The sequence below is a fragment of the Saccopteryx bilineata genome, chromosome 2 (genome assembly GCF_036850765.1).
Source record: "Saccopteryx bilineata isolate mSacBil1 chromosome 2, mSacBil1_pri_phased_curated, whole genome shotgun sequence".
Lineage (NCBI taxonomy): Eukaryota > Metazoa > Chordata > Mammalia > Chiroptera > Emballonuridae > Saccopteryx > Saccopteryx bilineata.
In genome coordinates, this window is record NC_089491.1 from 72,258,784 (window position 1) to 72,330,872 (window position 72,089).

The 72,089-nt window shown below is 36.5% G+C and overlaps 1 pseudogene; it reads right to left on the bottom strand.

Annotated features, from left to right (window-relative positions):
- Nucleotides 1–17,572: 17,572 nt before the first annotated feature.
- On the bottom strand, nt 17,573–18,518 carry LOC136322240 (glyceraldehyde-3-phosphate dehydrogenase-like; annotated as a pseudogene).
- Between the last annotated feature and the right edge of the window lie 53,571 nt (nt 18,519–72,089).

Consider the following 72,089-nt stretch of genomic DNA (forward strand, 5'->3'; position numbering starts at 1 on the left):
TATTGTCAAGCAAGTATATCTGTTTTCTATAAAACATTCATTACAGTTTTCTGAAGCAATGTTAGAAAATAGAAACTTGTTTTCTCCTAAGAATAAGTTGTTCTTTTTTTCTTTTGATCTGAAAAATTTTTTAAAATGGGATGACAATAAATAACAATTTAACAAATAATGATGTTCCTACTACTGCAGGGTTTACCTTAAATATTTTGTTAAATTGCTTCTTGCCATTTTGAAAATAGAAAATAGAAACATAAATTACAACAGATCAAGTTGTTGAAGTTCTCTTTACTCATTCTCTTTAGTTCTCCCTTCCTTCCAAAAAGGAAAGTACTCCGAAAAATTTCAGGTCTATCTCTCCCACTTACAATTTCTATGTTTATAATAAGATACAACTTTCATAAAAAATGTATAATTTTTTTATGTTTTATTTTTTATAAACTTGTTTATTACTTTTCAATAATTCTGTATCTACTATTTACCTACCTTCTGTTTAAAGAACTATTCCATTGATATATAAAAATGTGGTTCATTCTTTTAAATCTTTGCATAATATTATTTTATTTAAGTATTATTACTAATAAATATTTAGACTCTTATTGGGCTTTTACAATAAAAAAAAGCTGTGACAAACACACTTGTACCTGTTCTTTTACAACACTTGCAAGAGATTTAGAAATATAAGTTGAGTAAAATTTCAATTTTACTTCCATAAATTTAAGATTATTTGCATTTTTATATTTTATAAAACTTCACTGAATTAAGAATTCTTTTCTGCATGCCATTTAATTATTGATTTAAAACTGAATACAGAACAAAATCTAATAGCAGATACCTATTAATTTCCTCTATTAAAGGTTTCAAGAAAAATAAGTTAATGTAATTATTTTTAGCAAAACAATGACATAAAATTATTTCTTAATGTTAAACTTCACTAATTTTAGGTATTAATTTAATAAATGAACTAAACAATCTTCTCAAAAAATTTTAAGATTTTTGCCTCAAAAGAGATTTTTATACCTTTTATTTATTTATTTATTTATTTACTGAATTTTATTTAGAAAACTAAATTTAATGGGGGTGACACTTATCAATAAGAATACATAGGTTTCAGAGGAACAGCTCTATAGCATTAGAACTGTTGATTGTGCTGTGTGCCCATCACCTAAAGGCAAGTCATTTTCTCTCACTGTATATTTGTTCCTTTTTACTCCTTTTCCTCCTACCCCTTCTCCTTCAAACCTCTCATGTATGAGCAGTCTTCATTAATGTAGAGATGGTGAATGTAGGTAAAAAGTTGAGCAACATGGTAGTGTAAGTGTAAATATAGTGAATCCTCCATAGACTACTACAACTCGCGTCCACAAATTTCAATACCAGCCTGAATTTAAACATATATACATGTTTATGCCTAAGTAAGTGCACACATATACACATACACATGTAAAATGGGTGGATAGGAATGATAGTCATTCCCTGGGTTACGAATGAGATAGGTTCTATAGGTTTATTCTTAAGTTGAAGTTGTATGTACGCAGGAACAGATACATTTACCTATTAAATGCCACTTGAAAGATGCTTGCTTTAACACAGTATCTGTATTTACTTTTCTAGGCATATAAATACTTAAACATTTGCAAACCTACAGAACCTATCTTATTTGTAACCTGGAGACTGCCATAGTTAGGAAACCCATCACTAGAATTCTTTTGGTTTTTAACACATGGTCATATAAAATCTATACAAGAATTGCACTGAAATACGAACCTAAAAATCAGGTAATGTTGAAAGTTTCATTGACTGGGACTTCCATTACATTCAGAATAGGAAAGTTAAAAAAATTACAAAAATTGTTTCAGTGGTTGTCTTGCTAATATTATTTTATTTAAGTATTATTACTAATAAATATTTAGACTCTTATTGGGCTTTTACAATAAACAAAAGCTGTGACAAACACACTTGTACCTGTTCTTTTACAACACTTGCAAGAGATTTAGAAATATAATTCTTTGAGGAATTTAGAAAATTCCTCAAAGAATACCTAAGATTTTTTTTTTCACTCTATGAAATATAGACTTATAAATCTTGGGGAAAGGTTGTGAGTGAAATGCCTTTTGGATTATTAACCAATACAGGGAAATTTGAATAAATTATTATTATTATTATTTTTGACAGAGACGGAGAGAAAGACAGAGAGAGGGACAGATGGGGACAGACAGACAGAAAAGGAGAGGGATGAGAAGCATCATTTCTTCTCTGCAGCTCCTTATTTGTTCAGTGATTGTTTTCTCATATATTCCTTGACCCATGGGGAGGAGGCTAGAGCAGAGCAACTGACCCATTGTTCAAGCCAGTGACCTTGGACTTCAAGCCAGCAACCTTTGGGCTAAAGCCAGCGACCATGGGGTCATGTCTATGATCCCACTCTCAAGCCAGTAAACCCATGCTCAAACTGGTAAGCTTATGCTCAAGCCAGTGACTTTGGGGTTTCAAACCTGGGTCCTGTGCATCCTAGTCTGACACTCTATCCACTGCACCACCACCTGGTCAGGCTGAATAAATTGTTTTTAAGGATAAATAAACTGATAAAAATAACGAAACCTATGAACATATTCTGAATATCAGGAAAAACTAATGTTCAGAAAATATTCAGGAGTTTTTAAATTAAATTTAAATCAAGAGATTATACAAATTTTATAGAATTTATATAAAATTTGTGTGTTCTGTGTTGTCAATAAGAAAATATTTTCTGAGTGACCAGCCAAACAATTATGAACAAGTAGACAACCCAAACATTAGATCTTCTGGAATGATATATACTCTATTAGATTCTGCAAGACGGCCAAATTAGAAGGGATTCTTGCATATTAATATCTTTATATGAAATATTATTTTACTCTAAAACATTACACTCACCTGAATGTACGGTGTTGAATTAGATTTATAAATATTCTCAGCTATTCGATCAGAAAATTATACTTACCATTTTTTGTCTTTAATAATAAAAAATAAAGAAATATTTCAAGCAGTGTTCTCCAAAGCTAAAGTTATGGCTTTATATGAAAAGTAGTAAAAGGAAAGAAGGGCAAAATCTCAAAAATATATGTTTTAAAAATGTTTTACCCCTGGTTGGATAGCTTAATTGGTGAGAGTGTCATCCTGAAGCTCAGAGGTTGCTGGTTCAATCACTGGTCAGGGCACATACAAGAACAGCTCAAAGTTCCTCTCTCTCTCTCTCTCTCTCTCTCTCTCTCTCCTTCTATTACTAAAACCAATTTAAAAAAAAACATTAAAAAATTTAAAAAAACCATTTATATAATTTCAAAACATAAATCTTTTACATTTGTATCATTTGCTAAGGCAGCCATAACAAAATAACAAACTGAATCATTTAAAGTAGCAGACTTTTTTTTTTTCCCATAGAGTTCTGGTGGCTGGAAGTCAGAGACCAATCTGAAACCAATCCGGTGTCTGAGGGTTTGGTTTCTCCATTTTTCCTGGGCTTACAGATGGTTATCATTTTGCTGTTTACTTATGTAGATTGTTTTTTATTTGTTTCTATTCCTGGTGTCTTTCTTTGTATGTTCTAATCTCTTCTCCTTATAAGAACAACAGTAACATTAAAATAGAATCCAAGTGTTTTTTTTGTTAATTTTTTTTTCTTTGTTTTGTTGTTTCCCCTCCCACAATGGTATAAAACTAGAAAGCAGAACAAGCATAAAAACAAGAAAACACACCAATATGTGGAAATTATGCAATATATTCTTGAACAACCAATGGATCAATGAAGACATCAAAAGGGAAATTAAAAAATATCTTGAAACACAAAAAGTTGGGAACACAACATATGTAAACTTATGCAACTCAGCAAGAGGAATCATAAGAGGGAGGTTTGCAGTGAAAAATGCTTACTTTAAGAAAAAAAAATAGAATCTCAAGCTAATTGCATAATTCAAGAAACTACATAAAGAAAAAAAAGCCCCATGTTTGCAGAAGAAAAGAAGTACAAAGTTTACAGCAGAAATAAATAAAATGAAGACTGAAAAATAATTGATTAATCATTTAAATAAAGAGCTGGTTTTCTGAAAAGATAAATAAAATAGACAAATCATGAAGAAAAAGAACATCTGAACACATACATATCAGTTAAAGGTTATCAGTAATCGAAAACTTGACAACAAAGAAAAGACCAAGACTACAGGGTTCCACGGGTAAAGTCTACCAAACATTGGTAGAAGAAAATAACTCCCATCATTCTCAAACTTTTTCCAAAATTTGAAGAGGAGAAAACAACCCCAAATTCATTTTATGAGGACAGAACTACCATGATAAAAAAAACCAGATAAAGAAACTAACAGGAATGAACTATAGGCCAATGTCTCTGATGAAAACGGATGCAACAATTCATAACAAAACAGCAACAAATAAAATTGAACAGCTCACGAAAATGATCATAAACTTGTCAAGTCAGACTTTTCCCCTGAGATCCAAGGAAGATTCAAATATGCAAATCAATAAATGTTATGCATCTCCACATTAATGAACTAAAAGATAAAAATCATTTGAATTTCAATACATATAGAAAATACATTAAATAAAACTCAAAATCACTTTATTTTAATACTTTCAACAAATTGGAAATTAAAGTAACATACTTCATCATAATAAAAACTATATGTGCCAAGGTCACAGGTAACATCATACTCAAGAATGAAAGGTTAAAACCTTCTCCTCTAAGATTAGGAATAAGACCAGGATACTAATTCTCACACTCCTAGTGAACTTAATCTTAGAGCATTTAAACAAGGGAAAAAAAAGTCACTAAAATCGGGAAGGAAGAGGTAAGATTGTTTTTGTTTTATCTTGTATATAGAAAATCCTAAAAACTTTATAAAAATACTGTTTGAACTAATAAATATATTTAATAAAATTGTAGGATACAAAATCAACATACAGAAAGCAATTGTGTTTCTATACACTAAGGACAAACTACAAAAAAATATAAACAATTCCATTTATAATAGCACCCCAAAAATAAAATATTTAGGAAGAAATTTAATTATAAATGTTAAAGCTCTGTAGACCAAAAATTATAAAACTGAAGAAAATTAAAAAAGATAATTTCTCTGCTCATGGAATAAAGAATCAATATTCTTAAAATGTCCATGTTATCAAATGTATCTATAGATCTAATGCAGTTTCTATAAAAACTCACACAGTATTTTCAGAGAAATAGGAAAAAAATTCTAAAATTTATATGGGACACTAAAAAGACCCTAGATATTATAAACAATCCTGAGAAAGAACAAAGCTGGAGACATCATGTTTTTTTATTTCAAATATTACAAAATTATAGTAATAAAAACATCAGGGTACCAGTATAAAAACAGACTCAGAGATTGCTAAATAGATTCAAGAGCCCAGGAATAAACCCATAGATATATAGACACCTCATATGTGACAGGGGAGTCAAAAATACTCAATGGGAAAAGAATAGTTTCATCAATAAATGATGCTGTTAAATTGGATAATCACATTCAAAAGAAAGAATTTGGACACCTATCATATATCATTCACAAAAACTAGTTTGCAATGGATTAAAGAGTTAAATGTAATACTTAGCCTGACTTAGCAGTGGCATAGTGGAGAGAGCATCAGACTAGGATGCGGAGGACCCAGGTTTAAAACCCCCGAGGTCGCTGGCTTGAGTGCAGTCTCATCCGGCCTGAGCATTGTCTCACCTTCTTAAGTGCAGGGTTGCTGGCTTGAGTGTGGGATCATATTATAGATATGACCTCATGATTTCTGGCTTGAGTCCAAAAGCTTCTGGCTTGAAGGCCAACATTGCTGGCTTGAGCAAGGGATCACTCACTCTGCTGGAGCCCCCTGGTCAAGGCACATATACAAAAGCAATCAATGAACAACTAAAGTGCTGCAACAAAGAATTGATGCTTCTCATCTCTCTTCCTTTCTGTCTGTCTGTCCCTATCTGTCCTTGTCTCTGACTCTCTCTCTCTGTCTCTGTGGAAAAAAAAAATGTAATATTTAAAACTGTAAAATTTTTAGCACAAAAATAAGGGAAAATACCATTGATTTTGTTCTTAATGATTTTTAGATATGACATTAAAAGCAAAAGTAACAAAAGCAAAAATCAACAAGTAGAACTACAATAAAGTAAACAGATGATGTTTTATAGAATTGTGCACCTGAAATCTATAATTTTGTTAACCAGAGTCATCCCAATTAATTTAATAAGAAGGATAAAAAGGACTATATCAAACTGAAAACTTCTGTACAACAAAAATAAAATTTAATGAATTAAAAGGCAATGTACAAAATGCAAGAACATATCTACAAACCATAAACTTCATAAAGTGTTAATATCCAATATATTATATACATATATAAGACACTTGTACAATTCAAAGTAAAAATAAAATAGCCCATTTAAAAATAAATACTTGACTCTGGCCGCTTGCTCAGTGCATAGAGCATTGGCCCAGTGTATGGTCATCTCAGGTTTGATTACCAGTCAGGGCACACAGGAGAAATGACCTTCTGCTTCTCTACCCCTCCCTCTCCTCTTTCTCTCCCTCTTTCCTTCCCACTGTGGGGGGTTTAAGCATCAGCCCAGCAGCTGAGGATAGCTCTGCTGGTCCAAGCATCAGTCTCAGGTGCTAAAAATATCTCAGTTGACTAAAGCATTGGCTCAGACAGGGGTTGCCAGGTAGATTGTGGTCAGGGTGCATGTGGGAGTCTGTCTCACTATCTCTTCTCCTCTCACTTAAAAATAAATAAATAAATACCTGAATAAACTTTTTTCTAATGAATGATGTTTCTAATGAAATATGAAAGAAGACATAAAAGTATGCTCAACATCACCAATAGTCAAGAACATGAAAAATAAAAACTTAGAATATCTCTAAAAAATGACTATTATCAAAAAGACAAACAAACAGTAACAACTGTTGGCAATCTGGGAAAACAATGAATCTTTGTTCACTGTTAATAGAAATGTAACTTGATAGAGCCACTATGGAAAATTATATAGATTTTCCTCAAAAAATTTAAAATAGAACTATCTTATGATTCTACTAATCTGATTTATGAGTATAGATACAAAGAAAATAAAATAACCTCTAGAAGAGATAGCTACCCTTCTATGTTTATTTTAGCATAATTCACAAAAACCAAGACATGGAAATAACATAAATTCCATTGGTGGATGAATGAATAAAGAAAAATGGTATATTCATACAATCAAATATTATTCAACCCTAAAAAAAGAAGAAATCCTGTCGTTTTTGACAACTAGACTGGAACTTAATGCAGTATGCTAAGTGAAATAAGTCATGCAGAGAAAGACAAATATGAATGACCTCACTGATGTGTGGAATATAAAAAATGCCAAACTCATAAAAATAATGAGTATAATGGCAATGTCATGGGTTCGGGTTGGGGGAAATGAGATGTCAGTAAAAGGGTACAAACTGCCAGTTGTAAAATCAATAAGCTCTGGGGATCTACTATTTGGCATGAGTGACTACAGTTAACTAAAGTGAGCTACATATGCACATAAAAATTGGTAGGAGGGTACATCTTAAATGTCACAACAATAAAAGAGGTAATTATATAGGATGATAAAATGTTAACTAACGTCATTATGGCAATCATTTCACAATATATCAGCACATCAAATTATCATGTTGTGTACGTTTTACTTACACAGTATTATGAGGTTGGTTGGCAATGGGGGAAAGTCACATGGAGAACCAGGTCCGGGGACATTGGCCGGAACCACCAGCACCTATGACCACCAAAAGAAATGGCTCAGGAGCATTTTGAAACTGTCTGTCAGCCAATGAAATTTTGCCACAACCTGTCACATCACCATCATCCTACCAACACTATATATTACCTCCGGGTGGGAGAAGCTGTGCGACTTCCCTGGCCCCTGTCTTGTGGACCAGTGAACCTCACCTGGGAGCGCTCTAAGTAAAGCTTTTGCTTGTCCACACTTGGTGGCTACATCCTTCTTTCTTCCTCAGCATAAAATACCTTATATTTGGTGCCAAAACCCGGGAGGAGCTTGAGTCTGCAAGAGCCGCTCCTCTCCCCTTCCCTTCGGAGGAAGACCAGGACCTCTGACCTCCCACCCACTTTGGCACATGGTGCGGTAAGTCCCCTGCCTCCGGCCTCCCCTCAGTTCTTTCTGACTCCGAGACTCCCTGTCTGTAATCCCAGCTGTATCAGGGACTTCTTACCCTTTCCGAGTGTGTGTGTGCTCATGGAGACGTCCCGGACATTCCCACTTGGCCTGACTGTCCGGTGGCCAGAGATTGAGTTGCGGGACGCCAATTCTCATCTCTGATCACCCCAAGGCTGAGGGTGGCCAGGGGGGCACAGGAATCTAAACCTGGCTCAAAAACACTCCTAGGGTGCCTTACCTGGAATCTCTCAAAAATAGGTCCCTCCCTAAAGAAGAAGAAACTGATCTTCTCCACTGTGGCCTGGCCATAGTACCCACTGGATAACCAGACCAGGTGGCCTCCTGAAGGGACTTTTGACTTTAACACTCTCATTGATTTATGGAACTATTGTCAGAGAATTGGGAAATGGTCAGAGATCCCTTACATTCAGGACTTCTGGTATTTGTGCTCTCGTCCTAATCTCTGTGCTGCCTGCTCTATGGCACAGGTCCTTTAGCCAGAGAAACCTCAGCTAAACCCTCCGCTTCTGATCTTTCCTCCTTCGCTGACCCCCCTGAGAAACTCTCTCCCCCTCCTGCACAACCCCCTCTGTCCTGTCAGGGTCCTCCTCTCCCTTTACCGGATCCTGTTTCTCATTTGCCTGCAGATACCAGTCCCTCTCTCTCCTCCCCTGTCAGTGTTCACACCAGATCTAGCTCTGAGCCACAAGAGGGAGACAACCTTCTCTGCCCTCTCTGCGAGGTGGCCGGAGTGGAAGGAGTTGTTTGGGTTCATGTTTCTTTTTCCCTCTCTGATCTGCCTGCAATTGAAAAGCGTTTAGGCTTCTACTCTTCTAATCCTACCGCCTATACCAAGGAATTCCAATATCTCACTCAGGCTTATGACCTCAGTTGGTATAATCTCTATGTTATCATGTCTTCTATCCTTATCCCCTGATGAACGGGACTGAATCTGGATGGTGGCATGGACTCATGCCAATCAGGTTCACCTCACAAATGACCAGATACCAACTGGGGTACAGGCAGTCCCTGACACGAGCCCCACTGGGATTACCAGACAGGACAAACAAGTAGGAGGTGACTACACCAAATGATTGAATGTCTCATAGCTGGCATACAGAGTGCAGCACAAAAGGTAGTTAACTATGACAAATTGAGAGAAATCACTCAAGGACCTGAGGAAAACCTGGCCCTCTTTTTGAATCACCTCACTGAGCTATGGTTCTCCATACTCGTCTAGACCAGGGGTCCCCAAACTATGGCCCGCGGGCTGCATGCGGCCCCCTGAGGCCATTTATCTGGCCCCCACCACACTTCCGGAAGGGGCACCTCTTTCATTGGTGGTCAGTGAGAGGAGCATAGTCCCCATTGAAATACTGGTCAGTTTGTTGATTTAAATTTACTTGTTCTTTATTTTAAATATTGTATTTGTTCCCATTTTGTTTTTTTACTTTAAAATAAGATATGTGCAGTGTGCTTAGGGATTTGTTCATAGTTTTTTTTATAGTCCGGCTCTCCAATGGTCTGAGTGACAGTGAACTGGCCCCCTGTGTAAAAAGTTTGGGGACCCCTGGTCTAGACCCTACCTCCAATGCCGGGGCCACTGTATTAGCTATTCACTTCATTACCCAATTGGCCCTGGACATTTGTAAGAAACCAAAAAAGGTGGAAGAGGGCCCCCAAGCCCCTATCCGAGACCTGATGAACATTGCACTTAAAGTTTTTAACAGTTGGGGGGAAAAGGCTGAGGCTGCTTGCAAAAAGTAACACTCCAAACCCAGGCTCTTGTGGCAGCTCTGAGGCCGACAGATCAACAGGGGCAAGGAGGTGTCTGACTCAAGTCCGGGCTGCGAAGAGGAACCCCACCAGTAGCTTGCTTTAAATATAGCAAAGAAGGTCACTGGGCCCGGCAGTGCCCCTGCCCGAGGCCACCCACTAAGCCCTGCCCTGACTACAAGCAGCCCGGTCTCTGGCAGAGCGATTGCCCCTTCGGGTAACAGGCTCTTCCTTGGCATCTCCACGCAGAGGATAAACCATTCAGGTGGGAGGCCATGCCAGGCAGGCCCATCACTCAAACTTGTCAGTCTCATGGACGACTGATGCGACCCAGACTCGAAGACCCCATCACCCTCGCCGAGCCCAGGGTAATGCTGCAGGTAGCGGGTAAGTCCATCTCATTTCTTGTGAACATGGGGGCTACCTTCTCTGTTTTACCATAACACTCTGGACCTCTAGTTCTCTAGCAGGACTCAGTTATGGGAGTGGATGGGACTCCTTCTTTTCCCCTTCACACGCCACCCCGACATGTAGTTTGGACAGACTCCCGTTTCGCACTCCTTCTTAGTTATGCCATCATGCCCTGTACCCCTTCTGGGTCGGGACATTCTACAAAGTCTCGGAGCCACTATCCAGCTGACAACATCTTCCCACTTACTTCTACCACTCACTTCATGATCCTAGACCTCAAGGATGCCTACTTTACCATTCCTCTACACCCTAACTCCTACTTTCTGTTTGCCTTCACCTGGACAGACCAAGACACTAGCACAGCCCAACAGCTTACGTGGACTGTCCTACCCCAGGGGTTCAGGGACAGCCCACACCTGTTTGGGCAGGCGCTAACTCGGGATCAAGCTGCATGAAATCTCAAGACAAGTACCCTCTTACAATATGTAGATGACCTACTCCTCTGCAGCCCCTCCCTGTCCATCTCAAGGAAACACAGCGCCACCCTTCTTAACTTCCTCGCTGTGAAGGGGTATCGTGTCTCCTCTACTAAGGTTCAACTTCACTCTCAGTCTGTAGTCTATCTGGGCATCACCTTAACCCCCACCACCCAAGGTCTCACCCTAGATCAAACTCAGATCCTCTGCAGTTTCCAGCCACCTACCACCGTGGATCAAATTCTTTCTTTCCTCAGTCTAATAGGCGTTTTTTGACACTGGATTTCCAATTTTGCTCTTTTGGCTAAACTCCTCTAGGAAGCTGCAAAAAAGACTCCCACGAGACCTCTCACACACCCCCCCCAATGCCATCAAAAGGGTTTTCTCTACCCTTTGAGATGCCCTCATCTCCTCTCCCCCTCTCGCTTTACCTGACCCCAGATGCCCCTTCCACCTTTTTACTGATGAAAAGCACGGTAATGCAATTGGAGCACTGACTCAACCTGTGGGGCCTACATACAGCCCAGTGGCATATCTCTCTAAACAATTAGACACCACCAATAGTTGGCAGCCCTGCCTCCAGGCACTAGGCATGGCAGCTGAACTCACCAAGGAGGCTACTAAACTCACCCTTTCCTAACCCATCACTGTCTTCTCCTCCCACAGGCTCACTGACCTCCTTTTGCACAAATCCCTTTCTCTCTATTGGGTCCTTCCCGCCTATAAGAATTTCACCTCCTGTCCATCCAAAACCCTTCAGTCCTCTTTTGCCCTCTCCCAGACTCAACCCAGCCACTCTACTGCCAGCTCCAATGATGCTTCTGGAACCCACCAATTCTTGTACAGAACTAATAGATTTCCTCAACAGACCCTGAGATGGATTATCAGATTCTCCTTTAAAAGATCCAGATATAGGCCCTGGCCGTTTGGCTCAGTGGTAGAGCATCGGCCTGGCATGCGGGGGACCAGGGTTTGATTCCCGGCAAGGGCACACAGGAGAAGCGCCCATTTGCTTCTCCACCCTTCCCCCTCCTTCCTCTCTGTCTCTCTCTTCCCCTCCCGCAGCCAAGGCTCCAATGGAGCAAAGATGGCCTGGGTGCTGGGGATGGCTCCTTGGCCTCTGCCCCACGCACTGGAGTGGCTCTGGTCGCGGCAGAGCGACTCCCCGGAGGGGCAGAGCATCACCCCCTGGTGGGCAGAGCATCGCCCCTGGTGGGCGTGCCAGGTGGATCCCGGTCAGGCGCATGCGGGAGTCTGTCTGACTGTCTCTCCCCATTTCCAGCTACAGGGAAAAAAAAAAAAAAACAAAAGATCCAGATCTAATACTCTTTGTAGCTGGGAGCTCTGTACAGGGACCTGACCGACGATGACGGGCAGCCTACGCGGTGGTCACCACCTCCTCCACCCTAGAAGCTCAACAGCTGCCAGAGGGCACCACCTCCCAGAAAGCAGAGCTAATTGCCCTCACATAGGCACTCAGTCTGGCCCAGGGAAAACGCGTAACCATATATACTGACTCTAAATATGTTTTTCTTATCACGACAGCCACTCTGTCCTCTGGAAAGAAAGGGGCTTTCTCACTACCAAGGGCTTCCTCATAATCAATGCTACCCTCATTTCTAAACTTTTTCAGGCATTACAGCAGGTAGCTGATCAAACTCAGACCCTCTGCAGCAGGTAGCTGAGGTGGCCGTGGTACATTGTAGGGGCCATCAAACCTCTCAGGAACTGGTGGCCTTAGGAAATCCTCAATCTGATGCAGTGGCTCGAAACTCCACCTCACTTCTCTCATATTTCTTTCCACCTCTTTGATACCTTTCTACACTCTTGAGGAAGAACAGGCCCTCCCCAGAAAATGTGGAGACGTGTGCAACCAGGGATGGATTATTTCTCAGAGATAGAATTGCCCTACAAAAAGGACAGGCTGAAACTCTCCTTTCTGATATCCACTGTTCCTTACATATAGGGCCAAAAGCTCTCTATTAGTTCTTGCAACCAATCTTTTTCTTCTCAGGCCTCCAGCAGACTATCAAAAAGGTACACGCGGCATGCACTATCTGTTCCAAAACTTCTACGAAGGGATCTTCACCCCCGCTTTCCTACTCATCAGCTGAGGGGGCACTTACCTGGCCAAGATTGGCAAATCGACTTCACTCACATGCCCCCTCACAAAAAAAACTCTGCTATCTCCTAACTTTTGTTGATACCTTTTCAGGGTGAATAGAAACCTTTCCCACCTCTCAAGAAACAGCAGACACTGTTGCCTCCATTCTCGTTGAATGTATCATCCCGCAATTTGGACTGTCTATTACCATTCAGTCAGACAATGGCCCAGCCTTCACTGCCCAAATAGTCCAGCAGGTTGCCATCTCTCTCAACATCACCTGGAAGCTCCACATACCCTATCACCCTCAATCGTCGGGTAAGGTGCAAAGAGCCCATGGCATCCTGAAGGGTCAACTAACTAAATTCTCCATTGAGACCAGACTCTCCTGGCTCAACTTCCTCCCCCTGGCACTCACCAGAGTCAGAGCAACCTCACAAAACCCCACTGGACTCAGCCCCTTTGAACTGGTTTATGGTAGACCATTCCTAATTAATCACAACTTACCTGTCAACTCCCCTCCTCTTGCCACATACCTCCCCTTTCTGTCTTTACTCCACCACCTTCTTAGGAAACAGACCGGACCCTTCCTCCCATAGGGGGTCCAAGTGAAGCTCAGGTGGATGGGACCTCATGTAGGAATATTGACTACTCCTACCACAGCCAAGCTCCTAGGATAAACACCTTGGTACTATGTTTCCATCCTCAAGCTTGCCCCTGTACAGGACTACTGGCAGTCAGAATCACTGGGCTCCACCTGTCTCCAGCTCACTAAAAACTTGGGCCCTGCAGATCCTCCTGTTACTCCTGTGCCTCCCACCGGAAACCTGCTGCCAGAGTGAATTAAAGCAGGGAGCAATGCTGTTACTATATCAATGAGACTGTCCTGGTGGAAGAAATCATATATGTCTTCAACCATCTGCAAGAGAAACTGCACAAGTTCTCTCTTCCTACAACCCGCTTAACTCCTGGTGGCAGTCCCAGGGGCTATCCCAGTCCTCACCTGGGATGGCCCCTAGACTGGGATGGCCCCTATCCTAGGTTGCTTCTAATTTTCAGCATATTACACATGTTTGCTCCTCTTTTTCTTAGATTCTTACAGGGCCGCATCCACGAGGTTTCTCGAATCACATCAGCTTCCGAACTCCCTTCTCATTGATGCTCCTAACCAGCAGGAAGTAGCCAGACTAATAGCGGCACCCCTATCTAAAACAAAAGGTCAGAATGTGAGGTCAGTTGGCAATGGGGGAAAGTCACATGGAGAACCAGGTCCGGACACTTTGGCCTGAACCACCCACGCCCATGACCGCCAAAAGAAGTGGCACAAGAGCATTTTGAAACTGTCTGTCAGCCAATGAAATTGCCACAACCTGCTCCTGTCACACCACTACCACCCTACCAACACTATAAATTACCCCTGGGTAGGAGAGGCTGCGTGACTTCCCTGGCCCCTGTCGTGCGGACCAGTGAACCTCTCCCGGGAGCGCTCTAAATAAAGCTTTTTGCATGTCTACACTTGGTGGATACATCCTTTTTTCTTTGGTGAAAAATATCTTACAAATATTATATGTCAATTATAATCCAAAATGCTGGTAAAAACAAACAATCAACAAATCTTAGAGATGTCAGAGAAGTGAGGTCATGAAAAAAATTGATGTCCTCAATAGTAGAGAAACAGGTAGGTGAATACAGGGAATCATAACTTAATCACAGTGTACACCCAGAAACAGGAAACGCTGCAGGAACCAGTGTTTGAGTAGGAAAACCAGAACTGTAACTGACAAATTGCTGGAGGCTCAATGTGGACAAGTCTGAGTCAAACATTCCAAAAGACAGACTCAGTCACTGGGAACACCCACACTTTTGTGAGTTCTACATTCAGCTCTATCAGGCTCCCAAAGTGAATATCAGAGAAATATTCCCTCCTACTTCTGCATGAAAAGGAAGGGGAAATAAACTATTTTTAAAAATGTCAGAGCATTCTGTTCTTCTTCATCAGGTCAGCCCTCAGGCATGCCCAGAGACTAACGTTCTGGGGTTTTAACAGAGCTTAACCTACCTAGGGAAAGAGAAACGCCCAACTTCACCTCCCTCTAGTTTTTCTTATGGGAGATGGGAAATACCCAACTACACCCTCTTCTAGGAGTTCAGAGACACCTAAAGGGAAAGGAAACCTGGAAACGGGTGAAGTTAACAGTCCAGGGGAAGTCTCACCAAAAGACTGAAACTTAATTAAAGGAGTCAGAGGCCTCACCTCCACACAATTGTTATCACTTCACCATGAAAGGCCTATTTAACACAGTTCCACCTTCTCAATACATTATATACAACTTTCAACAAAAAATTTCAAGGCATACTAAAAAGAGAAAAAAAATCAGTTTAAAGAGACTGAACAAGTGTCAATCAGAGTCAGGCAGAAATGTTATTTAAAATCAGAACAGTTGTTAAAAAAAACCCATCATTTATAAGCTAAGAGCTTAATGGAAGAAGTAGACAACAAATAAAAATAGATGGATAATATAGACAGAAAAATGGAAGTTCTAAGGAAAACACCTAAAAGAAATTCTAGAGATCAAAAGCACTGTAATAAAAATGAAGACTATCTTTTATGATTCATTAGCAGCCTGGGCATGGCTAAGGAAAGAGTCTCTGAGCTTGAGGATGTGCCAAAATCCTTAAAACAGAAAAAAAAAAAAGACAGAAAAGCAAACAAAGACTAAAATTTTTTAAAAAACAAAACACAATATTCAATAACTGTGGGACAACCACAAAAGGTGTACAATCGCCTGACCTGCGGTGGCGCAGTGGATAAAGCATCGACCTAGAAATGCTGAGGTCGCCTGTTCAAAACTCTGGACTTGCCTGGTGAAGGCACATATGGGAGTTGATGCTTCCAGCTCCTCCCCCCTTCTCTCTCTCTGTCTCTCCTCTCTCTCTCTCTCTCTCTCTCTCTCTCTCTCTCTCTCTCCCCCCCCCCGTCTCTCCCTCTCCTCTCTAAAATGAATAAATAAAAGAAAAAAAGAAAACATAAAAAAGGTGTACCATCTGTATAAGAGAAGTAAACAGAAGCAATATTTAAAGGAGAAATCACTGAAAAGTTTCCTCAAAGTAATGTCAGATACAAAACCACAGATCTCAGAGCTCAGAAAACACCATACTGAATAAATGCAAAAAAAAAAAGAAATAAAATCACTTCACCTGAGCATATCAAACATATTAAAACGTTAAAAATTCAGAACTAAACAATACACTAAGGAAGGTTGATTGAGTAAAACAATGGTACCAATGTGGTGTCAGGATATTGACAGTGGGATGATTGCATGCATGTAAACAAAGGTATATGGAAATTTTCTGTACTTTTCATTTATTTTTTCTTGAATCTATAACTGAGCTAAAAAAATAAAGTTTATAAGTTGAAAAAAACATGTCAAGGATGTTGTCACAGAAGTAAAAAAATCTGATCAGAAAGGGAAAATTAAGTTTGAGCAGAGAACTGAAAGATGAGTAAAAGTTAAACAGAGGCAAAATGGAGGTAGAATTAAATGAGTAATAAGATTGTTGTAGGAAAAAAATAAAACAAATCCTTATATGTAAGCACAATCAATAAAATAAAAGAATAATCCAGTTGGAGAGGTGTTTGGAGGACAGTCAGGAGTGGGAAGAAAGGGCCACCAAAGTCTGACCTGATCAATTTCTGTTCTTATTCTTTTCCACAACTCAGCAAGATAGTTTCTGAAAAAAACTTGAATTCTAATAAGAGTTCCCAGGAGCACAATTTGAAAACCACTTCTTGAGACCAACATCCTTACTTTATTTTACACAGTAGGAAAATAAATATTAGAGAGGTTAGATGGCTTTCTAATAATTAATGCTTGTTAACTAATAAATGAAGGGAAAAAGACCTGTGTTGTTTCTTTTCTAAGATATAAGGCAAAAATTATTATAATTCCATATATTAAAGAGGGTACCACTTAAATCAACAGAAAATGCCATGGTAATTTGTGATTCCTCAAAAAACAAATTCAAAATCTGATGTAATTATGGAATTCTAATATTTTAGAAACTGTATAGAAAATATAATATAATCATAAATAGCCTTCACAAAAAATAAAAACATGACATGAAAGTATAATACAACAAATTATATAATTGTATATTTATTGAATTACAAAATGTTTATATGACACAAAATTGTCTACATTGTAGTCATTTTACTATTATATTATTAAATATTTATACATCAGAAAAATATTTTAATTACTGAGACTCCAGCATTTAAATTTTGGATATGATTTAAGTTTGTAAAAATGAATATTTATTTATTTATGATACAATGTCTCTGATTTATATGTATTACTTCCTCACTCCAAGGTAAATAATTCATTCATCTGACAAAGCTGTTAGTTTCCACAGTAGTCCAAGCATTAGAATCTGTATCAATTATGTGAGTTTTTTTGGATGGGTAAATTTTATTGATAGTACATGACAGGATAGGGCTTCCTAAGCCCCTCCCCCTTTTCAGGATGTCTGAGATGATAACTGTGTTCTTCAACTGAGGGCCTCTCTTCCTGTCGTTGAGGATGGTGGTCCAGGGGACTTTTATTCCTTAAAGGCCATGTGGACAATAAAGTCTACCACCTTGCTGCTGAAGCCAAATTACTTGTGATAACAGAAAATGAGTTTGAAAAAATGGCCATTGAGGGCAATGCCAGCCCCAGCATCAAAGGCATAGTAGTAGATGTCACTGTTAAAGTCACAGAGAAAACCTGGTCCTCATGTAGCCTAGGATGCCCTTGAGGGGACCCTCTGATGCCTGCTTTATGACCTTCTTGATGTCATTGTATTTGGCAGCTTTTTTCAGTTGGTAGATCAAATTCAAAATCGGTACATTGGTGATGGAGACATGGAAAGCTATGTCAATGAGCTTGCCATCCAGCTCAGGATGACCTGAAGCAGCACCAGTAGAAGCAGGGATGATGTTCTGGGCAGCCTGTTAGCCATAATACCACAACTTCCCAGAGGGGTCATCCATGGTCTTCTTGGTGGGAGCGATGGTGTAGACTGTGGTCGTGAATTCCTCCAAGATTACATAGTTGTCATAAATTACCTCAGCCAGGGGTCCAGGCAGTTGGTGGTACAGGAGAAATTGCTGACAATCTGTCACCCTTTTTATGATTTACACTCATCACAAACAGGGGAGCTGAAGCAACAGAAATGATGACCCTCTGAGCTTCACTTTTAAGTGAGCCCCAGCCTTCTTCAAGGTAGTGAGGACACCAGTGGACTCCACAACTTACCCAGTACCAGCATGACCCTATTTGATGTTGGTGAAATCTCACTCCTTGGAAGATGAAGATAGACTTTCCATTGATGACAAGCTCCCTATTCTCAGCCTTAACCGTGTCTTTATACTTGCCATGAGTAGAATGAAATTGAAACATGTAGACCATTTAGTTGAGGTCAATTAAGGGTTCATTGATAGCAACAATACACATTTTGCCAGAATAAAAGCAGCCCTGGTGACCAGGCACCCAATACGGCCAAATCAGTTCTCTCCTACCTTTAACATTGTCTCAGGGTTGTAAGTGTCATTGCTCAGAAAGACATGGCTGTCTGTTGAGCAAGAGAGGCAAGAGAGCTCTGATTATACTTTTATTATAGTACAGGGTCAAGTAGGTTGGATACTACATCTTAGTAGCATATTCAATAAACTGTAGTAAATTATATAAAAGGTAATTAGTATAATCATACATGTCATTTACTTTCCTAATCTGATATTTTATATTGCAATAAATATTTAAGTTGTCTTTATAAGTAAAATTGCATATATTTTCTCAGTTCCCAAGTGTTATATTTTCATGTCTCTAAGCTGCATGAGTTTTCCTTAGCAAAGAAATATATTTAGAAAACAAATAATAATTATAGTGAAAAGGAAAATTCTATTTAATATATAGTAATTAAATTTTTTTCATCTAAATTAAGATTTATCTATTTCACAAACTAATAATTTGCTTATCACAATTAGGTAAAATTGTGGCTTAATAATTCATAATAAATGTATGATTACTTTAGTTCAACTCATAAAACACCCACAGGGCATATTTACAAATTACTTTATTGTCAGTTATACTTTGTCAATGACAAAAATAATGTGCAGAATTTCTAAAAAGATTTGGATCTCTCTTTTTTGAAGTAGGCAGGCAGGGAAAATAAAGTTGAATACTAAGCCGATTTTTAACCTTGTTTTCTGCCTCACTTCATCTTATGAGTAACTAGCAAGCATTTTAAAACAAAAGTTAATATTATGTTGACTTTGTTAATTACAAAGCAGTAGATAAGATAAAATTAAAGCTATTATATGAAATTCAAATTTTAATCACCAGTCTTTTTAAATGTCTATTTTGAAGAAGTCACTCTTACTTGTGTATATGTAGCTATTCAACAAGATCATATAGTAGTATTTTAACTAAAGGTTTCCTGAAAGTATAGTTTATATTTGTTTTTACAAGTTTTATTCTATATACAATAAAATATAACAGCACCAAGATTATTTTGCATGTTTTTAAATTTTTCAGAGTCAAATTATACTGTCTTCTTCCATTTCACAACCAATAACACTAGGTAATATGAAGAAATATGTTTTAGATTTATAATGTTTAGGCATGTAAAAATTTAAATATTTTTCCAAACTACTAATTACAAAAATATGAAATAATAAGTAATTTTCAATCATAAATACATGAAATAAACCTTTGTCATTCATTTGTCTTTCCGAGTTAAATGAGTAATAGTTAAGAAATGTCTACCTTACCAACTGCATCTATTCTATTTACTCTTATTTTTAGTTTGATGTTGTCTCATTTCTTTATTTAATTTTGTTTTTCTTGCCCAAGGACACATATCCAAAAAAATATTGTTAAGGGTAATATCAAAGAGTTTACAGCATATGTTTTCTTCTAGGAATTTTATGATTTCAGGTTTTAATTCATTTTGAATTTGTTTCTGTATATGTTGACAGAAAGTGGTCTAGTGTCAATTCTTTGCATGCATCTGTCCAGTATTCCGAATACCATTTATTAAAAAGATAGTCTTACTTCACTTGGTAATCTTGCCTCATTTGCCATAGATTAATTGCAAATTAAAACCACATTGAGATATCACCTTATATCTTATCAATAGCTACCATCAATTAATCAAAAAATAGCAAGTATTTGTGAGGATCATGGAGAAAAGGGTAACCTTGAGCTCTGCTGCTGGGACTGTAAATTGGGCAGCCACTATGGAAACAGTACAGGGGTTCCACATACAATTAAACTTAGAACTACCAATGATCCAGACATTTCACTTCTGAGTATTCATCTAAAGAAATTCAAAACATTAAATTGAAACGGTGTATATATATACTTCTATGTTTATTGCAGCATTATTTACAATAGCCAAGATATGAAGCAATTGAAATATTCATTAAATAACAAATGGATAAAGATGTAATACATATATACAGTAAAATATTACTCAGTCATAAATAAGAATGAAATTCGGCACTTCGTGCAGCATAGACAAACAAAGAGGATATTATACAAAGTAAAATAAAATTGACAAAAAAACACTGTTTGATTTTACTTTTATCTGGAATCTAAGATAAAATAAACAAACAAACAAAATAGAAACTAACTCATAAATACAGAAAACAAATTGGTGGATGCTAGATGATAAATGGTTTGGGCAGGGGATGGCTGAAACATGTAAAAGAAATGAAAAAGTACAAATTATCAGTTATTATTTTTAAATTTTATTTAAAAAATTAACTTTAACATGGTGACATTGATTAATAAGAGTACATAGGTTTCAGGTAGACATTTCTATAGCATTTGAAGTGTTGATTATGCTGTCACCCAAAGTCAATTCATTTTCTGTCACCTTATATTTGTCCCTCTTTACACCCTTCCCGCCACACCCTCTGTTCCACCTCCCCCCCCACATGTTCCCTTCCCCCTGGTAACTATTTCACTTTTATCTATGTATATGAGTCTCAGTTTTATATCCCACCTATGTGTGAAATCATAAAGTTCTTAGCTTTTTCTGATTTGCTTATTTCACTCAGTATAATGTTCTGAAGGTCCATCCATGTTGTCATAAATGGCACTATGTCATCATTTCTTACGACTGAGTAGTATTTCATTGTATATATGTACCACTCTTCTTTACCCAATCCTCTATCGAGGGACACTTTGGTTGTTTCCATGTCTTGGCTACAGTGAATGATGCTATGATAAATATGGAGGTGTATGTGTCTTTATGTACCAAAGTTTTCAAGATTTTGGGGTAGATACCCAGTAGAGGAATTGCTGGGTCATATGGTAGTTCTATTCTTAGTTTTTTGAGAAACCACCGTACTTTCTCTCGTAATGGTTGTACTAATTTGTATTCCCACCAGCCATGAATGAGGGCTTCTTTTTCTTCATAGTCTCTCTAAAACTTGTTATTACCTGTCTTGTTGATAATAGCCAATCTAACAGGTGTGAAGTGATATCTCATTGTAGTTTTGATTTGAATTTCTCTAATAGCTAGTGAAAATGAGCATCTTCTATATATCTATTGGTCATTTGTACGTCCTTTTGGGAGAAGTGTCTGTACAGGTCCCTCCCCATTTTTTAATTGGATTGTTTTCTTGTTAGTTGCTGAACATGATGAGTTCTTTATATATTTTGAATATTAACCCTTTATCAGAACTGTTTTTTATAAATATCATCTTCTATTTAATTGACTGTTTATTTGATTGTCAGTTTCTTTTGCTGTGCAGAAGATTTTTAGTTTCATATATTCCAATTCACTTATTTTGCCTTTACTTCCCTTGTCTTTGGGGTCTAATTAATAAGTTGTTCTCTATGGTCAAGGCCTATGAGCTTAGTACCTATATTTTCTTCTATGCAATTTATTATTAGAGTTCTTATATTTAGGTCTTTGATCCATTTTAAATTACTTTTGTGCAGGGAAGCAATCTGTAGTCAAGTTTTATTCTTTTGCATGTGGCTTACCAATTTTCCCAGAACCATTTATTGAAGAGGCTTTCTTTACTCCATGGTGTGTTTTTGGCTCCTTTGTCAAAGATGATTTGTTCACAAAACGGTGTTTTATTTCTTGGCTCTTGATTCTGTTCTATTGGTCTGTATGTCTGTTTTTCTGCCAATGCCATGCTATTTTGATTGTCAAGGATCTATAGTGTAATTTAAAGTCAGGTAGTGTGATACTTCCAGCTTTATTCTTTTTCTTCAGTATTGCTTTGGCTATTCGGATTGTTGTTGTTTTTTTTTGGTTCCATACAAACCTGGTGATTTTTTCTATTTCTTTAAAGAATGACATTGGAATTTTGATGGGAATTACATTAAATTTGTATATTGCTTTGGGTAATATGGCTTTTTAACTATACATATGATATATACTGATTCCTCTAATCCATAAACATGAAATATTTTTAAATTTTATTGTGTCTTTTTAAATTTCCTTCAATGTTTTGTAGTTTTCAGTATATAGGTCCTTCACATTCTCTGTTAAGTTTATTCCTAGGTATTTTTGTTGTTGTTAAAATTGTAAAAGGAATTGTTTTTTTGGAGTTCATTTTTTGATGTGTCATCATTGTCATATAGGAAACCAGTGAACATTTGTATATTGATTTTGTATCCTGTGACTTTACTGCATTGGATTATTCTTTCTAATAGGCTTTTGGTGGAGTCTTTAGGGTTTTCTATATACAGGATCATATCATATGGAAAAAGTGATACATTTAATTCTTCTTTCCCAATATAGATGCCTTATATTTATTTCTTTTGCTTGATTGTTCTGGCTAAAACTTCCAGAACTATGTTGAGTAGAAGTGGAGAGAGTCGGCAGCCTTGTCTTACTTCTGATTTTAGAGAAAAAGCCTTCATTTTTTTACCATTTAGTATGATATTAGCAGATACTTTGTCATATATGGCCTTTATTATGTTGATGTAATTTTTTTCTATTCCAATTTTATTGAGTGTTTTAAATATAAAGGGATGTTGTATCTTATCAAATGCTTTTTATGCATCTATTGTTAGGTTCACATATTTCTTCTTTGTTTTGTTGATGTGGTGTATTACGTTGATTGATTTCCATATGTTGAACCATCCTCATCCTCCTGGAATTAATCTCATTTGATCGTGGTGTTTATTTTTTAAGGTGCTGTTGTATTTGATTTGCTAGTATTTTGTTTAGGACTTTTGCATTTTTATTCATTAGATATACTGGTCTGTAGTTTTCTTTTTTTGTGTTGTCCTAGGTTTTGGTATGAGGGTTATGTTGGCTTCATAAAATGTGTTGAGGAGTATTGCTTCTTCTTCTATTTTTTGAAAGATTTTGAGAAAGCTAGGTATTAAATCTTCTTTGAATGTTTGGTAGAATTCACTATGGTAGCCATGTGGTTCTGAACTTTTGTTTTGGAGAGATTTTAACAGTTGTATCTATTTCCTCCTTGCTTATAGGTCTATATAAGTTTTTCACTTCTTCATAACTCAATCTAGGAAGATTGTATAGTTCTAGAAATTGATCCATTTCCTCTAGGTTTTTGAATTTGGTGGCATATAATCTTTCATAATATTCTACTATGATCCTTTGTATACATATGATGTCTGTAGTAATTTCTCCTCTTTTATTTCAGATTCTGTTTATATGAGTCTTTTCTGTTTTCTCCTTATTGAGTCTAACCAGTGATTTGTTGATTTTGTTGATCTTTTCAAAGAACAAACTCTTTGTTATATTAATTTTTTCTGTAGTTTTTTTGTTCTCTATTTTATTTAGTTCTGTTCTAAATTATACTATTTTCTTTCTTTTGCTGACTTTTGGCTTGTTTTTCTTTTTCTAGTTCCTCAAAGTGTGATTTTCAGTTGTTTACTTGGGATCTCTCTTGTTTCTTGATATAAGCCCATAATGATATAAATCTTCCCCTTATTATTGCTTTCCCTGCATCACAGAAATTTTGATATTTTGTGTTGTCAGTTTTGTTTGTCTGTATATATCTTTTGATCTCTGCTTTTATTTATTCTTTGACCCTATAACTTTTTAGAAGTATATTGTTTAATTTTTACCTTTATGTGTGTGAGTTTCTTTACTTCCTTTTTACAACTGAATTCTAATTTCAAAGGCTTATGATCAGAAAATATGTTTGGTATAATTTCAATCTTCCTGAATTTGTTGTTAGTTTTTTGGTCCAACATATGGTGTATCCTTGATAATATTCTATGCACACTGAAGAAGAATGTATAATCTGATGTTTTGGGATGAAAAGTCCTATAAATGTCTATTATGTCCATTTGGTCTAGAGTGTCATTTAAGGTCCATATTTCTTTATTGATTTTCTGTTTAGAGGATCTATCTAAAGACATAAATGGTGTGTTGAAATCCCCAAGTATGATCAAATTGCCTGTTATTAAATTAGTCACAAGGAAGGAAAATACAACATAAGTAATACTGTAAATAACATTGTAATAACTATTTATGCTATCAGATAGGTGCTAGACTTATCCAGGTGATCACTTCATCTAATCACTGTTTTGTACACCTAAAACTATTATAATATTGTATGTCAACTGTAATTAAAAAATAACTTTAAAATATATGATTAAAGCAAAGTGTTCAATAAAATAAAATAAAAAATAAGTAAATTTGAAGACTAAAAAATTTACAATTAACAACAATCCTGAGATAATTTCTTTAACTGACCAATAGAATGGAGAATTCTCAGGGTATACCTAAAAAAAACAAAAGAGAGAAAAACAAAGGACAGCACTATCCACATTGGGTTTCATCACAAATACTGGAAATTAGCAGCACTTGCTACTTATTGAATTTCAATTTTTTTTTAATATTCAGTGACTTTCTAGATATATATACTAATTAAAATCTATCATTGTTATTAAATATGGAGATTTTTATGAATCAATAAAAAATTTACTCCTCAAACTTATGGGCTTGATAGATATAACAGGAAGAATTAATACATTGCAAGGAGTTGTGACAATGTCTGATGGAGATATCAGACTCTATGCCAGCTATTCAGAAGAAGAATAAATCAAAATATATTATAGAATTGCCAAATCAGTTTATAAAATTAGAGAACTCTTGCAAAAACTAAAGAATTACAAGTTTAATTAGTTTTTAGTTGCAACTCCCAGAACCACATTGCATGCCCTAAAATTTGCTGTAATGACATAATCGGGGATGTGTTCAATCAAGAATCTACTTCTGCAGTATTAGTTCTAGGATTTATACATCTTTTTTCATGATCTATACCATCAAATGTGTGTGTGAATGTCACTGTTATACACAGTGAAATTTCCTCATAAAATACATGTTAAGGAACACATGCAGGCCCTGGCCAGTTGGCTCAGTAGATAGAGTGTCAGCCCAGAGTACAAACATCCTAGGGTTCAAGCCCTTGTAAGGGCACACAGGAGAAGTAAACATCTGCTTCTTTCCCTTTCCTTCTCCCCCTTCTCTCCCTCTTGCCTCCCATCGTCAGTGGCTCAGTTGGTGTAAGTGTTGGCCTCAGGAGCTGAGGACAGCTTGGTTGATCAAACATTGGCTCCAGATGGGGTTGCTGGGTAAATCCCAGTAGGGGCACATGTGGGAGTCTATCTCATTATCTTCTCTCCTATCATTAAAAAGAAAGAACACACTCAAAGACCAATTTTATTTTGTGTCATGTTACTGTGTTTCTGGTGATTTTCTTACAATCATTCCTATCAAGCAATAAAGACAATAGTTTTAACAGATTTTGTGAAAAACAATAATAGGATAATTAATTATGGTTTCAGTTGGATGTATAATTGCCTGTCCAGTGTCATGCTAATTTTGCAAGAGGAAGCAAGAGATGTAATATATAGAACAACTAAAAAATTAAGACTACTAAGGTTTCTATTTTAAGTGATTATAAAAATATTTAAAATTAAAAATTTCTACTTCAGAAAAAAGACATTTCCTTTATACATGTTGTATAAATTATATTGGCATCCTGCTAATTATTTTACTCTGAGAAGGGAGCAAGGTTGATTAGACCATGTTGATTATTAGTTTTTGTCTGAAATAATAAACATCATATGCCTTGAGCCATCTAATTTCATTCAGTTTGTCTACCACTATGACCATTCGGCATTTCTGTTTGCTCCCATGGTAAGTGTAGAAAGATTTACAATACTCTTTTCTGAGAAACTGAAATGTCCTCAGTGGGCCTGCTTAAGAGACAAGTACTTAATGTGAGAAGAGTTTTGTTTTGTACCACTTGAACCTTGGTCTTCCCACTAGAGCTTTTGACAAGAGTGTTAAACCTGGAAGTAGCCTCTGGTTGATCTTATTATGGGCATTTATGTCCCTTGAGCATTGTACTGAAACTTCCAATTCATTTCCAAGAGACCTCAGACACTGACCAGAGGATAGTTCTTTTAGTTAAAATAAAACTGAATTTACCCTCATACTGAGATGTGAATCATTACCTAGCACTTTTCTTTCTGGCACATGTTTCTCCTTTATTAATTTCATTAATATTGTGCCCAAAGAAAACCTTTGGCTATGAAAGTTCTAATTTAGAGATAATTCTTATCTTTTATTGATGACAGATATTCTATTTATGTTACTCTGACATTCTCTATAAATTATTTGGGGAGACTCAGTCATACTGTACCTACTATGTACCAGGCACTTTATGTCATCATTTTATTCATAGTCAGAGTCACTCAATGAAGTATTATTATCACCATTTTATAGGTGAATAAACTAAAATTCAAAGAGGTAAATTAACTACCTGATGACTGACAGTAAGAAATAGGCCTTTGGTTTGTATAAAGACATGAATACCTTCAAAGTCTATGCTCATTCCACTAAATTTCAGAGCTCTTTACTATCTTCTAGTAAAGTACTTTTATCAAGCAGACATATCAAAGATTATCTGAAAGAGCTCACTGCAAGTATCAAATTTTATGGATGTCTCATTGTAACCATAAAGAAACTTCATTTTTTTAATATGACCTTTTCCCTTCTCTTTTTCATTCAAACTGGTCTCATCCAGCACCCTGCCTTACCCACCTACTTCTCCCTTACAGGTCTATTCTGTTCATCATTAAGCCCTCAGGACAATAAGGTTCTGGTCAGCATCCAATAGTCTTCGAAACAAAAGCCTCAAATCTACTGACCACAGGAAAAAAGTTTTTGCAAAACTTAAAATAATACCTAAGTTTTTAGTTATGTTTTATCTCTAGACCTAAAAAAGCAGAATGACTCCACTGATCACACCTTTCAAAACCAGACAGAGTCACATCAGAGGGACAACAGGACCAGATGAAATAATTACCTCCTACCCTAGTGCCAACCAACCAATAGAGCACACCATGATTAATGATTTCCCCCCTATACAACTCATCCCTTAAAAACCTCCAGGGAGCCTGGTCTTCGAACAATACCTCACATATGACTCCAGGTTTGATGCCATGTTCTTAAGTAAACCTGTATTTTCTTTGCTGCAAGCTCCTGTTTTCATTTAATAGGGTTTTGATGCATGCTGATGAACAACCTCCTTTAGTTCAGTAACATATTTCACCTTGGAAATGAATTACATTTTGTGTTATACTATATGATATATTTGCAGTTGTTTTAAAATACTCTAAATTATTTACACGTTAAATCACTTTTTAAAAAAATACTGGAGAGAAATTGATGGTCTCAATATAACATTATGTTTATTCTGTTACTTTATCTAATCATCATGCAGAGCTTCATACTTCCAAAATTATAAGGATATGCAAACCAGTCTGAGAAGCACAAACAACATAACACAGGAAGTCAATGGTATAAACAAGGCCATCAGGACCAATAAGAGCTTGGCAAAGTAAAGCAATTTCAATGTGAGTAATATGGTACACGTGGACACATGACAGATTCATTGGAGTAGAACTATGGAAAGCATGAATCACAGTAATTCTTTTTCATTAATTACCTGTCAATCTATTTAGAAGAGAGTAGAAAACAACTATTCTATAAAAGCAATTCAATGCAATCCAACACACCCATTATTAAGTGATTAGTAAAATGACAGGCACGATGTCAGATGTTAGATTGCTATAAACATTTGTAAAACATAGTTTCTGCTCTTAAAACTCTAACAACTTGGAAGAAGAGACAGACACACAAAATTATAATTATATATAATGTGATAAACATTGTAATAGAAGTATTCAGATAATACACAGAAACTACTGAAGAAAGTGTCTCTACGGGGTGCAATCTTGCCTGGATTTTTGAGAATTTGGTATAGAAAAAGAGTGTAGAATAACACTCAGTTATGAAATAGCGTGATGTGTTTTGGGAATGTTAAATTGATTAACAGGCCTGATTGCAAAAGAACGCTCATGAGGGGAAACATGTATAGGGAGAAACAGTATATAAAGTGAAATATAAATAATAAGAACCCTTTAAATGTTCACGTGGTTTGCTTCACTTTTTTTTATAAAACTCAAAATGTTTTTGTAGTTACTCATTCAGTGGCTACCTACACTACCAGACTGTAAAATCAAAAATCGCAGAAGCTGTGTCTTGTCCTCTCCTGCTTAGCATAGTTCTCGACACATATAAGATGTAGGATGTTTGTAGAAAAAAAGGAAGAAAAAATATATACTTGATATAGTGCACCAGATAGCCAGTGATAAAAAACTTGTAGTGAGGGGTGTAGCATATGGAAAACAGTGTCTTTAGAAGACATGACTGAAAATACTATGAGGGATGGCTTAGGTGGAGGTTGCATGAGATGTTAGTTCACACCCTTAACTCACCTCAGGGATAGTGAGAGGCCTGGAGAGAAGAGTAGCAGACCACATAGGGAAGAAAAGGATGACTGAGAGACGTATGTGTAACATATAATTATCCAGAATTTTCAAAAGTAGTATAAAAATGCTGAAAAAAAAAAGGTAAGAAGATTATTTCTAATCTGAAGGACAGGAGGGTTCAATGATTTTGAAGGAAAATAAGCTAGTTTGGGGCAGAAATTAAGACGCGGTAAGAGATGTAAATTGAAACTACTAAGGTCTGTTATCGAAGTAATTTATCTGCATAGGCTTTTTTGTTGGTCAATTTTATTGTTTGATATGTTATAATTTAAGAGTAAAGACAATGTTATAAATGTTTAAATTTGCTTTACTAATTTATACATTTGTTTTTTTAAGCTACACTTTGGTCAATTTACAAATGTATCACTTTTAAAAAATGTATTATCCTTTTGCTTAGAAATATTAATTTGTAGATTCAGACCTCTATTATTTGCAATGATTTCAATGAGCAAGGATTCCCATCCTTTGGAAATAGCTTATATCTTGATTAGAGTACTACAGAGTATGTCTGCGAAAATCTCTTTCTAAACTTACAAAGGATAAGTAGTAAAGGAACTTTGGACCCTTCCAGAACAATATCTACTATTTTATTCCTTCTTCAAGGAAATGTTTCAAACCTTTTCTTCATTTTCTTTTAAGATGAAAACACCTTTAGTCTATTGTATATATAGACTATAGTATATTATATGTAGTTTAATATATATATATATATATATATATATATATATATATATATATTAGATAATGAGGTCATGGGTCTGAATTAATAGCAAAAACACATCAAGTTTTCTTAAGCCCTGGATGAAATGCAGAGACAGACCATATCAAAGATTTAATCTTTTCTCAAAGTTTTTCTTCTCATTGACTAAATGAGGTTTACAATAGTGTTCACTGCATACTTTTTTATAATGAGAAGTTTTCATGTTGATTTTTGAGGTGTAGGGGACCAAGTTTCATCTTTAGTTACAAACTTAATGCTCAGCAAGAGAAGAAGATTGATATTTTTTTATGGTGCTAAAGAATCATATGTAAAATTAGGTAAAATAAAGAAAATATTATAAACTTTTGAAAATAAAATAAAAGTGGCAGGTAAACCAAGAAGATATGTTTGAAGAACACCCATTGTATTAAAAAGAAGGCAAAATATTAAGAGTGAATGAGTAATATGGAAACTGTGAGCCCTGACCAGTTGGCTCAGTGGTAGAGTGTTGACCCAGCATGTGGATGTCCCGGGTTTCATTCCTGGTTAAGGCACACAGGAGAAGTACCCATCTGCTTCTCCACCCATCCCCCTTTCACTCCTCTCTCTCTCTCTCTCTCTCTCTCTCTCTCTCTCTCTCTCTCTCTTTCTCTTCTTCTGCAGCCATGGCTCGATTGGAGCAGGTTGGCCTCAGGTGCTGAGGATGGCTCCATGGCTTCCACCACAGGTGCAAAGAAGAGCTCGGCTGCTGAGCAACGGAACAATGCTGCAGAGCATCACCCCCCAGTGGGCTTGCTAGGTAGATCCTGTTCAGGGTGTATGCAGGAGCCTATCTCTCTGCCTCCTCTTTTCTGACTGAATAAAAAACAAAATTGTGATGGAAATGTGACAGGAAAAATAAAGAGAGCAATAACAAAGACATTTGATTCTAAAAGTTCAAGTATTAAGCTTTGCATGAAATGAATTTAAGAAACGGTATAGAGACTCAGAAAAGTGCCACTTGGAAACCATTGCTAATTTTCTATTATTTTTCATAAAATAGTAAACAGTAAATATTGGGAAGGTGAAAAAGAAGCATATGATTATAGTAAAATTGTATTTCTCTGGAATAAATTTTAAGGTATGGGACACAAGTTTATATATTACAAATTTTAAGAAATTTGAACTCGTATGTCTAAGTTTAGACAAGCAAGAATTTATAGTACAGATTGTACATGTATTGTTCTTATTTATAATATAAAACAAATTCTTTGGAACACTGTCTGGCTGCCAGAATGTTGGCAGGATGAAGAAGAAAATGAACTATAAATTAAGAAGTGTGTCACCTATAGTTTATAAGCCACAGTTGTTCTGCAAAGGAAATGGGTGCTTTAATTATATAGAGGTAAGTCATTTTTTTATTTTTTATTGAATTTATTGGGGTAACACTGGTTAATAAATTATATAAATCTCAGGTACACAATTTTACAATACATCATCAGTATATTGCATTGTGTGTTAATTACCTGGAGTCAAGTCTCCCTCCATCATCTTCTATCCTCCCTCTACCCTCGTCTACCTCCCCCACTCCCTTTCTCTCCTGCCATCCCCACATTGTTGTCTGTCTGTAAGTCTCTTTTCATTGCTTAATCCCTTCATCCTCTTCACCCAATTAGACAGAATTCTTATAAAAAAATTTACCATAGATTGTTTTGTAGCAAATGTACCTTCTGACCACAAGACTAGTACATTTTTTTCTAGCTACTCACAGGGCAAACCATAAATGCAGTAAATGCACACTTCAAGCTCTTATATACTAAAGGAGGATTAGTTGGTAGTCTCAGAAAGTGAAAAAATCTGTTTAACGTATCACAGAGCTACAGTTAATGTTAGTTGATTCTGTGAAGAAATAATGGTACCATTTTCCTAAGTACATCCTGCAATATTACTAGCAGTTATTGGCCTTGGGAAAAAAGTGACTGGTTATTGTAAGGATGTTTAACAGATATTTTAGGAGTAAAATTTTAAAAGATATAAAGGTCTTCCTACAGTTTCAAACCTATAGTAAATGTTAGCAGGTGTTCATACACCAGAACAACTATGTGTTTAAGAAAAATCACTACCCATCCTTCTATATTACATGTGCAAATGTGAATAGACTTCAATGCCTACTATGTAATGACCCAGTTACATCACTTGGGGAAGGTGTTCTGGCAAGAATACAGCACTTCTATTCTTACATACCAAAAATAATAACCACACTATTCTAGGACAACTTTATTTTTTATTGATTTTAATGAGACAGAGGTAGAGAGAAAGAGAGAGAAGCATTTGTTTGACGTTCCACTTAGTTGTACATTCATTGGTTGCTTCTTGTATATACCCTGACCAGCAACTGAACCTGCAACCTTGATGTTTTAGGACGACACTCGAACTGGTTGAGCTAACCAGCCAGGGCGATGTAGGTTGTTTATACCTTTATGTGTTTTGTCACTGCAAACCACTCTTTTGAGTGGCAGATTAGACATGTCACTGTAAGAAATTTCCTCAAATAAAACGATCTTTTACTTTAGGACAGCAAATTCAATAAAACACATGTTCAGAGTTGATGTTTAAAGAAGGAAAATATAAATTTAGCAACAAGAACTGACTGAGAAGTTAAATAGCGATAGGCAATCAAAAAAAGGACAAAACGGGAGAAACAGTTGATTTTGAAAGTGGATGCTGTAGGCAGATGTCTTGGTCTTTTTTTTTTTTTTTTTTTTTTTTTAGCGCCTGAGGCAGAAGCCAAGGAGCCATCCCCAGCACCCGGGCCATCTTTGCTCCAATGGAGCCTCGGCTGCGGGAGGGGAAGAGAGAGACAGAGAGGAAGGAGAGGGGGAGGGGTGGAGAAGCAGATGGGCGCTTTTCCTGTGTGCCCTGGCCGGGAATCGAACCCGGGACTTCTGCACGCCAGGTCGACGCTCTACCACTGAGCCAACTGGTCAGGGCCAGATGTCTTGGTCTTGAAGCTGGAGTAACTGTACAGTAGTAGAGACCCTCATGCACACCCTTTAACATTTTTCTTTCTCTTAAAAAGAAGACAACACTCCCCAAATAGAGTTGCTTGTGCTAAGCCCCACATCACAAAACCAAGAGTGAACTTTATTACAGTTTTGGCTCTCCCAGAATTGAAATCTTTAATGAGTCAATTAGGAATAACCTAATTAGAACTAGTTAGCTAATATGTCTAGTAGACCCCTACTGTCCCAAAGTAAAAGTGACCTTGCAATAAACCTATGTGTCTAGTGTAACTTTGTTTCTGCTCCCTTCTGCCTGTAAAAGTCTTTCATTTAATACAGCTCCTCCGAGGTCCTTTTTATCTGCTAAAATGGATGGTGCCCAATTAATGAATTCTTGAATGAGGCCAATAAGGTTGTTAATATTTATTGAGTTGAATGTTGTTTTTTAACATGCCTTATTTGTCCTCAATTGTAAAATGAGATAATAGAATGCCTTTTTTTTTTTAGGGTTTCTGAGAGGATTAAATATATGTTAAAGTTTGTAAGGTACTTAGAAAAGATTCTTACATATCTTAAGCATAATATCTGTGTGTTTAATAAAAAAAATAGCAAAATGTAGACAAAAGATGCTTCAGATAAATTATGAAGATGGAAAACCCATCATTGACCTAGATGGTAATAGAAAACTTTTATAAAATACTTTGTGTATTTAGGACATGTGTGGATACCAGGTATTATGATGAGTAGGTAAGGATTATTTCAATTCAGTCATTCCCTTGGAATACTTTCAGCTTTCATAACTTGCTGGTTACATTACTTCCACTCAGGGCTCAGTCTAGGTTAACATACCACAAGTGTGACTGCTATTGATAACATGTGACATGGATGCAATTTGAGTACATTGCATTCACTTGGAAACCAGAGTACCCTTAAAACAAGTCTCAACTGAGCATATTCAACTCCTGAATGCAGTTCAGTGTAAGCAGGCCTGATACTTATCACAAATGGCCTTTCTAAAGTTCTCGGGGAAAATCATCAGGGAAGCAATGTGGGAAAATTTTTATCAATATTGTGAATGATGTCAACATATATACCCCTGGGCATTATTCTGGTTCTATGAATGCTAGTTTATAGAGTATTCCAGTCAATTTCCTGTAGCCTAAGAGCAAAGTAGACTTCTGCACATAGGAGCAATGTATTGTCCTTTATATTAAAGAAGTGATCTTAAAAACTTTATTCAGGTTGAAAGCATTGAGTGCATTAGTTGCTGCCTGCCTCTCAACAGTATATTCTGTACAGGTAAAAATACGATTTTTAACAAACAAGAAAAACAAACAAAAATGCACAGACACAGACAGCAGTATAATGGTTATCAGAGGGAAAGGGGGTAGGGGGCGGTAAAGAGTAAAGGAGGCCCTGGCCGGTTGGCTCAGTGGTAGAGCATCGGCCTGGCGTGCAGGGGTCCCGGGTTCGATTCCTGGCCAGGGCACACAGGAGAAGCGCCCATCTGCTTCTCCACCCCTCCCCCTCTCCTTCCTCTCTGTCTCTCTCTTCCCCTCCAGCAGCTGAGGCTCCATTGGAGCAGGGATGGCCCGGGCGCTGGGGATGGCTCCTTGGCCTCTGCCCCAGGTGCTAGAGTGGCTCTGGTCACAACAGAGCGATGCCCGGAGGGGCTGAGCATCGCCCCCTGGTGGGCAGAGCATCGCCCCTGGTGGGCGTGCTGGGTGGATCCCGGTGGGGCGCATGCAGTAGTCTGTCTGACTGTCTCTCCCCGTTTCCAATTTCGGAAAATTACAACAACAAAAAAAAAGTAAAGGAGGTCAAATACATAATGACAGAAGAATATTTGACTGCATAGTAGGCACACAATGCAAAATAAAGATGAGACATCATAGAATTGTACACTTGAAACCTATATAATCATATTAACCAATGTCACACCAATAAATTTAATTTAAAATGTACAAATCGGTAGCTATAAAAATAGTCATAGGTATGTATATACAATTCAGCATAGGCAATATAGTCAATAATATTATCATAACTATACAGTGCCAGGTGTGTATTGGAAATAGCTAGGGGACTACTATGTAAATGATTGTCTAACCACTATGCTGTATCTCTGAAACTTATACAAAATAATTTTGAAGGTAAACTAAAATTGAAAAAAAAATGAAAAAAAATAGTATTAAAAATAGGATTTTTCTCAAGCATATTAAAGAACAAATATGATAAACATAACATGACTTAAATGATAATTTCAAGTTATTATGCTGTCAGTTTATGAAGGGATGCTGTTAATTGGAGTTTTTTTAATTTTTAAAATTTTTCCTTCAAAATACACAGGTAAAACACTTTAGTAAAACTTGTGCTTTAACTTCAATCCAAATTACTTTCTTGGAGGGCAGGGTAACTGGTTATTTTCCTGGTGTTGAAATCCTTTTTCAAAGAAGGAGCTAAAAGTATTATTTCTTCAACTGAAATGCTTTTTGGATAAGAATAATGGTATTTTTTCCCAGTGTCATTATTATTTATTGATCTGTCTTCCCTTATTTGCCACAATTCCCTCTTTGATACAGGTATTGCTTTTTAACTCAGACTTGACATCCATGTATAAGGAGTCTCTAGACGGAGCTCGTAGGAGAAATATATTTGCTGGCATTTTGAAGAAGAAAGACTAGGGCTTCAAAGGTAAATAAAAATGGAGATATTATCTGCTAGGCAGTATAACAATACTTACATTGTTTACTCACAACATATGACATCACTTTCTATTTCAACATTTCTCTAAGATTATATCCAATCAAGTTCAGAGTAATCAAAATAATGTACTGAGCAGTAATGATATTTTCATTAAAATACAAATATTAGACAGGTAAAAAATGCACAAAAAAGACAATAAACATGTAAATTTATACTCATTAGTAGTGAAATAGTAATGTAAAGTGTATAAATTTCTCTTTTAGCCTATCAAAATTATTAACATTTTAATAATGATGTTTTATAATTAGTCAACTATATACTACTGATGGAAATATAAGTATTATATTTTTGACAAAATTTCTCAATGTATAGAATCTCTTATATTTTGACACAATAATTTTACTTGTACTACTTTCAGAAAAATTTTTGTCTAACTTATTCTGTGAAAAGTATATAATAAATACTTTTGTCTAATTTACTCTGTGAAAATAAATATTATTAAATAAATAGCTGACTCTATTTCTGCCTCTGAATAATAATATAATTAATCTCTTTGGTAAAATAAATAGTTCTTTCAAAGAAAACAAAACACAGTACTTTAATAGACTTTGATGAGTATTTTGGTTAAAAAGACAAGGATTCCAGGATGCAAATGGTAAATATGTATTGCTCAATTGTCCTGTGTAATAAAATGTGAGATGTTCAAAGTGTCAGGCATATCAGACAAAAACAACATAGTTGGTGATAAAAATGTAAAAGAGAAGAGTGAAAGAGTAAAGGGCTGGAAAATGAGGTGGCAAGAGAAAGAGAAAGAGAGAGAATATTCAGTCTTATGGCGTGATTGATGCCTGGGAGCCTGGGGAAACTGCTGACAAGTGGGAAAATTCCTGTTGAGGAAGTTCCCGAGAAATTTTATCACAGCTTTATGTGATGTTCAACTCTAAATATGTACTTTGGTCATCCATGTACATGGAATTTCTACTTCAATTAGTTATCTGCATACTTCTGCCTGCCTGGTGGATAAATGGGTTAACTGTAGTTTGCTCTGCCAGTATATAATCTGTCCCATTCCCGACACATTCAACAAAAGTAACCAAAGTAAAAGAATCTCATGCTGGTGGTGCTCTGAAAAATGAAAGTCTGAAAAATGAAACCTTTTTTATTTTTATTTTTTGTATTTTTCTGAAGCTGGAAACGGGGAGAGACAGCCAGACAGACTCCCGCATGCGCCCGACCGGGATCCACCCGGCACGCCCACCAGGGGCAACGCTCTGCCCACCAGGGGGCGATGCTCTGCCCCTCCGGGGCGTCGCTCTGTTGCGACCAGAGCCACTCTAGCACCTGGGGCAGAGGCCAAGGAGCCATCCCCAGCACCCTGGCCATCTTTGCTCCAATGGAGCCTTGGCTGCGGGAGGGGAAGAGAGAGACAGAGAGGAAGGAGGGGGTGGGGGTGGAGAAGCAAATGGGTGACTCTCCTGTGTGCCCTGGCCGGGAATCGAACCCAGTTCCCCCGCACGCCAGGCCGACGCTCTACCGCTGAGCTAACCGGCCAGGGCCAAATGAACCTCTTTATCTACCACTGAGCCAACCGGCCAGGGCCTCTGCTAATAACAATTTGATAAGCAAACTGAATATAAAAATATTTGAAAACTATCAGTCATTTACAAATATTACTTATGACACAGTAATAGGCATTCAAGGGCTTGTATCTAGTTAATAAGTATCAAAGCTCGACATTGCTTGTGAGCTCAGTAGGTTAGAGCATCCTCCCAAAACATCAAGCTTGGGGGATGGATGGCTGGTCAAGGCTGATTCAGAAAGTGACCAATGACTGCACAACTAAGTGGAACAAGATGTAAATGTTTCTCTCTCTGTCTCTAAAAGTGAATTTTTAAAATATCAAAGAAATAAGCAGAGTTCAAAAATTCATTAGTGGAAAAAAGTTTCATATAAAAGCTTATCAAGCGCTGTGCAGATAGGTTGGTTGGTTACAGTGTTTTCCCAAAGCACAGAGGCTACTGGTTCCATCCCTGGTAAGGGCACATACAGGAACAGATCATGTATCATGTTCCTGTTTCTCTCTCTCTCTTTCTTCTTCTTTCTCTAAAATCAATCAAAACAAAATTGCAACAGCTTATCAAATAAGTTGTATAAGCAGTATATTATTTATTTGTAAAAGACTATTAAAATATATAAAATGTTCATAAAAAGCATTATTGTAGGAATTATAATGGCTTTCTGAATTCCATAATTTTTCATTTTTTTTCTTTAGATATATGCCTGCTATAACAGAATTAAAAAAAATATTCTTGCATACATTCTCATCCCATGCTAACAGAAAATTGTAGGTTTTTTTGTTAGTTTGTTTGCTTTTAGCTAATACTTGATTTAAAACATTTTTCTATTGAAAAGTTTCAGTGTTACTTAAGCTGTAAAAGACCTTTAAAAAAGTAGAAGGCGGCCCTGGACAGTTGACTCAGTGGTAGAGCATCAGACCAGGTTTGGAAGTCCCAGGTTCAATTCCCAGACAGGGAACACAGGAGAAGCACCCATCGGCTTCACCACCACTCTCCCTCTCCTTTCTCTCTATCTCTCTCTTCCCTTCCTGCAACCAGGGTTCCATTGGAGCAGAGTTTGCCTGGGCGCTGAGGACGGTTCAATGGCCTCCACCTCAGGTGCTAGAATGGCTCCAGCCACAACAGAGCAACGCCCCAGATGGGCAGTGCATCACCCCCTGGTGAACATGCTGGGTGGATCTCAGTAGGGTGCTTGTGTGACTCTGTTGGACTGCCTCCACACTTCTAACTTTGGAAAAATAAATAAATAAATAAATAATAAATAAATAAATAAATAAATAAATAAATAAAGAAGAAGAGGTGGACATTTAAGCTCAGCAAAGAAAAAAATATATATATTTTTGGTCTATCAGATATGGAGAAAGCCAGAATAGATGCTAGGATCTGTTAACAGCAGAGAATGCGATGTTGAATATTGCAAAATAATAAAAGTTTGCAAAATACTAGTATTATAGCATCTAACAATATAAAAAAGCTGATTATTTTTTTAATGTTTCTAATTTTCTTTATTGTGCATTTTAAACAGAAAATAAACTTTGATTTAAAAATACAAGTTGCCTTTGCCAGATAGCTCAGTTGATTTGAGGTTGGCCCCATACAAAAAATTGTGGGTCCCATCCCCCAGTCAGAGCACATATGGGAACAGATGGATGTTTCTGTCTCTCTCTACTCCTTCCTCTCTCTCTCTCTAAAATTGGAGGAAAAGAGGGATGGTGGCAGGTAGGAGGGGGTATAAGGGGAATAAATGATAATGAAAAGAAACTTGACTTTGGGTGGCAAACACACAATACAATATATAGATGATGTATTATAAAACTCTTCATTTGAAATCTATGGAATTTTATTAACCGATGTCACCCAAAAATATTCAATAAAAATAAATGTCAATAAAAAGTTACATTCATTTTATCAATTCCACTCTATGGATAATTTTTCTAAATCATATTGACTATATAAAATATATTTTAATACACTATTCTTTTATTTATTTATTTATTTATTTATTTATTTTTATTTTTATTTTTATTAAGTGAAGGGCAGGGAGGCAGAGACAGACTCCCACATGTGCCCTGACTGGGATCCACCTGGAAAGCTCCCTACCAGGTGATGCTCTACCCATCTGGGATGCTGCTCTGTTGCTCAGCAACTAAGCTATTTTAGTGTGGGAGGTGAGGCCATGGAACCATAGTGCCCAGGGCCAATTTTACTAGGACTATTTGAGCCATGACTGTGGGAAGAGAAGAAAAAGAGAGAGAGAGAGAGATGTGGAAGAGGGGTGGCGAAACAGAATGGTTTCTCTTGTGTGCCGTGACCAGGAATCAAACCTAGGACTTCCATACTTTGGGCTGACACTCTATCGCTGATCTAACTGGCCAGGGCCTTAATACTCCAATTTTAATGTCATAACACTTGTTATAGAAAATTATTGAGACTTAGATTGGTAAAACTGTTTTTATTATCAGCCTAAAAACCTACAGTGAGAAATAACATCACTTTTCATTTACTTCATACTACAAATGGAAAAGTATGTCATCTATCCAATTTTCAAGGTTCTTTGCTGTAGGGATAATGCTTTTGTTTTCCAATTTCTGCTTCTCCAAACTGGTGGGTAGTAGAAACAGAAAACCTGCAAACTTAAAATTGACATGCTTTGCAGAATCTGAGACAGAATGTTTCTCTGCCTATCAGTTGGTGCAGAACATGTAATTATTTCCACATCTCACAGGGGTAGTCCTTTTATTGTTAGATTTTCTTAATGCTTTGAGTTGACAATGACAAGGAGGAAAAGAATAAGAAAAAAACACATTTCAGGACTGTCATTGGCAGTAAGTTCTTTGCAATTAATTTTGTAATGACTTAAATTCTGCAAAACATTTATCAGGCAATTCTCTAGATGGAGAAAATAGTTATTTTTTTGTTAAATTTGCCATAGAATTTCTCAACTCCTTGTCTTATTTTTGACAGGCTATTTTCAGGAATGTCACTACTGAAGGAAAGGTAGTAGAATTGTGACTACTGTCCTATGAAGACTTTTATTAATGCATTCCCCTTGTCCAGCTCAACAATAGCATTAGGTATTATCATAGGTACTTGCTTGGGTAAAAATCACAATGACATCATCACTGCAATCTTTGGAAATCAATTTGCAAACTGGAAAATGACTGACATTTAGGTCCTTCGTGAAAACTCTGTTTTCTGTTAACAACATAGTTCATGGTTCGATCCTGTAGGCAATTTGATATAAAATGCCTTGTCAAGAGGAGTCAAAAACAGTGAATATCATAGTACTGAAAATCTGCTAGGTGTTAGCATATGTAATGAAACAGGCAAATTAAATAGAGCCGTAGTAAAAGTAGATAGCCTGATCACACAACTCTCTCTAATCCATTTAATTAACATGTGTTGAAATAAAAAAAAAAACAACTATCAACGTTTTACTGTAAGTCACTCACCAGGGGAAATTAAGGTTATTTCTTTGTGTCTTGAAAGGATATACGTACTGAATAAAGAACTGAATTGTAAAAGAGAATCTTATTGATAATGATGCAGGTTCTTAATGTTCTATATCCTTATAATTTTTCATAGATTTACATAGCTGTTAAAAAATAAAGCTGAGCCCTGAAGTCTCATTTTGAGACAAATTCTATCAGCTGTGAGAACTGCTGCATAGTGATCTAAATAGTAATTATTCTCAAGACATTGCCAGAGTAAATTAAAATCAATCACAGAGCATCTTATATTTATCTTTTTAAACACTCTATGTTGTTTACACTGAACTTAGGAAAAAATTAGCTTAACTATTGAATTCTTACCACTATTAGTATAATTAAGACCTGAAGCTTCAGCACTGGACATAGAATCTTCACTATCTACAGCCATTCTACTATTTGGATTGATTTCTACCACTTCTCTTCTCCCTAGCTGTTCACCAAGTCATCCACCCAGAATCAACCAACACTTTATATGGTTAACCAGTTTCCTGTGTTTGTTTTTCTGTGCATTGTCTTCACATACACAATTCTTTCCAAGCTAGAAAATCATGAATTGTTGTTTATTCTTTAAACCTTAGTGCTGAGAAATCTTTCCTGACAGCACAAGATAGCCATTTCTTCATTGTTTGCACTAGAGCATTTTGCAACATTCAATTAGGATGGGAGCCATTTTAAATGTCTTTTATATGACAGTTGACATTTTCCTATCAGACAGACATCTAGGATGATAAATTCCTTCTATTAAGGTAGTCACCCACTTCACCTGTACTTCAAAGGCATTGAGACATCTGTATTTCATTATCATCTATATCTCCTTAATGACACAATAGAGGAAGAAATTTAAAATAAATTATATATATTGGGTTGTTTTGCCATATATATTTTTTGGACTGAAACTCCCCAATCTATCAACACCACTTTCAATCATTAACAAGAAAGAAGTTTGAGGGCAAGGGAGATAATGCGATACAGCTGAAGATGAACTTGGTACATGAAAATTACATTTTGAAACCTAAATATTGGGAATAAGACACATAAGTTGATAGGTTTAATATAGCTATAAGACTTCTGGCAAGAAAAAAAAAATGAAACAGAATTATTTTTTAAGAAGCCATACATAAAATTATAAACCAGACTAAACAATTACATGACCTCTATCTATCATACCTACACAGAATGTAATGATAGGAACAAACATCAAATAAAGGGCCACTGAAATTGTTTGCAATTTAGCTGTAGCCTTTTGGAGAGAGAAAGCAAACCTAAGATGGTGGATTTTTACAACCTCTGTTGTCATATAGTGTGCTCCAATGATTAACCTTTCAAAACTTATTCTGCATTTTTGAAGTTATAAATATGATCAATATTTTTATTTTTGAATCACCAACACATTAAATAGTAACTGATAAAAGAATTTTAATAAAACTTGAAATAGTTAAAACAGAAACACAGAAGGTTTTTAAAATTGATACCCAGTAATTATTTAATGAGGGATCTGGTATGATCTACACTGCTCTTCATCATAAGGTAAAGAGAAAAAAAATAAAAATAAAATGAAGTCCCTAACCCCAATTTTATATAATTATTTCATAGTGGTGTTAAAAAAAGAAATGTTAAAAACAGAACTTAAAATTAATATAAAAACCCAAACAAATGTCCATCATTCTGGCATTTATTGCTTTAACAAATATTTGTTATTAAAAATCTATATTTTAATAAGAAAAGTGGGGTCCTGACCTGTTAGCTCAGTCAGTTGAGAGTGTTGTCCTTAAACAACAAGGTTGCAGGTTTGATCCCCATTCCGAATATACATGGGAAGCAACCGGAAAAAAAAGAAAAAGAAAAAGAAATGCACAATGAGAGACTGAGTGGAACAACAAAATGCTTCGCTTCCCTTCCCCTCCCCTGTTTCTCCCTTTCTCTCCATCTCTCTAAAAACATCAATAAAGTTAAGCCCTGGATGAGTGGCTCAGGAGCATTGTCCTGGATCATGAAGGTTGTCAGTTTGGTTCCCCGGTCAGGGCACATTCAAGATCAGCTCCATGTTCCTGTCTCTCTCTCTCTCTTCCTGCTTCTCTCAGAAAAAAAAAAGAGAGAGAGAGAGAAAGTGATAAGAAAGTAAAGAATAAAAAGGGGGCACTTATAAAATAAAGTACATTATATTTTTCAAATGACTACTACATGTTATAAATTAGTCTATGTTTCTTATAGAAAAAAAATATATTGTTAAATTAAAACATGAAGATATTAAACAAAAAAACCACAACTCATAGACACAGAAACCAATGTGGTGATTGCCACAGGGAAAGTGGGGGGCGTAGGAGATGGTAAAGGAGGAAAAATAGTGCTAGAAGGAGACTCGGCTTTGAGTGATGAATGTGCCATGCAGTGTACAGATGATGTATTACATAATTGTGCACTTGAAACCTGTGTAAATTTATTAATTAAAGTCACCCCAATAAATTCAATTAGAAATAATAAAATGAAGTGTTAAATAATTTTAAAAGGTATAGAAACCTACCAATCACAGGGTCCCTGTCTTTATTACATAAAATCCTCTGAAGCAATAAAATAAACTAAAAACTTAAAAATTGAAAATAATTAATTGAAATCTAAAGGAAAAATAAATGAAGGCAAAAGAAATCTTTCTTCAGGATTTTGAATTGTCTATATCTCCTAAGTCCTCCATTGCAGTTATAGAAACAAAATAAACTAAGATTAAAATACTATTTTTAAAATAAAAAATGTTGAAATGCAAGTTATATATTATAGACTGATTTTATGAATATTTTATAAATATATAACATGTATTATTTTATAAATCTGTTTATAAAACACATAGGACCTGATATATAATTTTATTTCTCAGATATATATTCTAAATATATGCATAAATTTCTGATACATAAAGATGACACTTAGCATCTTTCTTATTCCCCTTTTTAATTACCTCTTTTCATCACTGATAGTGCTGATAGTGTACTAAGAAAGAAAGCAATTTTTCTAATTTCAAACTCCATAATGAAATATAACAGTCAAAAGATCTGAGGTTTTAGGAGGGAAAGGTGTGGTTTTTCTTCCCATCTCTCAAAGATAGTAAAGGTTTTCCTAGGTTTAGAAAAGGGAAAAGAACTAATAGGAAATTTCTTAGAAGGTAGATGTCAGTGAATACAACCTAGAGTTTCTGTACTTTGCATTCTTTTCTCAGCTCCATGGACAGAGAATGTCCAGACACAGAGATTTTAATGACTCAGAACTGTAAAGAAAGAAGTTGAACCATTTCATTTTCCTCACACATCACACAGCAGTGTCTAAAGGAGATGTCAAACACAGTACTGTCTTGGTTGATCAATTTTTAAGATCAGGAAAAGTGATGGATAGCTCAACCCATGCAGACATGAATTTAAGACAGACTGGTGCAACCCTTTCCCATGTCTTGGTGCTAGGCAAGTGCTCTAACGTATTTGATGGGGTTGGATTAAATTAAGTTTCAGGCAGTCTCATAGAAAAGGGTTTTAAATTTATGAACAGTCTTTGTCTACCCTCAAAAGCAGGAAGCAAGACAGTATGACAAAATTTGTATTCTTTCACTTCTCTTATTCACAATGTCTGAGCAATCACTTTTCTTCCACCCTATTATTCAATATCTTCAGTATCTGATAAAAGGTAAGCTACTCTTGGTGATTCAATAAATAACAGTGAAATTAATCTTGCCAACACAGATTCTAAATGGGCTAATGTCTGACCTCAGGTTGCACAATCACACCTTGAGTGTCTGCATCAATGTTATTTCCATTTATTTCTTTTACGTCATCTTGCTGTCACCGTTTCTCTAATCTCCCAAAGAATGAATAAACAAATATGATTTCTCTTTTGATGGGTTGATTGCTTTTGCCAAGAGTGTGCAACTTCAAGGTTTTTACCAATGGGAAAAAAAAGAGGAGGTGCTGAATGTGTTAATGTCGGAGCCCACCTGCTCCACAGAAGATGGCTTAGTGAGATTCCCAAGGTGAAGAGAGCAAGAGGAGACCAAAGAATTTGAGACAAGCTGCAATGCTTTATGCCTATTCTAGCAGTGCCAGAGCAGTAGGTATAGTGCTTAGGGGCAATAATGGTATGGTGCCAACATCACATCAGCTCAAGGGATGGAAAAATGATGTCATGGCTTACAAAGCAGTTGCTGAGTCGACACCTTGAAAGGAGTGGGAGCCGGAGCTGAGTCAGGTTCCCTAAAAGGTGTGGAAGCTGGACAACCTCTGGAGTCTATGTTGTTGACCAGAGCCCACATCCTGGGTTTCACTGTAATTTCCCCACAGTTAACAACAACAAGAACAACAAAATTTGTCTGATGAGGTCCTTCAATTTTTAAGATGTTCTTTTTTTTTTCCTTTTTTTTCTCTTTGTTAAGTGAGAATCAGGGAGACAGAGAGACAGACTTCTCCATACACCCCAACCAGAATCCACCTGGCAAGTCCTCTACTGGGTGATGCTCTGCCTATTGGAGCTGTTACTCCATTGCTCAGCAACCAAACTATTTTAGCACCAAAGGTGAGGCCATGGAGCCATCCTCAGTGCCTGGGGCCAACTTGCTTGAACCATTTGAGCCATGGCTATGGGAGGAGAAGAGAGAGAGAGAGAGAGAGAGAGAGAGAGAGAGAGAGAGAGAGAGAGTGTGATGGAGAAGCAGATGGTAACTTCTCCTTTGTGCCCTGACCAGGGACTTCCACACGCCAGCCAATGCTCTACTGCTGAGCAAACCGGCCAGAGATTTTCAATAGTCTCTTCTAAACTAGAGTCAATCAGAGCAAACTATTTGATTTTATTTGTAAAATATAAGAGCTCCAGGGCTGGTACTCAAATCTTGATCACTTTTCTTACTCTAAAATTTCTTTTGCCTGCTCTTGTGTTTATATTCTAGTCCAGAGGCTTTCAAAATTTTTGCCTATGACTTTCACAGTAAAGTATATTTAGTAGATACCAAAAAAAAGAGTCTTTATGCATTTAATAATGTATATTTTAGTTTACTGCATTTTCTATCTTATTTAAAAATATTGGTCATGACTAAAGTGACCATAAATACCAGTTTTCCCAGAAAAATTCTAGTTTACACCTATTGACAAAGTGTAATTATTAGTAGTATCTCACTTTTATCTCGTGTTTATGTTGTATACACATTTTTTTATTGTCTTAGTTAAGATTCTCTAAATTGGTTTTGCAACACACTAATAGTTGGTACCTAAATATGTTAGTGTCCATTTTCTGAATTTGATGTATGTTGCTCAGAAAATAACCCTAACTTCTCATAGTTGCCATCCTTTACCATTGAATAAACAGCATTATGATATTTTCTGAAAAATTTAATCTGTTATTAGTGACAAGCATGTTCTTGATAACATGTGATTTTCTACACTCGGATACAAGTGTCATTAAATTATCAAGACATACATAAATTTTGCTTCTAAACATTTTTAAAAAATTCAGTGCTTATAGGATAAGGGATTAAAAATCACATATTATATACCCTATAATATATTTGTGTTAACTTTGTGGATATTGCTTTGAATTTAGTCTCATTACTAAAATTATTAAATTTGCACTTTCATTTCCAAAGCAAGTTCCCTAATTACTAAAATTATTAAATTTGCACTTGCATTTCCAAAGCAAGTTCCAAAGCAAATCCCCATTCACAATACTCACAGACACTTCTCTTCATTTTCCCTCATTATTGGGCCAACCTTGGGTCATAATTTTGGTTTATAATATAGAAGCAGAAATCCTTATAAAAAAAAGGTATTTTACTTTTCTTATTTTATTCACTCTACCAATTCACCCTGTGCTTTTTACTCAATGGTTTTCTTTATCTCAGGAATAAAAAGTAGCAAAGTTGTAGTTTCTACTATATGATCATAATACAACAAACATAAAAAGAAAGATCTACACAACTAAGATTGAATAGAGTGGTTGTGGTTTTTGGTAATATTGAATTGCTTACCCATGGATATTTTTTGTGTGTGGAACAAATGGATTTCTTTAACTCTTTAATCACTTGTAGTAGGATTTTATTATCTTCAGAACATAATATACTGATATATACCAGAAGTGGATGCTATTAGTGACAGAAGATAAAATATAAGTTATCTGACAGGGAGAGGTAAAATAATAGAAAATGTGTATCTCTTAGTCCTAGACTGAGTAGTAAGTAAACCTGTTGCCACGAAAATGAACTACTCAGAGACCAAATGAAATGCTCTGAGGAGCTGAGGGAAGGCAACAGCCTTGGACAAAAGATTCAAGGATTAATCACTGTCCCCAGTCTTACTCAGATATTTATTAGCCAGTTCAAATAAGTCAAGGAAGCAGACAACAGATGTTTTTAGGGAGTGAAGTAAAGGAAAAGGAACATGCTGACTTCTACTCTCTGTTCTGAGAGCCTTAACATTTTCTGTTTTTCTGAATCTTATCTTGCTGTTTCCAGCATGCACTGTTTCCAGTACTGGTCAGGGAGGCCCCTGGACTCTCATCCACTCAAGGCTTTCACCCTCTGGTACCTTCCTGTATTAATTGTTATTCTAACTCTGCATATTTTCATAGCATATTCCTACATAAACCTTGTTTAGAAGTAACAAAAAGTTTGCTTGCTCTACCCTAAGAATTGTAACATTAGGGAAATTTTTGCTGTTATTCATTATTATGAGAAAATCCTTACAAGAGAATAACATATTAAATTTGGAGCTTGACATATACTTTAAATATTCTCATGTTTCTTTCTAAATTAAAAAAAATGTTTCTTTCTCATAAGAAAAAAAATGTAAATATATATGGTGATGCATGTTAACCAGATTTATTGTGGTGATCACTTAATATATATATATCAAATTATTGTGTTGTACACTCAAAAATAATATAATGTTGTATGTTAATTATACTTTATTTTAAAATAAAAGTTTGCATGTATTTTAAGATGAGATTAATTATAGTCCATAGATACTCTTCACATTATCAGATTCTGATATTGGAATCAATTGTCATTAATTATTGAAGTAGTTCATAATGAGGTTATACAAGGTAAATAATGAAAAATCTTGAAAAATTACATAATGAGGTTGCCAAATATAAACTTATTTTTAATTATATTCTCTGTACTTCATTTTGAGATTTTGCTCCAGAAAAATCACAAAACAAAAGGCTCAAAAGACAGGGGGAGATATATATGTGGCTGTTTCAGTAAATATTTCCTGATGACAAAGGTATGAAAGCAGCCCATGTAGCCATCTCTATCCAAGTGTGAAGGAATATGCTATGAAAATATGCAGAGTTAGGACAACAGTTAGAGACAGCAAGGTGCCCTAAAACAAAATTTCTGAGCAGATTAGAGTCCAGGGACCTCTCTGACTCATATTGGAAACAGCGCCTGCTGGAAACAGCAAAACAGCAGGATAAGATCCAGCAACACAGAATACCTTGAGGCTCTAGAATAGAAAAAGTTTAGGCTCTCAGAACAGAGAGTATAAGTCAGCATGTTCTTTGTACTTTATTTCACCCCTGAAAACTTCTTCTGTCTGCTTCCTTTAATTATTTGTTCTGGCTCGTAAATATCTGAGTAAGGCTGGGAATAGGGTTTCAGTTTTTGGATCTGTTGTCTGGGGCTGTTGCCTCACCTCTTTGGAACATTTCACTTTTCTCCAAGTAGTTCATTGTCATGGTGATACAAGTGGATAAAGAAGTTTGGGCCTGACCAGGCGGTGGCACAGTGGATAGAGCATCAGACTGCAATGCTGAGGACCCAGGTTCAAGAGGTCGCCAGCTTGAGTGTGGGCTCATCTGGCTTGAGCAAAAAGCTCACCAGCTTGGACCCAAGGTTGCTGGCTCGAGCAAGGGGTTACTCGGTCTGCTGAAGGCCCGCAGTCATGGCACATATAAGAAGGCAATCAATGAACAACTAAGGTATCACAACAAAACACTGATGATTAACGCTTCTCATCTCTCTCCGTTCCTGTCTGTCTGTCCCTATCTATTCCTCTCTGACTCTCTCTCTGTCTCTGTTCCTGAAAAAAAAAAAGTTTGGTACATAAATGCTATTATTCAACCATAAGAAAGAATGAAAACTTATTATTTACAGTAATAAATATGGACCTAGAGGGTACTATGCTAAGTGAAATACATCAGAGAGAGAAAGACAAATACCATATGATTTTACTTTTATGTGGAATCAAAAAAACACAATAAATGAACAAATGAAACAGAAATAAGCTCACAGATAAAAAGAAAAAACTGCTGGTTTCCAGAGCAGGATATCTGGCAGGGAAGGGCTGGGTAAAAAAAGTTAAGTGATTAAAAACTACAGATTGTTAGTTATGTAATAGTCACAGGGATGCAAGGTATGGCATAAGAAATATACTCAATAATATTGGAATAACTATATATGTGTGGTGACAGGTGGCTATCTGAAATACTGTGGGAAAGACTTTGTAAAGATTGTGATTGTCTAAATTTTATGCTGTACACCTGAAACTAATACAAAATAAGACAGATTACAAATTGTAATTGAAAAATATCTATAAAGAATACGAGTTTTGGTGAAGCATTAAATTTTAGGAATAACATCGGTCTTCCCTGTATCTGTAAAGAAACTTTAAAAGAATAGTGAGCTCACTCCTCTTGTCAGAAAGTGAAGTCACTAGTCTGAGGAGAAGCTTGGGGTAGGAGAAACAGACAGTAACCTTGCTTCTTGATGGTAGAGCCCAACAGGATTTGAAACTCTGGTAATCAGGCAGGCACATTTTAAAACAGACCCCCCTCCCCAGCTCATTTGGCTAGAGACACTCACAGAGACAGGATGTTCTCCTGGAGGTCTAGCAAAGGCATGACCTCCAAAAAGGCCACGCCGACAGCATGTATGGTCCCCCTTTGAATGGCGGGACCCAGAGGTAACACAGGGAGGCCAAGGGTAGTTTAGTTCAAGCCAGGCCACTACCCTGATGTACCCTCTGTATGTGTGTCTAGAAGGTGTGTCATGTGAGGAGGACGTATGTGGGGCAGAAATAGAATGAGGTAGGAGAATCATAAGCCTGGTGGGCTGGTCATATTCACACCCCAGGTGAAGGCTGCCTGGGTGGATCAGGGGTGTGGGAAGCACCATCTATTTGAGAGTAACCCAGAACCCTGGAAGTGAATGTCATTTCCCCTGGGTGAGGTCAGTGTAGACAAAGGGCAGGGTCTGATCCAGGATTAGAAGTTTCAGTGGGCCAAAAGTACTCATCCCCAGTCCTCCTGCCCCTGGGTGCCCCTGATCTGCTTTCTTTCTCTGCTCCATTACCTATTCTGGATGCTTTCTATGAATGTAATCTTACAATAAGTGCCTTTTTATGTGTGCTCCTATATTTTTTATCTGAAATAGCAGTTTGATTATTTGAAAGGGAAATCCCCAATAAATTAGAGGTGAGTGAGATGTAAAAAATAGAAGCTCTTATGGTAAGTGAGTGCATAATCTCAGGTTAGCACTGCTGTGCTAAGTGTGACCCCAGAGTAAAAAACCAGTCAGCATTATTCAAAAAGATTCAAGTGGATGAAAGGTGTCCAAACTGATTTTATTAATCCAGTATTATCTCCTTTCTAAAATTATATAGAGACACTACAAAGTTATTTATATGCCAAAATTCTTGCTGTATATATTGATAGATGCAAAAATCCTCAACAAAACTAACAAACCAAATTAAATGAAAGATAAAGATCACATGATCTTTCCTTGGCCAATTGACACAGTGGTAGAGTGTCAGCCCAGCATGTACAAGTCCTGGGTTTGATTCCTGGCCAGAGCACACAAGAGAAGTTCTACCCTCCCCTTCTTCTTTCTCTCTCTTCCCCTCCCCCAGCAAGGCTCCATTGAATCAAAGTTGGCCCAGGCACTGAGAATGGCTCCATGAACTCCACCTCAGGTGCTAGAATGGTTTCGGTTGCAATGGAGCAATGCCCAAGATGGGCAGAGAATCACCCCCTGGTAAGTATGCCAGATGGGTCATGGTCAGGCACATGCAGGAGTCTATCTCTGTGCCTCTCTGCTTCTCACTTCAGAAAAAAAAACCCACATGGTCATACAAATAGATGCAGAAGAAGCATTTGACAAAATCTAGCAGCCATTTATGTTAAAAGCTCTCAGCAAAGGTAGAATAGAGGAAATATACCTCAACATAGTAATGGCCATCATATGACAAATCCATGGCCAACATTACTCTTAATAGGAAAACACTAAAAGCATTTTCCTTAAAATTGGAAACAAGACAGGTATATCTGCTTTAACTACTCATATGTAACATAGTACTAGCATTCATAGCTATAGGAATCAGACAAGAAAGAGAAACAAAAGACATTCAAATTAAAAAATAAGAAGTAAAATTCATCATTTTCAGATAACATGATAATGTATTAAAGAACACTAAAGATTCCACCAAAAAACTGCTAGAACTGATAAATGAATTCAAAAAATAGCAGGATAGAAAATAAATATACAGAAATTAGTTGGGTTTTTATACACCAATAGTGAGATCTCAGAAAGAGAAACTAAAAAAACTTTTTTTAATTTACAATTTTATTAACAAAATACCTAAAAATAAATTTAACCAAGGATGTAAAAGACTTTTATTTGGTAAATTATTAGACACAAAGAAAGAATTAAAGAAGAAACAAATAAGTAGGAGCATGTACTATGTTCATGGTTAGAAAAAATTAGCATTACTAAAATATTCATATCACTCAAAGAAATCAACAGACTAAATGCAATTCTTATCAAGACACCAATGGTATATTTCATAGAACTAAAAACAATAGTTCAAAATTTATATGGAACCACAAATGACCCCAAATATTCACAAAAATTTCAAGAAATAAGAATAATTTTGGAGGTATCATGCTACTTGATATCACACTATACTATAAGGCCCTAATCAAAACATTATGGTACTGGCATAAAAACAGACATACAGATCAGTGGAAAAGAATAGAGAACCCAGAAAAAAAACCCACCACCTTAATGGTGAATTAATATTTGACAAAGAAGACAAAGAACATAATATGGGCTAAAGACAGTCTATTCAATAAATGGTACTGGGAAAATTGGACAGAAGCATGCAATGCTGAGTCTTTCCATCACCTGTAACAATGACCAAGAAAAAGAGAGATAATGAAGCCAAAGCAAGTTATGACCAGTTGGCTCAGCAGTAGAGTGTTGGCCCGGCATTTGTAAGTCCCGTGTTTGATTTCTGGCCAGGGCACACAAGAGAAGCAACCATCTGCTTCTCCATGCTTCACCCTCTCCTTACTCTCTGTCTCTCTCTTCCCCTCCTGCAACGAAAACTCCATGGGAGCAAAGCTGGCCCAGGAGCTGAGGATAGCTCCATGGCCTTAGGTGCTAGAATGGCTCTGGCTGCAACAGAGCACCGCCCAAATGGGCAGAGCATTGCCCCCTATTGGGCATGCTGGATGGTTGCAATTGGGCGTATGTGGGAGTCTGTTTCTCTGCCTCCCCACTTCTCACTTCAGAAAAATACAAAAAATAAAATAAAAATTAAAAACAAAAACCCAGGAGAAGCAGAATGTATGGTAGATTATAGGAGATAGGAAGAGGAAAATAGTAAATTTTGCTATCACTTTTGGTATTCTAAAAAGTGGAAAGGTATGTCATAGCTTGAGCCCCGTATCCCAATCTAAAATGTTAGAGCTGTTTAAATTGAAGTGTAAAATCTTTCTTAATGTAAGGAACCAGAATCATTAGGTAAGGTTTTTGAGTGATGCAAAGGACATGATTGGAGACAAAGCTTAGACAACAAATTCTTTTTACTGCTTGAGAAACATAATCTCATGAGTGTTGGAAATTTTTAATAATACAAAATGCAGTAACAATCCTACCAGTGATGTTTTTGGGCTCCCTAGTGAAGATGTTGTGCTGAAAACTTTCTATTTCACTTCCAAATTTACTCTTCACCCATGTGCACTCTCCTTTGTATCCAGGAAGGTGATCCATGTGAACAATATCAATGGCTTCCATAAATTTCTGACTTTGAGTGTAACCAATGGAGTCATTGTCAAGTAACTAGATAGCTGGAGGGCAGTGGTTGTATGTTACTCTGTTCTGCTTCTTCCCTGTAAGATGACTTTAGGTCTGTTTCCTCTAGTAAAAGAAATAACTCCTCTTATTAAGCAGTTCTCTCCACTAGCCATTGTTTCTAATAATCATTTTATCCTTGGCTCTTCAGGCCTAGAAGAGGTGTGAGATTCCTACAACCTTAAGAATTAAAGATGATATTCACACAGTGTGATTTGTACATTTTACATGAATAAATATTGTAAACATCAAGGCCCTGGCAGATCCTGGTACCAAAATTAAATAATCACCATTGTGTAACTCTAGGAATTTTTCTCTTTCTTCACCCCATCTCTTTTCAGGAGGGAATAGGCTTCTGTTGGGTGATGGAAATAATAGGCCAAGTGGAATATAATATCTTCATGGTATTACATGGCTATTCATAGTTAGATTCAATAAGCAGTCTAATCTTCAGAACTGAGGATGCAATCAAGTTTGCTAATTAGTAAACCAACTGAAACATTGATTATAAGGAAATACATTAAATCAGAAATAAACTCTATTGACCAATGTATTTGTGTATGTGTGTGTATGTGTAGATCTTCTTTAGAGGAAGTGTCATATGTAAAAATTTGGTAAATGTTTAGAACTTAATTATATGAATAGAAATAGATTAACCTAAGTCCAAAAGCTTGGTTGTATCAAGTGGTTCTTTGAATACTCTAGAATGATAATGTAAACAGAAACATTTAAAAGGGTATTACTTATGTCAAAGAGCACTGAAGTGGAGCCAGAAGGTCAGTGGATAAATTATTCTTATGGATGTCCACAGCTAGATGGAACATAAACTTTTAGATTGCACTAACCGCAAACAGGTACAATCTGTTGCAGTTATTGGAATGAGGATTCTTTTGCTGCACTCCAACTTAACAACCAGCATAGTAAAATATCTTATATAGACTACTGTTAGCTATTTTTCTCTACACTAATCATAATTCTTCCAAAACAACTATGTAAACCTATGGTTTTGGGTTTATAAACCCTGTCACTCTTCGTCCCACCTCAGAAAACATTTTGGGTTCCTCCTGAATTTGTGTTTCAAAAATTCAAATTCCCAAGGCCCACAAACAAACTTTTGGTTTGCTTTGTAGCCTTAATTCTTTTTGTTTATTTATTTCTTTGATGATACAAATGGGAAGAATATAAAGTATTGATATTATACCTATATAAGAATTAAGGAAGAACAGAGATAGCATTCAAGAGCTATTTGTTCCGAATACAATAAAAAAGAATTTGGTTTTGAGATTAAAAAATACATGTGTCTGAGACTTGCAACTGGCAGATATAAATCTCCTATTTATTGAATTGTGTATTTTTTGACAATGCCAAGTAAAGCAAATGTTGGAGATAAAAGAATCATTTCACTGAAGTATTTGAACTAATTTGGGTTTCTAGAGTTTTGTTTTGTTTTTTAGAGATAGAGAGAGAGTCAGAGAGAGGGATAGATAGGGACAGACAGACAGGAAAGGAGAGAGATGAGAAGCATCAATCATCAGTTTTTGTTGCGACACCTTAGTTGTTCATTGATTGCTTTCTCATATGTGCCTTGACCGTGGGCCTTCAGGAGACCGAGTAACCCCTTGCTCGAGCCAGTGACCTTGGGTCCAAGCTGGTGAGCTTTTGCTCAAACAAGATGAGCTCGCAGTCAAGCTGGTGACCTCGGGGTCTTGAACCTGGGTCCTCTGCATCCCAGTCTGATGCTCTATCCACTGTGCCACCACCTAGTCAGGCTCTAGAGATTTTTGAAGCAACTAATCTCTCTCCAGTTCTTTGCTATCATTAGACTGGCTAGAGATGATTCAGAGTATAGAATTGTGAGATAATATCGAATTCTGTCACTAGTCAGGGGATAGGGTAATTTGTGTAACAAGGCCAGAAAAGTTTTGGGAAGAAAAAACAGAACAAAATTTTACTCTTAAAAGATTATAACATACTAGCAAAGGCCAAGGTCAAATGGCAAGAAAAAGTAATTAAGTCCCTAAATAATGTTAACTCAAGGAATGAAGGAATGTAATTACTTACCAACATATCTGTTACTAACAATGTGGAACAGAGCTGATTCTGGCTCGATCTGTCCCATGTAGATCTCAAAATTTATAGATACCCAGACACTCTGTTAGAGTAAACTACTTTGAGAAAAAGGGTGAATTTAAGTGAGCAAAATAGTGATAAATTCTAGAAACTAAGTATGGGCTTGTCTCAAAACCTGTAGATACTCAGACACTCTAAACCAGTAAACTACTTTGAGAAAAAGGGTGAATCTAAGTGAGCAAAATAGTGATAAATTCTTAGAAACTAAGTATGGGCTTCCTATGAGATTCTAAATGGATTTAAGCCTGGAATCATCCAGAGTAAAAAATTTTTCACTGACTGTCTGGGGCTAAGCTAAAGCAGTGAATTCAAATGTTTTCAAGACACAACAAGAGCATAAACTGAACATACTCATATACTGCATGGCCCTTCTCAAAAGTGAACTAAACTACTAGAATCTATGTAAACACAATAAATTAAAAAAAAAAAAGTGAACTGAGGCCCTGGCCAGTTGGCTCAGTAGTAGAGCGTCGGCCTGGTGTGCAGGAGTCCCGGGTTCGATTCCTGGCCAGGGCACACAGGAGAAGTGCCCATCTGCTTCTCCACCCCTCCCCCTCTCCTTCCTCTCTGTCTCTCTCTTCCCCTCCTGCAGCCAAGGCTCCATTAGAGCAAAGTTTGCCCAGGTGCTGAGGATGGCTCTGTGGCCTCTGCCTGGAGCTAGAATGGCTCTGATTGGGGCACAGCAACGCCCCAGATGGTCAGAGCATCGCCCCCTGGTGGGCGTGCCGGGTGGATCCCGGTCGGGTACATGCAGGAGTCTGTCTGCCTCCCCGTTCCCAGCTTCAGAAAAATACAAAAAAATAAAAATAAATAAGTTAAAAAAAAAAGTGAACTGAACTACCAATCCTTTAGTTTGAAAAAGCTATGATTTCTTAGTCACTTTTCAGAGTTAACAGTCTTAATTAAGAGATACCAGAACTTCATGTTAATATAATAGGTGGGAAATACAAGGTTAATAATTGAATTTTTAATCACATTTTGTGGAAAAACGCATATCAATTTTCTGGAAAAAATCAAAAGCTGGAATTTGGGCATATAAAGGCAAATATCTAGATAGAAAGAGACAAAAGGTCTAAAAGGGAAGGCACAGCCCAAAGCTTTATAAAAATAGACAAATTTCAATTCTAAGGTCAGGAATATTTAGAAAACTGTTAAAAACAGTATGTTTATTTTCTCATTAAAGTTTTATGCAGCAATATCACACCCTTCTAATTTAGAAATCTTCAAAGTTAGCTTTGACTTGAGTCATATTTTGAGGAGTGGAAGGACCAGAATGTTATCCAACAGGCTGTCATGACACAGAGAAAAGACAGACTGTAGGTGAGGTTAAAAAAAAAAAAAAGGTGATCATTTAGAATCTGATTATGAACTTTGGGACAAAAATCCTTACAAGATCTGTTTTGTGTGTCCACAGCCTGGAGTATTCCCTAGAGCAGGGGTAGTCAACCTTTTTATACCTTCCACCCACTTTGGTATCTCTGTTAGTAGTAAAATTTTCTAACTGCCCACTGGTTCCACAGTAATGGTGATTTATAAAGTAAGGAAGTACAATAATTTTACTTTATAAAATTTATAAAGCAGAGTTACAGCAAGTTAAAGCATATAATAATAATTATTGATACTTACCAAGTACTTTATGTCAGATTTTTGCTAGGTTTGGCAGAATAAATCTTTATAAAACAACTTAATATAGTTAAATCTATCTTTTTATTTATACTTTGGTTGCTCCGCTATCGCCCACCATGAGAGCTGTAACGCCCACTAGTGGGTGGTAGGGACTACTGCCCTAGAGATACTGAGACAACTGCTTTGTTTACCACCATATATGGAGCAAGGGTTGAGCCAGTTTTGACTAATCTTATTTAACTTGATAGTCTTAAGAAGCAAGAGGATTTGGGAAAAAGACATTTATCAGTACATTTGTATTACCCATATTAAAAGTAATTTCCTGTGAAGCATTTTTTAAGTGGTAAGAGGAAAATCATATTTCAAAATGCAGAGTAGGTAAAAACTGCAGAATATAAGCTTATTTGTTATTCTCTAATGAGAGAGTCTATAAAGGGTTAAGAGAAGTGAAATTCAAATATAATTAATTTCAAGTCATTCAAATTAAACATTCACATTAAAAAGAATTTTTAAACAATAAATCTGTAGGTATCTATTAATTTAAATAGACAGTGTTAGTTTATCATTTCAATATGCATTGGATACAGAGATAAATACGCAACAGTTCCCATTCTTTTTTTTTTTTTTTTTTTTTTTTTGTATTTTTCTGAAGCTGGAAATGGGGAGAGACAGTCAGACAGACTCCCGCATGCGCCGGAACGGGATCCACCTGGCACGCCCACCAGGGGCGATGCTCTGCCCACCAGGGGGCGATGCTCTGCCCCTCCAGGGCGTCGCTCTGCCGTGACCAGAGCCACTCTAGCGCCTGGGGCAGAGGCCAAGGAGCCATCCCCAGCGCCCGGGCCATCTTTGCTCCAATGGAGCCTCGGCTGCGGGAGGGGAAGAGAGAGACAGAGAGGAAGGAGGGGGGGTTGGAGAAGCAAATGGACGCTTCTCCTATATGCCCTGGCCAGGAATCAAACCCGGGTCCCCCGCACTCCAGGCCGACACTCTACCGCTGAGCCAACCAGCCAGGGCCTCTTTTTTTTTTTTTTAAGTTAGAGGTAGGGAGACACAGACAGACTCCAGCATCTAACCTGACCAGGATCAAATCAGCAAGCCCCCTACCAGGTGATGCTCTGCTCCTCTGGGCTGCTGCTCCATTGCTTGGCAACCAAGCTATTTTATTACTGAGGTGAAGCTATCAAGCCATTCTTATTGCCCAGGACCAACTTTACTCTAACCATTTGAGCCATGCTGTGGGAGTGGAAGAGAAGCAAGAAGAAGAGGGCACACACTTCTTCTGTGTGCCCTGACTGGGAAAAGAACCAGGGATTTCCACATGCTGTGCCGACGCTCTGCTGCTGAGCCAACCAGGGCCATGGTTCCCATTTTTAGTGAATTCATTGTATGAAAAAATAGATATATAAACAAATTTCTGAGTGTCATAGTAATAATACACATGTAGGACTTGGAAGTACCTGGAAAAGAGCAACTAATGCTGAACTGAGATGTCAATAAAGCACTTACATTACAGAAAGGCCTAGAAGGAGAAGCAGGAATTTCCTAAGCAAGTAGAGAGGAAGACTTTCAATTCAAAGGTAATAGTGAGTGCCCAAGAACAAAGAAGCTTACAGGACCATCACATTTCCATGGAATAAAAAATAAATATCAGGAGGTAGCAGTGGTGAAAGATGATGTTGGAAAGAAAGGCTGAAACTAGTTTATATAGGTGATGAAGTTAAAAGTTTGGATTACCTTTAGACTACAGAAGTTGCAAGTGGCAAGAAGGGAGTGGTATATTACAGAAGTATGTTCTAGCCAAAAGTATGCTTGAACAATATTTTGGTCAGCTAATGCAAAACAATAAATGGTCTTAAACTGTCAGTGGATTAAAGTCCAGAATTTATTTTCTTGCTTGTAGAACATGCCCATGTGGGAATCTAGGGCCGTAAGGCAGCTCGCCTCCAAGCTATCATGTAGTGGCTTAGGCTCTTTCTGTCTTGGAGCTCTGACATCCTCTGAGATTCTGTTGTCTTCTGCATCCAGCTGGTGTAAGCAAAAAGAGAGCATGAAGGAGACACACTTATGTCCTAAATTGTCCGACCAAGAAGTAGCATAGCTCATGTCCACTATTTGTATATAGTCATGATGTTACACCAAATACGAAGTCGACTAGAGAATGTATTCTTTATACATGCCCAGGGTAAAAAAGTTATATAGAGTGCAACTCAAATCCAAAAGTCTTATACAGACATTTAGAGACCTATAGCTTCCTACTAAAGATATCACATGATTAATGTGCTAATTGAGAAAACTAAAGTATGTAATAATCAAGATATATGTATATGAGAATTTGGTAGCAATAAAGTGGAAAAAAATTGACATCTTAACCTTGTACTTAGAAAAAGAAACATTTTCTGTTAAGTGTTTGCTTAAGATGCAGTATATAGATCCTTTAAAACATTTCGCCCAAGGGGCCCTTTCATCTAGCAACCTCTAAAGAGGCTCTTGAGTCCCAGCGCAACTTTAAACAAGAAGGGCATACTCCCAGACTGGGGAGGACTCAAGATAGACAAAGATAAGACAGAATATGATTTCACAAGCAGTGAACATAATGGGCCTATCTTATTGTAAAAAATCAGTGGTTTTAGTTGAACTTGTGCACTTTGGCTAAAAAAGAACCACTTGATATTCCAGACAGTGTATGTGAAATGATGGAAGAGTTTAAAAAGGATAAAAAGGAGTAATATTTTGAAAGAATTTCAAAGTAATTCTGGATGACAGGGAATACAAAATTCTCCTGACCTGAATAGACACAGGGAAAAGCAAAGGACTTTCTCTATGGAATCTTCTAGCCATGGAAAATATGAAACAAACAGGTGCACTGGATATGAGAAACTAGTGACCTAAGCAAAACCCACTCCTTTACACTTATAACCCTTATTCACTCACGGTCGTGATGTTACTAGCTATCTGTGGTTAGCATTTGTAGCAACTATCCCTAAGGCATTAGTACTTTTGGGGATATGCAGAGGTCCAATATTATAAGCTGTTTAATATTAAAATATAAAGAAATTTAAAATACAATTCTACTGTGTAGTAAAAAATGTCATTATTTTAAATCATAATGTTCTCTTACTTATCTACTAACTAAACTAAGTTTTACCTTGAGTCAATTTGCCACGTTTCATATATATATATATATATATATATATATATATATATATATGGGAGTAGAGTAAATATTCTCAGGTCTGATTCTGATCATGTCACTCCACAGAATAAAACTCCTCTGTGGCTCCGTATTGTCCACAGGCTGTACTCCTCCATATGCTATGCATGCTCCTTTATTATCCAGACTCTGCCTACTGTTTTAGTGTTACCTCCTACTACTTTCTTATTGTTATATATGCTTTTGTTGCATGAAAATATTTTCTCAAACAGACCAGATTCTCTTCCACTTCTATAGATGACATTCTTTTGAATGCTCTTCCTAATTTCTGTATACATTATTACCTACTTCAATATTTATTTCAAAGACTCCATTTTCAGGAAACTTTCACAGATTATCAGGGTTTGAATGAAATGACCATTTTTGGTATCCCATACTACCAAGAAATATCTCTTTAGATGCAGTTATAAGCCCTGGTTTACCTATCAACCTCCCATATTAATGTTTAAGATCTTTGGAACTGGGGCCTGTATCTTTCTTCCTCCTTTTTTGTAACCTCTGTGTCTAGTATATGTAATGATATCCAGCACATACTCGGTATTTGTTGAATGATTTATGTGTAGTGTGGTGGACACAGAGATCTGCTTTCATGAAAGTAAACATGCTCAACTGTAAGAAAGTAATCTCTAGCTAACACCTCCTTCAGGGTTTGCTTTCACCACAGAGAGCTGCCTCATCCAAGGACATACTCTTCTTAGTAGGGCCTTCATGCAATGACTCATGAAGCTCTTGCTATGAAGGCCTGGTCATTTGGCCTAATGAGTGATACCTGAAAATACAGGTGGGCCCCTTGAAGAAAGGAACCTGAAACAGGGTAAGAAGTACTTTGAAAATAATTCTATTAGTGCTTCCCCAAAAGGTCCCTACAGTCATCTACTTAGACGAATGTGCACTGGTAAATAGGAAATATACAGGTATATTGAGAAATTTTAAGTTAAGGTAGACATTAATATCCATTAATTTGATGGATTATTCTGTTTCTTTCCTTACTCTTGCTTGACCTGCTGTGAGAGTGGGAGCACAGGATGGCCTGGTGAAAAAAAAGAGTCCTTTTAGAATCCAGATTATTCCAGTTCTGGTGAGTCTACAGACCCATTCAATTTTAATTTTTCTATTTCCCAAATGTATAATTGGGATTGGCATGCATAATAGTTTGTGCAACCCACACATTGGGTCCTAGATCTGCAGGCCAACAGCTTGCCAGATGGCAAGCATTAACACTATCCCTTATCCTAGCCAAGATAATAATTCAAAAATAGTATCATGTCCAAGGGGGATGGGAAAAATTTTTAAGGATGCAAAGCACACAGAAACAGTGATTTGCATTTAACTCAACAGCCAAATTGAGCTACATGAGAACAAAGTGGCTGATTTGTGCCCTATATTCTGGCAGATATTAGGATATAAAGGTTGTACTGATGGTAGGATAAAATATCTTATGGAATTTATGGAAAGTGCTAGTGAAGAATCAAAATAAAAGACTTTGGGGTCCTAGAACAAGGTCATACAATCTGCAACATTAATTATAGGCCTTTGAATAACAATTCCTGGCATGACTCTAGTGGAGAAAGTGTCTGATGATGGGCAGCAAGGAACCATGAGATGAAACAAACTCTATGAGCTGGGTCATATTAGATTTGCCAAGTTTTAAGCTTTTACAGGCCCATCCATCAGCAATTTATCATATTAAGTTGTATATCTATGACCAGAAGTGATTAAAAGTGGAGATCACAAGCAAACTGCCTGAGCAAAGAGCCCAGAGCAGGTACTAAGCACCACTGTTGCACCAATACTCCACTCTGGGGTCACATCACTGGCATTTAAAGAAACCTGGTTGAACAGAGATTGAGAGAATAAAAACTGAAACTTTCTTTATGGATGTGACAAAGATGGGTGACATCTTTACTGCACCCTTCTTTAGCAGTAAACCTCAAAAACAAGATGAAGAATAATTCTCACAATAAAGAGCTTCATGCTGTTTCTCTGGCCATATAGTTTGTTGTAAAGAAAGAAAAGTGGCCTCAGGTCAGACTGTATATGGTCTCATGTATAGTGGCAAAGGGCCTGGTTGTTTTGGCAGGTCCTTGGGGAGAAAAAAGTTTAAAATGAGTTCATGGAATGTATAGTACATACGGCAGACTTAAGGGAGTAGGCACAAAGTGTGGAGAACTTTGTACTAATGCACATGATAAAGCATGCTTTATAGAAAAACTTAGCTAGTTGATGTCAGGGAGTTTCAATATCAGCCACACTAGTGTTGGTATATTAGGTAGATAAACAGAATGGTTACATTGGGAGAGAGATTTCTCATGGGTCCAACCTCAATAGCTCCTATCTACTAAGGGTCATTAATACATTTGTGATACTATATACTCAATCTGCCAGCAATGCTTAGTCTCTGGTATGATACTATACCTAAAGAAAATCAATGGTCACTTCTTGGATAATTATACATTAGTGCCCTTTGATCATTTTTATTATTATTAATTTTAATGGCGTGACATAGATCAATCAGGGTATATATGTTCAGAGAAAACATCTCCAGGTTATTTTGACATTTGATTATGTTGCATACCCATCACCCAAGTCAAATTGTCTTCCGTTACCTTCTATCTGGTTTTCTTTGTCCCCTTCCCCTCCCCACACCCGGTAACCACCACACTCTTGTCCATGTCACTGAGTCTCATTTTTATGTCCCACCTATGTATGGAGTCATACATATAGTTCTTAATTTTTTCTGATTTAATTATTTCACTCTGTATAATGTTATCAAGGTCTGAAAAGGCTAAGTATTTCTTCTAATAGGAAGAGAAAAATCCTGAAGGTGTGAGTTTTTTCAACTGCTGAGTCCTAGTCAGCACCATGATCTCAGGGTGTGTAGACTTGTTGATTCATTGTCATTAAATCCAGTGAAATACAAGGTGGGGCAAAAGTACGTATATAATTGTTCATATAGGAAATAACACAATAATTAATAAAAAATATACAAAAATAAACTTTATGTTTTGCATACCCACAACCGTAAACCTAATTTTTTATGACCCTGTATTGTATCAGACCAGGGGACCAAATTTATATCAAAGGGGGTATGGGAGTGAGCCAAGTTTCATGGAATCTACTGGTTGTACCAAGTAATGTACCACCTTCTTTTTGTCAGCCTAATACAGCACTGGTATGGTCTCCTCAATGTAAATTGAAATGTCAGTTTGATGATGGCATTATACAATGAATAGGCACCATCCTTATGATGCAGAATGTATATTCAAACATATAAATGTTTGAATCAAAACATTTATATGTTTGGTGTCCCCAAGAGAAAGAATATTTGAATCCTTACAATTCTGTCTTTGCAGGGCTAAAGGCCCAGGTTTCCATATTTGGCATTCTTTTTTCAGAGAATTCAGCAAGTCATATCAATCACTCATGAGCTATTACATTTCAGAGGTCCTTGCAGGTGCAGGGTTATCCTGCAGCATGGGTGCAGACTAGAGATGTAGACCTGTAATAACTATCCTTTTTTTTTTTTTTTTTTTTAGCTAGAAAACAGAGACAGAGAGAGATAGAGAGATGGACAAATTAAAGGCAGACAGGTAGGAAGGGAGAGAGATGAGAAACATCAATTCTTTTTGTCTTTTTGTGACACCTTACTTGTTCATTGATTGCTTTCTCATATGTGCCTTCACTGGGGGGGGGGGGACTACAGCAGAGTGAGTGACCCCTTGCTCAAGCCAGCAACCTTAGGCTCAAGTCAGTGACCTTGGGCTTCAAGTCAGCAATCTTTGGGCTAAAGCCAGTGACCATGGGGTCATGTCTATGATCCCACACTCAAGCCAGCAACCCCTCACTCAAGCTGGTGAGCCTGCACTCAAGCTGGATGAACCTGTACTCAAGCCAGCAACCTCAGGGTTTCGAACCTGGGTCCTCTGCATCCCAACCCAGTGCTCTATCCACTGTGCCACTGTCTGGTCAGGCTGTAATAACCCTCTTACACGCTAAATCCTATCTCAGTCTCTGCTGCTGGAAAACTCCACTGGCAACAAGCAGTGTTAAAATATAATTGCTATATCACATGGTATGTGTATGAAATCCTTCTTTACCGATGCATTTTATGGACGTAGCACAGTTGGTATCTCCTTTCACTTTTATAATGACTTCCTGTTTGGAGCTTTTCTGGCCTAATAAGCAGCAGTACAATTGGCAATTAGTGTGTTAAAAAAGAAATAGTGACACAAATGTGTCACATTTATAAAGACAATGCATAACTAGCTTTTACTAAGTTGTCACTTGACTATTCCTAAATTTTCTTATATTATTTATATTATATTTACTACTTAACACATTGATAGCATATTAGAAAGATGATAAATGATGGGACATTATTTAATCAAAATCACTTTATGGGAGAATGCAGGGGAAGATGAAAGGGTGGAAGAGAAGAGGAGAAAACATAATGTATACATGGAAATATATTTGGATAAAAAAATCAAACATCCATAAACTATCTGTGTCATCTATCGATATTTACTATTCTATAAAATTCTTTGAAGAATGAGGCACAGTCTTGAAGTTGCTGGAGAAAAGTAACATTTCTTACATTCCAAGTTACATTTTAGTTTCAGTCCAACAGAAGTCATTCACTAACCTTAGTATCTGTCATTTACTCTTTATCAAATATCCAAACAATAAAAATCTAGTACCTACTCTAACAAAATTATGTTTGTTTATTAAAACAGCTATTACTTCAACAATAAACTCTTTAATATAGATGATATAATCTAGAGTTTAGAAATAAAAGGTTATAACCATGAGACCTGAATTAACAAGTATTAGATTTTCATATGGTGTCTTTTTTGTGAAGATATAAACTCATCTGTAAAACATGTGCACTAAGCAGTAAAATATAGAAATACCAATGAGGCAGCAGTTTCTTTAAGCTCAGTTGTTGTACTGTGGCATAATTTTAATAGTAGAAATGTAACAACAACTAATACTACTACTGTAACTCTTTGAAAGGTGGTCCCATGTGGACTTTAAATATGACTGACATTTTTAGTTAATTATTAATAATTATGTGTTTAAAAGGTTAGAGAAATGAGGTTTAGAGAATTTAAGTAACTTACTCAGGTTCACAGAGATAAGCAGAAGAAAAGCTGAAAGTAAATCTTACATCTGTGGCTCTACCTAACATATAGCATAAGTGATAGGGGAACCCAAAAGTGAGAAATCTGTCTTTCGTAATAGTAGTTTTTTTAGTTGTAATGAATAGAAGATATGTAAGGGTTAAGAAATAGTTAAGCTGCTTGCTTCTTTCTTAATGGCTCACTGGCTTTTACTTTGAAATGTAGCTGAAAAGTTTACCTTTGCAAGACTGTTGGGGAAAGCTTACATTGGGGAGGGCCTGACAATTAGAGGAGTTTAAATCAAAATAGTTGTTAGTAAAAGCCTAGCTACAGGATTTACTGTGAAAACTTGAGGCTTCTAAATTTACCAGAAATTTACTTCACCAATCTTAAATATTTACATTGTATCCTAATAAAACAGAGAGTCTTTTCACAGACAGACAATTCCTTGAGGCAGATGGTCCCAGAGGCTCCAACCAAGTCCTGGCTGTTCCTGGGAGACACCTACCCCTGCTGTCTTGAAGATAAGAGCATGGAAATTGAGCCTATGCTATATTAGAAGTTGTAGAGGAGATGTTTCTGCAGCTGAACACCCACCGTCTGCACATTGTTACATGACCTAACTGCATGGACTTTTTTTTTTTTTCCATTTACACCATTGCAAATAGCTCCTGAACCCTGTAAAAACCACCAGCACCCAGAAGAGTATTCCTTTGGACAGGAGACCCCTGCCTTCTCAAGTTGCTGCAATTTGAAATTAAAGATACTCTTATACCTTCTTGGTCATTGTCTCTCAAGAAATTAACAAACAACAAAAAAGAAGAGCAACAGGCAACTCGAATCCCGGCTTGTTTCGAATGAAAAGAGTTCTTCAAAAGGGATAGAGAGTGGAGGAGATGACAAAAATATCATCTCCTTAATGAGGAGCAGCAAGTTTGCAATCTCTATGCCAACATTTATTGTAGGTCGACATCACGTCAGATCACCTCCCGACTACCTCACGTCAAGTTTACAACACGGCACAATATGCCACATTAGGTCTGTGTCACGTCAGGCCTATGCTGCATCTCATCAGGTCACTTTAACTCTATGACAAGTAACGTCTAAGTTTATCTCTACATCCCATTTACTGATATCTCTATAGGCATATATTTATTGTGCTTCACAGATGTTGCACTTTTTAAATAATTGAAAGCAACACCCTTCACCAGCAAAAAGATTGTGATTTGCATTATTGTGATACTTGGTTTATTGTGGTGGTCTAGAACCAGACCTGCAATATCTTTGAGGTACGGCTATGTGTGCACCTATGTATATATAGATATAACTATTATCTTATCAATTCTGAGAGAGGTATTTTATTTGACGCAACTTGTAGAAAGCATTTTCAGAGAAAATATATTGTTACAATAGTGTCTACTAACTAAAGCATGTACTTAGATTTTCTAATACTAAGTAGAAAAGAGAGAGAGTTAAGAAATAAGATACAAAGTTTGAAAGTCACAGTGCTAAAGGAGATGACTTTGAATCAACTGGCAAGATGGAGAGCATTTCTCAGAAAGTATAATAGCCGTCTATCATAAAAGACTGATTTTTTTGGCATTGTGGGAAACAGAAGCATACTCTTCACTGCAGAGGTCAAACAGACCAGCTAATGAGAGGATGAAATCTGGTGGAATCAGTACGATCTGTTCTCTGGCCATCTGATGAATGCATTTATATAGGAAGACTGCTTGTAAGCACCAGAGTGACAGTTACGTCCTGGAAACATTCATAATTTTCTTTATGTGTGTGTTTTTACCCTAGTAAACTGAGATTTATAAAGGGGAATGCTCATTTTCTTTTTCCATTCTAATCTTTGTGAGGGTTTTTTTGTTTGTTTTTAATAACATTGAGGATTAGAAGAATCTACTGTATGGTAAATGGTAAGTAACTAAAAAAAATCTTGAAGAAACCAAAATTTACATTAGTCACTTGCTTAGGACTTATGTTGAATATACAAGATAAACATAAACAAATCTCCCAACAAAATAGTGTCTGAAAATGCCTTTGTTGTTACAGTGATTGTTTTGAAAGTGACTAAGCTAATGATGCTAATGATAACAATGAATAATATTTATTAATTAAAAAAACTTTTTTATTTATTTTTAAGGTCTTAACATAACTTTATAGTTATATGTTTATGATATGTTTAAAGATAAGGAAATAGGTTCAGAAAGGATAAGTAATTTGGACAGAGGTTTATGGATTTTATTGTAACATTCTGCCTTTCTCTTTTTTAAGAAAAAAAATAATTAATTAGCAGAAAATATGTTTGTTTTATCATAGCACAATAATCAACAAAGAAAAAAAAATGCTTATCATTGTATAAGACTCATTTATCATGAAGGACATCTATATTAACAACAACAACAAAAAAAACCCAGTTCACTTAGGAGGCAGCTGGTATGAAGAGCCACACGGTAAATGTATTCAGCTCTAAAATAGCCTCTGATACTGCTCAAGTAACTTGTAGTGTATCTTGCAGCTCAGGCTGCTCTTTGGAAAGAATGGAGGATGCAGTCCTGCTGCCCTTGCATTTCTATTATGCTCACATAGCTCCCATTAACATTGCTCAAAGTTCAGGGTACCGGTTTTTCTCTGCTTCTTCAATTCTCAATAGCTTTGTAGTCATAGACATTTAGCAGCACTTTCTCAATAAGAAGGAGGTATTTTGCACAGAAATAAGAAAGCTGCAGGGAAGTCTTGCTTATTGCAGGGAATCTCTGTGTGCCGAGCCACATGATTTATATGGATCTGGTAGGGCACCAGCTGCTTGGAACCACCTCAGGGCTGGAGGCTGTGGGAAGATAACTCCCATTGGCCATGTGTACACCTGATTGGCTGTTTGACAGCAATGCCTTCCAGCTGAGCAGTTTCTTTTCCGGGATTCACCAGATGCAATTAGCAGAGTCAGAGGAAGCAACTTAAAATCTGCCAAAATAGGTCAGTAACCTCATTTTCTGCTGATTAGTAATCACAGCACAATTCTTTAAATTAACAAAACTTCTGTTAAGCTTATAAAAACATATTCCTTTTTTATGTGTGTGTGACAGAGACAGAGAGTAGAACAGAGAGTGAGACAGACAGGGACAGACAGGCAGGAAAGGAGAGAGATGAGAAGCATCAATTCTTCGTTGTGGCTCCTTAGTTATTCATTGACTGCTTTCTCATATGCGCCTTGTCTGGGGGGCAGGGGGATGGGGGGCTTCAGCAGAGTGAATGACCCCTGCTCAAGTCAGTGACCTTGGGCTCAAGTCAACAACCTTTGGGTTCAAGCCAGCAACCATGGGGTCATGTCTATTATCTCACGCTCAAGCCAGTGATAGATACCCATGCTCAAACCAGATGAGTCTGTGCTCCAGCTGTGACCTTGGGGCTTTGAACCTGGGTCCTCTGTGCCCCAGTCCACTGTGCCACTGCCTGGTCAGGCGACATAGTCCTTTACTCCGAAGGTTTGCCATAGTTCCTCACTCTGTAAATGTCATTATAAAGAATATATATTACTTAAAGGAGTCATTTCCAGTTGAGTTCTGTTTCTACATACAATTTACGAAAGTCCTAAGAGACTTGCATGTCAAATGAACAATTTGCAGGAGCTCAGGATATTAATACAAACTACAGATTGTAGGTTATAACATAAACATATTTTCTTTATTTCATCAAATTGCATTTTACTATGATGTTTTTTCTTTTGAACAATAATCCATGGGTTGATTTTTTTAGATAAACTATTATATAAAATACACTTAGTGTTAATATTTAAAAGGATGTAAACAAAACATTACCCCTTAGCAAATGTAAACAAACTCACTTCTGAAGCAAAACAATACCACATAACTTATTTTATAATAATGTGCTATCTTTGAGATTTAAAATGATATCTGAATTCAGCATTTCCCCCCTCCCAAGTGTTTGGCTTATAAATGTCAAAATCTTCCTGTCTAAAATATAAGCTCTGATTCAAATCAGAAACAATTGAACCTCTCTTCTTGACACACAAAATAGGAGATGAGCAAAAGGCTAGAGTAAAAAAAAACAAATAGAGAGAGTAGAGGTGTGCTTTGCATCACATGTCTAGAAAAATTGCATTTTTTTCACTCATCCTTCCTTTGTTTTCTTTTTCTAAAAAAGTCATGAAACATCTGTTATGGCTGATCATATATAAGCCACTGGGAGAATAAATGCTGTCAAAATAATTAATGGTTTAACTCACTCTGAATAGTTTCAATATTAATAACCAAAATGAGACTTTTGTGTTCATGTGAAGAGGAACATATGTTGTTTATTGCATTTTGTCTCTAAGAAGTAAAAACAGTGAGCCTTCCGATTTATCCTAGGTTTTAGTCAATGAGTATCTTGATTAGGAGCAGGCCAGTGTAATACAGTCAACGCCCTGTATTCCAGGGTGGTTTGGAACAATGTACTGCCATTCCAGAAGCCTGAAAACCATACATTTCCTGCCTCTGTTCTCAAGGTAGACCAGAATAGTATAAAGGATTTCAGATATAAGAAATAAAGTTCTTTCTCAAACAAGCAAGCGAACAAACAAATCTTGAAGAACAATCAAAGCAATTTTTGCCTGTGTTTCTAGGTTTGTATCAAGTGCCCTCTTCTAACAGATGCAACATAAATTGTAATGTTCTTCCTTGGCAGTAAATTTTTTTTATTTTATTTTAAAATTAGACTTTTTGTTCACAGGCCTTATGGAATGACTATATAACACATAAAAATGTTTTTACTTTCCACATTTATGTAAACTATTGTCCTTTTTTTGTCCATTTTATCTGTTCAGTTGCTGTTGTTGATATTGTTTTCATATCAAAATAGGGCTCTAATATGTTCATTTAGCCTCAAGGATATATGGATATTTTTGAGCACATTAAATATCAGGACTGAAAAGGCACATACAGAAACTAATCAGTTCTGTCAGTCATTTTTACCCCTTTATGAAATACAAATTAGTTTATAAAAATAAGTATTCAGTCAGGGATATCTGCTTGTTTATTCTGGTTTCAAGGAAGACTACTTGGGTTTTCATTGATAATATGATACTATGAAATGTAAACCAGACCAAATATTTACTGAAATACTTTCAATGAAAAATATGTATTTTTTTTAGTATCTTTACCCCAATACTGAAACCATGTTGACTCCAAGACCACTTAACTATAATTGATATTAAATAATTTTTCCCCAAAAGTCAAATAAGTAGCATCAGATAATTGTAAAATTATACACAAGGGCAGACATAATTTTATAAAACTTTGTAACAGATACTAACACATTATAAAGTAATATATCAGAAAACTACTTTCTATGCATTAACCATTTACCTAAACATATGGTGGAAGTATTTCAAGTAGAATTACTATACAGAAATTGGTTTAGTTATAACTTTACTACTATTATGATTGAGTCTGTCACTAATCATCAGCGAACAAAAGGAACAAAGAAATACAATAAATAGCTTTTCGCATATGTCTAGACATCAATATTTGTTTTATGACAATGTATAATTTATGTACACTGATATTATGTCGCTACTGTATACCAGGCCTTTGCTTCATGATCATTTGATAGCTTACTCAAATAATTTCTTAGAGGGATTTATATTATTTTTCTTTTTTATAAATGAGGCAGTAAGGATTCATACATGTAAAATGACTTGCTCAAGGCCACACATCTAAACGATATTGTTATCCTTATTTGAGTTCCTACTAATTTTTAAATCTTTTATATTCTTCTCATTCTACTACTTTACACTGCTTAAAATTTTATTTTGATGAAATAATCTATATTTTAAAATATTTGAAATATTCTAATGCCAGGATCTTAGACTGTCGATTATGTATGTAAAAATATATATGATTATCCATAAATATGTTGCACTGCTTAAGCATGTATATCACTAATTTTATATCATTTCAACAATAATTCATATTATCTACAGCCAGTGAGATGGTAGAGGGTGGGAGAAAAGAGATTTTTGAGAGCAAACAACAGACAAAAGAATATTTGAGTTATCACACATTATTCAACTACCAAAATAAAATTATTCCTCCTAAAAATTACTCTCATTATAGAAATAGAATAAAATAAAGCAATGTACAATAAATTTTAGTTAATTTTATTGTTACTGTTTATTAAGAAGGTGATATCAAGTAAAAATTTATGAAAATATAAAAAAAATAAACAATAGCCATAAAACCTCCAAGACTCCAGGAAGAAAATATTGGTAAACTGAAGAAACACTCTCTGAGCTATCACTGTAATGAGTATAACAACCTTGAAGACATAAAATGATCTATTTAGAATTATCACATGTGAAGTAGGATATAAGTTCACTACTGTTACATCTTTTTTTTTTATAAATTTTTATTAATGTTAATGGGATGACATTAATAATTCAGGGTACATATATTCAAAGAAAACATGTCTAGGTTATCTTGTCATTAAATTATGTTGCATACCCCTTGCCCAGAGTCAGATTGTCCTCCGTCACCCTCTATCTAGTTTTCTCTGTGCCCCTCCCCCTCCCCCTAACTCTCTCCCTACCTCCCTCCTGCATCCTCCCTCCCCCCACCCCTGGTAACCACCACACTCTTGTCCATGTCTCTTAGTCTCGTTTTTATGTTCCACCAATGTATAGAATCATGTAGTTCTTGTTTTTTTCTGATTTGCTTATTTCACTCCGTATAATGTTACCAAGATCCCACCATTTTGCTGTAAATGATCTGATGTCATCATTTCTTATGGCTGAGTAGTATTCCATAGTACATATGTGCCACATCTTCTTTATCCAATCTTCTATTGAAGGGCTTTTTGGTTGTTTCCATGTCTTGGCCACTGTGAACAGTGCTGCTATGAACATGGGGCTACATGTGTCTTTACGTATCAATGATTCTGAGGTTTTGGGGTATATACCCAGTAGAGGGATTGCTGGGTCATAAGGTAGTTCTATTTGCAGTTTTTTGAGGAACCACCATACTTTCCTCCATAGTGGTTGTACTACTTTACATTCCCACCAACAGTGAATGAGGGTTCCTTTTTCTCCACAGCCTCTCCAACATTTGTAATTACCCGTCTTGTTGATAATAGCTAATCTAACAGGGGTGAGGTGGTATCTCATTGTAGTTTTAATTTGCATTTCTCTAATAACTAATGAAGCTGAGCATCTTTTCATATATCTGTTGGCCATTTGTATTTCTTCCTGGGAGAAGTGTCTGTTCATGTCCTCTTCCCATTTTTTATTGGATTGTTTGTTTGTTGTTGAGTTTTATGAGTTCTTTGTAAATTTTGGATATTAGGCCCTTATCTGAGCTGTTGTTTGAAAATATCAGTTCCCATTTAGTTGGCTGTCTGTTTATTTTGATATCAGTTTCTCTTGCTGAGCAAAAACTTTTTATTCTGATGTAGTCCCATTCATTTATCTTTGCCTTCACTTCTCTTGCCATTGGAGTCAAGTTCATAAAATGTTCTTTAAAACCCAGATCTATGAGTTTAGTACCTATGTCTTCTTCTATGTACTTTATTGTTTCAGAT